This window comes from Chamaea fasciata, unplaced genomic scaffold (genome assembly GCF_029207755.1).
Source record: "Chamaea fasciata isolate MVZ Bird 193981 ecotype frontalis unplaced genomic scaffold, bChaFas1.0.hap1 SCAF_189, whole genome shotgun sequence".
Lineage (NCBI taxonomy): Eukaryota > Metazoa > Chordata > Aves > Passeriformes > Sylviidae > Chamaea > Chamaea fasciata.
The window spans coordinates 28,324-100,412 of record NW_027094274.1 but is presented as its reverse complement, the minus strand read 5'-3'; the positions used below and the strand labels follow the sequence as shown (position 1 = coordinate 100,412).

The 72,089-nt window shown below is 46.3% G+C and overlaps 2 long non-coding RNA genes across 3 annotated transcripts; one reads left to right on the top strand and one right to left on the bottom strand.

The window, feature by feature from the left end:
- Positions 1–15,191: 15,191 nt before the first annotated feature.
- On the bottom strand, positions 15,192–47,199 carry LOC136304815 (uncharacterized). Of its 2 annotated transcripts, none has more exons than XR_010724835.1 (3): positions 46,914–47,199; positions 22,349–22,456; positions 15,192–15,582 (listed from the first exon to the last, which is right to left on the bottom strand). It is a non-coding gene; the product is annotated as an uncharacterized lncRNA (long non-coding RNA). The 2 variants fall into 2 exon arrangements; XR_010724834.1 differs by lacking the exon at positions 15,192–15,582 and adding an exon at positions 19,992–21,313 and having other exon boundaries at positions 46,914–47,192.
- Positions 47,200–48,261: 1,062 nt separating this feature from the next.
- Positions 48,262–56,466, top strand: LOC136304814 (uncharacterized). The gene is made up of 3 exons (XR_010724833.1): positions 48,262–48,407; positions 55,454–55,676; positions 55,844–56,466. It is a non-coding gene; the product is annotated as an uncharacterized lncRNA (long non-coding RNA).
- Positions 56,467–72,089: the final 15,623 nt, after the last annotated feature.

The following is a 72,089-nucleotide window of genomic DNA, read 5'->3' as shown; positions in this document are numbered from 1 at the left end:
CTACAAACTGACTTCAGGCGCCTGGGCATGTGACTTTACTTACACCTGGAAGCAAGCAATCATTTGTGTCTCACCCCCTCTACCGGGCACAAGGTCTCGGCCACCTACAATCCCAAACGGAACAAGATTTTTTCCAGACGCAAGCTGCCATAAACTGGAAGGCTGGCTTCCCTTGGAGGACCAAAGCCCTCCTACATACTGACATCAGGCACCTGGGCTGCTGACTTTACTTACCCCTGGAAACAGGCCATCCTTTGTGCCCAACTCACTCTGCCGGGCACCCGGCCTCGGCCACCTACAATCCCGAACGGAACAGGATTTCTTCCAGATGCAAGCTGCCACAAGCTGGAAGCCTGGCTCCTCTTGGAAGACCAAAGGCCTCCTACAAACTGACATCAGGCACCTGGGCAGCTGACTTTACTTACCCCTGGAAACAGGCCATCCTTTGCGCCCAACTCACTCTGCCGGGCACTCGGCCTCGGTCACGGACAATCCCGAACAAGACAGGATTTCTTCAAGATGCAAGCTGCCACAAGTTGGAAACCCGGCATCCCTTGGAGGGCCAAAGGCCTCCTACAAACTGACATCAGACACCTGGGCAGATGATATTACTTACCCCTGGAAGCAGGCCATCCTTTGTGCCCAACACCCTCTGCCGGGCACCTGGACTCGACCACCTACAATCCCGAACGGAACAGGATTTCTTCCAGATGCAAGCTGCCACAAGTTGGAAGCCTGGCTTCCTGTGGAGGGCCAAAGACCTCCTACAAACTGACATCAGGCACCTAGGCAGGTGACTTTACTTACCCCTGGAAACAGGCCAGCCTTTGTGCCCAACTCCCTCTGCCGGGCACCCGGACTTGGCCACCTACAATCTTGAACGGAACAGGATTTCTTCCAAAAGCAAGCTGCCACAAGTTGGAAGCCCGGCTTCCCTTGGAGGCTTAAAGGCCTCCTACAAACTGACATCAGGTATCTGGGTAGGTGACTTTACTTACCCCTGAAAGCAGGCCATCATTCGTGCCCAACACCCTCTGCCGGGCACCTGGCCTCGGCCACCTACAATCCCTAACGGAACAGGATTTCTTCGCGATGCAAGCTGCGACATGTTGGAAGCCCGGCTTCCCTTGGAGGGCCAAAGGCCTCATACAAACTGACATCAGGTACCTGGGCAGCTGACTTTACTTACCCCTGGAAACACGCCTTCCTTTGGGCCCAACTCCCTCTGCCAGGCACCCGGCCTCGGCCACCTACAATCCCGAACGGAACAGGATATCTTCCAGATGCAGGATGCTTCATACAGGAAGACTGGAATCCCCTGGAGGGCCAAAGGCCTCCAACAAACTGACATCAGGTACCTGGGCAGCTGACTTTGCTTTCATCTGGAAACAGGCCATCATTTCTGCCCAACTTCCTCTGCCGGGCACCCGGCCTCGGCCACATACAATCCCGAACGGAACAGGATTTCTTCCAGATGCAAGCTGTCTCAAGTTGGAAGCCTGGCTTCCCTTGGAGGGCCAATAGCCTCCTACAAACTCACATAAGGCACGTGGGCAGGAGACTTAACCAACCCCTGGAAACAGGCCATCCTTTGTTCCCAACTCCCTCGGCCAGGCACGCGGCCTCGGCCACCTACAATCCCGAACGGAACAGGATTTCTTCCAGATGCAGCCTGCTTCAAACAGGAAGCCCGGCTTCCCTTGGAGGGCCATAGGCCTCCTACATACTGTCATCAGGCATCTGGGCAGCTGACTTTACTTACCCCTGGAAACAGGCCATCCTTTGTGCCCAACTCCTCTGCCGGGCACCCGGCCTCGGCCACCGACACTCCCGAACGGAACAGGATTTCTTCCAGATGGAAGCTGCCACAAGCCGGAAGCCTGGCTTCTCTTGGAGGGCCAGAGGCCTCCTACATACTGACATCAGGCACCTGGGCAGCTGACTTTACTTACCCCTGGAAAAAGGCGATCCTTTGTGCCCAACTCTGTGTGGCGGGAACCCTGCCTAGGAGACCTACAATCCCGAACGGAACAGGATTTCTTCAAGATGCAAGCTGCCACAAGCTGGAAGGCTGGCTTCCCCTGGAGGGCCAAAGGCCTCCTACATACTGACATCAGGCACGTGGGCAGGAGACTTAACCAACCCCTGGAAACAGGCCATCCTTTGTGCCCAACTCCCTTTGCCAGGCACCCGGCCTCGGCCACCTACAATCCCGAACGGAACAGGATTTCTTCAAGATGCAGGCTGCTTCAAACAGGAAGCCCGGCTTCCCTTGGAGGACCAAAGGCCTCCTACAAACTGACATCAGGCACCTGGGCAGCTGACTTTACTTACCCGTGGATAGAGGCCATCCTTTGTGCCCAAATCCCTCGGCCAGGCACCTGGCCTCGGCCACCTACAATCCCGAACGGAACAGGATTTCTTCGCGATGCAAGCTGCCACATGTTGGAAGCCCGGCTTCCCTTGGAGGGCCAAAGGCCTCCAACAAACTGACATCAGGTACCTGGGCAGCTGACTTTACTTACCCCTGGAAACACGCCATCCTTTGGGCCTAACTCCCTCTGCCAGGCACCCGGCATCGGCCACCTACAATCCCGAACACAACAGGATTTCTTCCAGATGCAAGCCGCCACAAGCTGGAAGCCTGGCTTCTCTTGGAGGGCCAAAGGCCTCCTCCAAACTGACATCAGGCACTTGGGCAGGAGACTTAACCAACCCCTGGAAACAGGCCATCCTTTGTTCCCAACTCCCTCGGCCAGGCACGCGGCCTCAGCCACCTACAATCCCGAACGGAACAGGATTTCTTCCAGATGCAGCCTGTTTCAAACAGGAAGCCCGGCTTCCCTTGGAGGGCCAAAGGCCTCCTCCAAACTGACATCAGGCACCTAGGTAGGTTACTTTACTTACCCATGGAAGCAGGCAATCCTTTGTGCCCAACTCCCTCTGCCGGGCACCCAGCCTCGGCCACCTACAATCCTAAAAGGAACACGATTTCTTCCAGATGCAAGCTGCCAAAAGCTGGAAGGCTGCATTCCTGTGGAGGGCCAAAGGCCTCCTACAAACTGACATCAGGCACCTGGAAAGCTGACTTTACTTACCCCAGGAAACAGGCCATCCTTGGTGCCAAACTCCCTCTGCCGGGCACCCGGCCTCAGCCAGCTACAATCCCGAACGGAACAGGATATCTTCCAGATGCAAGCTGCCACAAGTTGGAAGCCTGGCTTCCTGTGGAGGGCCAAAGGCCTCCTACAAACTGACATCAGGTATCTGGGTAGGTGACTTTACTTACCCCTGGAAGCAGGCCATCATTCGTGCCCAACACCCTCTGCCGGGCACCTGGCCTCGGCCACCTTCAATCCCTAACGGAACAGGATTTCTTCGCGATGCAAGCTGCCACATGTTGGAAGCCCGGCTTCCCTTGGAGGGCCAAAGGCCTCCTACAAACTGACATCAGGTACCTGGGTAGCTGACTTTACTTACCTCTGGAAACACGCCATCCTTTGGGCCCAACTCCCTCTGCCAGGCACCCGGCCTCAGCCACCTACAATCCCGAACGGAACAGGATTTCTTCCAGATGCAGGATGCTTCATACAGGAAGACTAGAATCCCCTGGAGGGCCAAAGGCCTCCTACAAACTGACATCAGGCACCTGGGCAGCTGAATTTGCTTTCATCTGGAATCAGGCCATCATTTCTGCCCAACTTCCTCTGCCGGGCCCCCGGCCTCGGCCACCTACAATTAGGAACGGAACAGGATTTCTTCCAGATGCAAGCTGCCACATGTTGGTAGCCCGGCTTCCCGTGGAGGGCCAAAGGCCTCCTACAAACAGACATCAGGTATCTGGGCAGGTGACTTTACTTACGCCTGGAAACACGCCATCCTTTGGGCCCAACTCCCTCTGCCGGGCACCCGGCCTCGGACACCTACAGTCCCGAACGGAACAGGATTTCTTCCAGATGCAAGCTGCCACAATCTGGAAGGCTGGCTTCTCTTGGAGAGCCAAAGGCCTCCTCCAAACTGACATCAGTCACCTAGGTAGGTTACTTTACTTACCCTTGGAAGCAGGCAGTCCTTTGTGCCCAACTCCCTCTGCCGGGCACCTGGCCTCGGCCACCTACAATCCTAAAAGAACCACGATTTCTTCCAGATGCAAGCTGCCAAAAGCTGGAAGGCTGCATTCCCGTGGAAGGCCAAAGGCCTCCTACAAACTGACATCAGGCACCTGGGCAGCTGACTTTACTTACCCCAGGAAACATGCCATCCTTGGTGCCCAACTCCATCTGCCGGGCACCCAGGCCTCAGCCAGCTACAATCCCGAACGGAACAGGATATCTTCCAGATGCAAGCTGCCTTAATCTGGAAGCCTGGCTTTGAGTGGTCGGCCAAAGGCCTCCTACAAACTGACATCAGGTACCCGGGCAGCAGACTTTGCTTTCCCCTGGAAGCAAGTAATCCTTTGTCCCCAACTCCCTCTGCCGGCCATTCGGCCTCGGCCACCTACAATTCCGAACGGAACAGGATTTCTTCCAGATGTAAGCTGCCACAAGCTGGAAGACTAGTTTCCCTTGGAGGGCCAAAGGCCTCCTACAAACTGACATCAGGCACCTGGGCAGCTGACTTTACTTACCCGTGCATAGAGGCCATCCTTTGTGCCCAAATCCTTCGGCCAGGCACCTGGCCTCGGCCACCTACAATCCCGAACGGAACAGGATTTCTTCGCGATGCAAGCTGCCACATGTTGGAAGCCCGGCTTCCCTTGGAGGGCCAAAGGCCTCCTACAAACTGACATCAGGTACCTGGGCAGCGGACTTTACTTACCCCTGGAAACACGCCATCCTTTGGGCCCAACTCCCTCTTCCAGGCACCCGGCATCGGCCACCTACAATCCCGAACAGAACAGGATTTCTTCCAGATGCAAGCTGCCACAAGCTGGAAGCCTGGCTTCTCTTGGAGGGCCAAAGGCCTCCTCCAAACTGACATCAGGCACTTGGGCAGGAGACTTAACCATCCCCTGGAAACAGGTCATCCTTTGTTCCCAACTCCCTCGGCCAGGCACGCGGCCTCAGCCACCTACAATCCCGAACGGAACAGGATTTCTTCCAGATGCAGCCTGTTTCAAACAGGAAGCCCGGCTTCCCTTGGAGGGCCAAAGGCCTCCTCCAAACTGACATCAGTCACCTAGGTAGGTTACTTTACTTACCCTCGGAAGCAGGCAATCCTTTGTGCCCAAATCCCTCTGCCAGGCACCCAGCCTCGGCCACCTACAATCCTAAAACGAACACGATTTCTTCCAGATGCAAGCTGCCAAAAGCTGGAAGGCTGCATTCCCGTGGAGGGCCAAAGGCCTCCTACAAACTGACATCAGGCACCGGGGAAGCTGACTTTACTCAGCCCAGGAAACAGGCCATCCTTGGTGCCCAACTCCCTCTGCCGGGCACCCGGCCTCAGCCAGCTACAATCCCGAACGGAACAGGATATCTTCCAGATGCAAGCTGCCACAATCTGGAAGCCTGGCTTCGAGTGGTCGGCCAAAGGCCTCCTACAAACTGACTTCAGGCGCCTGGGCATGTGACTTTACTTACACCTGGAAGCAAGCAATCCTTTGTGTCTCACCCCCTCTACCGGGCACAAGGTCTCGGCCACCTACAATCCCAAACGGAACAAGATTTTTTCCAGACGCAAGCTGCCATAAACTGGAAGGCTGGCTTCCCTTGGAGGACCAAAGCCCTCCTACATACTGACATCAGGCACCTGGGCTGCTGACTTTACTTACCCCTGGAAACAGGCCATCCTTTGTGCCCAACTCACTCTGCCGGGCACCCGGCCTCGGTCACGGACAATCCCGAACAAAACAGGATTTCTTCAAGATGCAAGCTGCCACAAGTTGCAAACCCGGCATCCCTTGGAGGGCCAAAGGCCTCCTACAAACTGACATCAGACACCTGGGCAGATGATATTACTTACCCCTGGAAGCAGGCCATCCTTTGTGCCCAACACCCTCTGCCGGGCACCTGGACTCGACCACCTACAATCCCGAACGGAACAGGATTTCTTCCAGATGCAAGCTGCCACAAGTTGGAAGCCTGGCTTCCTGTGGAGGGCCAAAGACCTCCTACAAACTGACATCAGGCACCTAGGCAGGTGACTTTACTTACCCCTGGAAACAGGCCAGCCTTTGTGCCCAACTCCCTCTGCCGGGCACCCGGACTTGGCCACCTACAATCTTGAACGGAACAGGATTTCTTCCAAAAGCAAGCTGCCACAAGTTGGAAGCCCGGCTTCCCTTGGAGGCTTAAAGGCCTCCTACAAACTGACATCAGGTATCTGGGTAGGTGACTTTACTTACCCCTGAAAGCAGGCCATCATTCGTGCCCAACACCCTCTGCCGGGCACCTGGCCTCGGCCACCTACAATCCCTAACGGAACAGGATTTCTTCGCGATGCAAGCTGCCACATGTTGGAAGCCCGGCTTCCCTTGGAGGGCCAAAGGCCTCATACAAACTGACATCAGGTACCTGGGCAGCTGACTTTACTTACCCCTGGAAACACGCCTTCCTTTGGGCCCAACTCCCTCTGCCAGGCACCCGGCCTCGGCCACCTACAATCCCGAACGGAACAGGATATCTTCCAGATGCAGGATGCTTCATACAGGAAGACTGGAATCCCCTGGAGGGCCAAAGGCCTCCAACAAACTGACATCAGGTACCTGGGCAGCTGACTTTGCTTTCATCTGGAAACAGGCCATCATTTCTGCCCAACTTCCTCTGCCGGGCACCCGGCCTCGGCCACATACAATCCCGAACGGAACAGGATTTCTTCCAGATGCAAGCTGTCTCAAGTTGGAAGCCTGGCTTCCCTTGGAGGGCCAATAGCCTCCTACAAACTCACATAAGGCACGTGGGCAGGAGACTTAACCAACCCCTGGAAACAGGCCATCCTTTGTTCCCAACTCCCTCGGCCAGGCACGCGGCCTCGGCCACCTACAATCCCGAACGGAACAGGATTTCTTCCAGATGCAGCCTGCTTCAAACAGGAAGCCCGGCTTCCCTTGGAGGGCCAAAGGCCTCCTACATACTGTCATCAGGCATCTGGGCAGCTGACTTTACTTACCCCTGGAAACAGGCCATCCTTTGTGCCCAACTCCTCTGCCGGGACCCCAGGCTCGGCCACCGACACTCCCGAACGGAACAGGATTTCTTCCAGATGGAAGCTGCCACAAGCCGGAAGCCTGGCTTCTCTTGGAGGGCCAGAGGCCTCCTACATACTGACATCAGGCACCTGGGCAGCTGACTTTACTTACCCCTGGAAAAAGGCGATCCTTTGTGCCCAACTCTGTGTGGCGGGAACCCTGCCTAGGAGACCTACAATCCCGAACGGAACAGGATTTCTTCAAGATGCAAGCTGCCACAAGCTGGAAGGCTGGCTTCCCCTGGAGGGCCAAAGGCCTCCTACATACTGACATCAGGCACGTGGGCAGGAGACTTAACCAACCCCTGGAAACAGGCCATCCTTTGTGCCCAACTCCCTTTGCCAGGCACCCGGCCTCGGCCACCTACAATCCCGAACGGAACAGGATTTCTTCAAGATGCCGGCTGCTTCAAACAGGAAGCCCGGCTTCCCTTGGAGGACCAAAGGCCTCCTACAAACTGACATCAGGCACCTGGGCAGCTGACTTTACTTACCCGTGGATAGAGGCCATCCTTTGTGCCCAAATCCCTCGGCCAGGCCCCTGGCCTCGGCCACCTACAATCCCGAACGGAACAGGATTTCTTCGCGATGCAAGCTGCCACATGTTGGAAGCCCGGCTTCCCTTGGAGGGCCAAAGGCCTCCTACAAACTGACATCAGGTACCTGGGCAGCTGACTTTACTTACCCCTGGAAACACGCCATCCTTTGGGCCTAACTCCCTCTGCCAGGCACCCGGCATCGGCCACCTACAATCCCGAACACAACAGGATTTCTTCCAGATGCAAGCCGCCACAAGCTGGAAGCCTGGCTCCTCTTGGAGGGCCAAAGGCTTCCTCCAAACTGACATCAGGCACTTGGGCAGGAGACTTAACCAACCCCTGGAAACAGGCCATCCTTTGTTCCCAACTCCCTCGGCCAGGCACGCGGCCTCAGCCACCTACAATCCCGAACGGAACAGGATTTCTTCCAGATGCAGCCTGTTTCAAACAGGAAGCCCGGCTTCCCTTGGAGGGCCAAAGGCCTCCTCCAAACTGACATCAGGCACCTAGGTAGGTTACTTTACTTACCCATGGAAGCAGGCAATCCTTTGTGCCCAACTCCCTCTGCCGGGCACCCAGCCTCGGCCACCTACAATCCTAAAAGGAACACGATTTCTTCCAGATGCAAGCTGCCAAAAGCTGGAAGGCTGCATTCCTGTGGAGGGCCAAAGGCCTCCTACAAACTGACATCAGGCACCTGGAAAGCTGACTTTACTTACCCCAGGAAACAGGCCATCCTTGGTGCCAAACTCCCTCTGCCGGGCACCCGGCCTCAGCCAGCTACAATCCCGAACGGAACAGGATATCTTCCAGATGCAAGCTGCCACAAGTTGGAAGCCTGGCTTCCTGTGGAGGGCCAAAGGCCTCCTACAAACTGACATCAGGTATCTGGGTAGGTGACTTTACTTACCCCTGGAAGCAGGCCATCATTCGTGCCCAACACCCTCTGCCGGGCACCTGGCCTCGGCCACCTTCAATCCCTAACGGAACAGGATTTCTTCGCGATGCAAGCTGCCACATGTTGGAAGCCCGGCTTCCCTTGGAGGGCCAAAGGCCTCCTACAAACTGACATCAGGTACCTGGGTAGCTGACTTTACTTACTTCTGGAAACACGCCATCCTTTGGGCCCAACTCCCTCTGCCAGGCACCCGGCCTCAGCCACCTACAATCCCGAACGGAACAGGATTTCTTCCAGATGCAGGATGCTTCATACAGGAAGACTAGAATCCCCTGGAGGGCCAAAGGCCTCCTACAAACTGACATCAGGCACCTGGAGAGCTGAATTTGCTTTCATCTGGAATCAGGCCATCATTTCTGCCCAACTTCCTCTGCCGGGCCCCCGGCCTCGGCCACCTACAATTCGGAACGGAACAGGATTTCTTCCAGATGCAAGCTGCCACATGTTGGTAGCCCGGCTTCCCGTGGAGGGCCAAAGGCCTCCTACAAACAGACATCAGGTATCTGGGCAGGTGACTTTACTTACCCCTAGAAACAGGCCATCCTTTGGGCCCAACTCCCTCTGCCGGGCACCCGGCCTCGGACACCTACAGTCCCGAATGGAACAGGATTTCTTCCAGATGCAAGCTGCCACAATCTGGAAGGCTGGCTTCTCTTGGAGAGCCAAAGGCCTCCTCCAAACTGACATCAGTCACCTAGGTAGGTTACTTTACTTACCCTTGGAGGCAGGCAATCCTTTGTGCCCAACTCCCTCTGCCGGGCACCTGGCCTCGGCCACCTACAATCCTAAAAGAACCACGATTTCTTCCAGATGCAAGCTGCCAAAAGCTGGAAGGCTGCATTCCCGTGGAGGGCCAAAGGCCTCCTACAAACTGACATCAGGCACCTGGGCAGCTGACTTTACTTACCCCAGGAAACATGCCATCCTTGGTGCCCAACTCCATCTGCCGGGCACCCAGGCCTCAGCCAGCTACAATCCCGAACGGAACAGGATATCTTCCAGATGCAAGCTGCCTTAATCTGGAAGCCTGGCTTTGAGTGGTCGGCCAAAGGCCTCCTACAAACTGACATCAGGTACCCGGGCAGCTGACTTTACTTTCCCCTGGAAGCAAGCAATCCTTTGTCCCCAACTCCCTCTGCCGGCCATTCGGCCTCGGCCACCTACAATCCCGAACGGAACAGGATTTCTTCCAGATGTAAGCTGCCACAAGCTGGAAGACTAGTTTCCCTTGGAGGGCCAAAGGCCTCCTACATACTGACATCAGGCACCTGGGCAGCTTACTTTACTTACCCCAGGAAACAGGCAATCCTTTGTGCCCAACTCCCTCGGCCAGGCACCCGGCCTCGAGCACCTACAATCCCAAACGGAACAGGATATCTTCCAGATGCAGGATGCTTCAAACAGGAAGACTGGAATCCCCTGGAGGGCCAAAGGCCTCCTACAAACTGACATCAGGCACCTGGGCAGCTGACTTTGCTTTCATCTGGAAACCGGCCATCATTTCTGCCCAACTTCCTCTGCCGGGCACCCGGTCTCGGCCACATACAATCCCGAACGGAACAGGATTTCTTCCAGATGCAAGCTGCCTCAAGTTGGAAGCCTGGCTTCCCTTGGAGGGCCAATAGCCTCCTACAAACTGACATAAGGCACGTGGGCAGGAGACTTAACCAACCCGTGGAAACAGGCCATCCTTTGTTCCCAACTCCCTCGGCCAGGCACGCGGCCTCAGTCACCTACAATCCCGAACGGAACAGGATTTCTTCCAGATGCAAGCTGCTTCAAACAGGAAGCCCGGCTTCCCTTGTAGGGCCAAAGGCCTCCTACAAACTGACATTAGGCACGTGGGCAGCTGACTATACTTACCCCTGGAAAAAGGCGATCTTTTGTGCCCAACTCCGTGTGGCGGGAACCCTGCCTCGGAGACCTACACTCCCGAACGGAACAGGATTTCTTCCAGATGCAAGCTGCCACAAGCTGGAAGGCTGGCTTCTCATGGAGGGCCAAAGGCCTCTTGCATACTGACATCAGGCACGTGGGCAGGAGACTTAACCAATCCCTGGAAACAGGCTATCCTTTGTGCCCAACTCCCTCTGCCAGGCACCCGTCCTCGGCCACCTACAATCCCGAACGGAACAGGATTTCTTCAAGATGCAGGCTGCTTCAAACAGGAAGCCCGGCTTCCCTTGGAGGGCCAAAGGCCTCCTACAAACTGACATCAGGCACCTGGGCAGCTGACTTTACTTACCCGTGGATAGAGGCCATCCTTTGGGCCCAACTCCCTCTGCTGGGCCACCGGCCTCGGCCACCTACAACCCCGAAAGGAACAGGATTTCTTCCAGATACAAGCTGCGACAAGCTGGAAGCCTAGCTTCCCTTGGAGGGCCAAAGGCCTCGTACAAACTGACATCAGGCACCTGTGCAGCTGACATTACTTTCATCTGGAAACAGGCCATCCTTTGTGCCCAACTCCCTCTGCCGGGCACCCGGCTTCGGCCACGTATAATCCCGAACAGAACAGCATTTCTTCCAGATGCAAGCTGCCACAAGATGGAAGCTTGGCTTCCCTGGGAGGGCAAAAGGCCTCCTACAAACTGACATCACGCACCTGGGCAGGTGACTTTACTTACCCCTGGAAACAGGCTATCGTTTTTGCCGATCTCCCTCTGCCGGGCACCCGGCCTCGGCCACCTACAATCTCGAACGAATCAAGATTACATCCAGATGCAAGCAGCCACAAACTGGAAGCCTGGCTTGCCTTGGACGGCCAAAGGCCTCCTACAAACTGACATCAGGCACCTGGGCAGCTGACATTACTTTCATCTGGAAACAGGCCATCCTTTGTGCCCAACTTCCTCTGCCGGGCACCCGGCTTCGGCCACGTATAATCCCTAACAGAACAGCATTTCTTCCAGATGCAAGCAGTCTGGATCAGGAAGACTAGCTTCCTCTTAAAGCGCCAAAGGCGTCTTACAAACTGACATCACGCACCTGGGCAGCTGACTTTACTAACCCTTGGAAACAGGCCATCCTTTGTGCCCAACACCTTAGGCCGGGCACCCGGCCTCGGCCACCTACAATCCCCAACGGAACAGGATTTCTTCCAGATTCAAGCTCCCACGAACTGGAAGCCTGGCTTCCCTTGGAGGGCCAAAGCCCTCCTACAGTCTGACACCAGGCACCTGGGCAGCTGACTTTACTTTCATCTGGAACAGGCCATCATTTGTGCCCAACTCCCACTGCTGGGCACCCAGGTTCGGCCACCTACAATCCCGAACGGAACAGGATTTCTTCCAGATGCAAGCTGCCACAAGCTGGAAGCCTGGCTTCCCTTGGAGGGCCAAAGGCCTCCTACAAACTGACATCAGGCACCTGGGCAGCTGAATTTACTTAAACCCCTGGAAACAGGCCATCCTTTGTGCCCAACTCCTTCTGCCGGGCACCCGGCCTCGGCCACCTACAATCCCGAACGGTACAGGATTTCTTCCAGATGCAAGCTGCCACAAGCAGGAAGACTGGCTTCCCTGGGAGGGCCAAAGGCCTCCTATAAACTGACATCAGGCATCTGGGTAAGTGACTTTACTTACCCCTGGAAACAGGCCATCCTTTGTGCTCAACTCCTTGTGCCGGCATCGTGGTTCTGCCACCTACAATCCTGAACGAATCAGGATTTCTTCCAGATGCAAGCTGCCACAAGCTGGAAGCCTGGCTTCCCATGGAGGGTCAAAGGCCGGCTACAAACTGACATCAGGCACCTGGGGAGCTGACTATACTTACCTCTAGAAACAGGCCATCCTTTGTGCCACACTCCCTGTGCCGGGCACTCGGCCTCGGCCCCCTACAATCCCGAACGAATCAGGATTTCTTGCAGATGCAAGCAGCCAAAAGCTGGAAGACTGGCTTCCCTGGGAGGGCCAAAGGCCTCCTACAAACTGACATCACGCACCTGGGTAGTTGACTTTACTTACCCCTGGAAACAGGCCATCCTTTGTGCCCAACTCCCTCTGCCGGGCACTTGGCTTCGGCCATCTATATTCCTGAACGAATCAGGATTTCTTCCAGAGGCAAGCCGCCACAAACTGTCTCTCCTGGCTTCCCTTGGAGGGACAAAGGCCTCTTGCAAACTGACATCAGGCACCTGGGCAGCTGACTTCATTTTCTTTTTCTAAGGGCCATCCTTTGTGCCCAACTCCCTGTGCCTGGCACCTGGCCTCTGCCACCTACAATCCTGAACGGAACAGGATTTCTTCCAGATGCAAGCTGCCTCGAACAGGAAGACTAGCTTCCCTTGGAGGGCCAAAGGCCTCCTACAAACTGACATCAGGCACCTGGGCAGCTGACTTTACTTACCCCTGGAAACAGGCCATCCTTTTTGCCCAACTCTTGGTGCCGGCATCGTGGTTCTGCCACCTACAATCCTGAACGGAACAGGATTTCTTCCAGATGCAAGCTTTCTAGAACAGGAAGACTAGCTTCCCTTGGAGGGCCAAAGGCCTCCTACAAACTGACATCAGGCACCTGGGCAGCTGACTTTACTTACCCTTGGAAACAGGCCATCCTTTGTGCCCAACTCCCTTTGCCGGGCACTCGGCCTCGGTCACCTACAACCCCGAATGAATCAGGATTCCTTTCAGATGCAAGCTGCCACAAGCTGGAAGCCTGGCTTCCCTTTGAGGGCCAAAGACCTCCTACAAACTGACATAAGGCACCTAGGCAGGTGAGTTCAGTTTCCCTTTTCTAAGGGCCATTCCTTTGTTCCCAACTCCCTCTGCCTGGCATCGTGCTTCTTTTTTTTAATTCAGAGTTAGATAAACCAGAAAAAGAAATGAGAAAAGCAAAACACAAGTTGTCAGAGTAGCTGTCCATCAAATTAGAATCAATTGAGTGATTATAAATTATGAAACAATATGTCTGTAATTGCTCATAGGGGTCTTTTACTCTTGACTGTGGCTCAATCAAGATCAGCCGAACACTTACTAATGCTCTGCTTCTTCAGCTCTAACTCTGCACCCACCTGTACTCATTTATCCTTAAACTAGATACACTGCCAAGGAAAAGTGTGACTGATCACAAGTTTAAGTCATTAGTACCAGCTGTATAAATAGCTTGTGTATATGCTTTTAATGATCAGAAGAAAATATCACTCAGTTTCAAAGATATAGCACATAATGATCGGCATTTCTGGATTCTGTCTACAAACAAATTATTTGTTTGGTGCTCTAAGCAATTACTTCTTGTTCCTGGAAATGCTATTCTACATGGGGGAATTCTTCGTCCTAATATTTTCACCCCTTTGATGGGAGGCTTCTATTCATAGGTTTTTGGGGGTTTTTTTGTAAACGTACATGGAGTTTGCTTGTTTGGATAGGTTTTGTTATTTTTGTGTACTTAAGAGCAATTTTAAAACATTCCCATCCAAAGAAGTGTCATACAACAAAATAGGATTTGAAAGGTTACAAGATCCTCTGTTCTATTACTTTCTGAAACTATTCCAGTAGTTCTTTCACTTGAATACTTCCTTAGTACTGATAGTGTTCTTGTGGCTATTAAAACAAAGAACCCAGGATACAATGTCTTCCCATCATTCTTGATGTTCAGTCATGCTCTAAACACTCCTGCCCATTCACAAGGCTCTCACGAGCCACAGGGACATTTCCCACTGCTCCTTACTTACCCCTGATGCCTTCATGTCTTCTAAACGCTCCCAACATTTAATGGTTTTTACAGCACTTCTGTCAACATCCAAGTTCCATATTTGTATTTAAAGTCATTTTCAGCTTCCTTAATATGGAGTTTTCCAACTGACACGTCTGTAAGTGCGCACTCTCCTGTTTAACTACTGGTCACCACAAATATTTAAAGGAATTCAGGCACGCTTTCTTCAGCAATCCCTTGAAAAGAAGAAACCTGGATTATCAGACAAAGGCTACAAAATGGCACTGATGATCTGGCTCAGCACTGTGCCCTGAAGGCTGTTGCAGGCAGAGTAGTTCAGCCGCAAGATCATCGCCCCTTTCTACATTATCTGGAAATATTTCTTTAGCTCAACAGGGAGACAAGCTACACCAAAAATCCACACCTTATTGCCTATTTTCATTGTTTGTCTAACAGTTCTTTTGGTGGCTCTTCCCCAGCGTAACACCTAAATTCCACAAATACGGGAATTCTATTTCAAACTGCACCCACTTCTCATACCACATTGCTCCATATTCAGTAAAGCAAATGAAGTTCTGATGTATTTGAAACAAGACCACTGCCTGCAGGAGCTGTACTAGGGTACTACTGGTGCCTAAGGGAATCCAAAACTCCCTCAGAATAATGTCACTGCCCAAAAATACCTAGATTCCACTCAAATCTTCCCTAACACGTTACCAAGCCCTACAAGATCAGATGCTACTTAGATGTGAACGTTCCAGGGTGTTGCTCATTGCTCAAATTGTGACTGAACTTCAATCACAATTGAATGGGAGTGTTTTCAAGCCTCAATTTCCTCACTCGTATTTCCATAGAGAAATTTAATTTCTGCTGGAATCTACTACATTTTTTCCAAAGGCAGATAGAATACTGGTTCCAACCAACTTGGAGCTGCAGTAAAGAAAAACACTGGAAATACTTTAAGCAACTGCAGATGGCCATCAGGACTTGTGTACAAATACTCCTGGATCATTCAAGGAAGTATATTAATTCAAGACCACTGGAAAAAGGTACCAGTTAAAATGTCTGCCATCTCTCCTTGCAGTCACCAGGTGTATGTTTGGTGGCTGCGTGCTTCACTTCAGCACAAGGAAGACTTGGCATTTTTAATTTACAAGCTGCAGGTAAACTTTGAAGATGTTACTGGTTGTTGGCAGTATTGGCTGTTCAATTTGCTCTCTTCATACCCGCTTCTTTCTTCTCCACCTTGCCCCACACAGGAAAAAAAAAAACCTACGTAAGTGCTCTTCAGAGAGGAGAGACTAAATCACAAACACTTCAGGGCAGGAAGCTTCAACAGTTGAAGCTCTTATTTGCAAGTTCTGTAAATGCTATTTCATACAACTCGATATATTCGCCACCCCACCTTTTCCACAGGCAAACACTGTATCCATCCCTCCACCCCTGAAGCCCACCAGGGGCACTCTGGTATCTCTGCCACCATCTTGAGGAGCAACAGACTCTGAAACATTATTTTTAAGGAAATTGACAATTATACACACAGCATACGCTGTTTGCCTCTGCAAGTCACAGCCAACATTTCTATTCTTTCCTCCAACAATAAATTTAAAGTGTGTACTACATTTATATAAGAAGAATATATAACCCAAGAGCGCCGACTGCAGCCCCACAAAGCCACCAAAAGTTTATTTGGTCTCGCAAAAGAAGGCAAGCACCTTTCAGAGGCATCACCATTTCCTTCTCTCCTGGATACAGAGCCCTTCAGGCAGATTTGGCACACACGCTTGCAGTAAGAGGACAAGATGGAGCAATTCTGTCAGTGCAGCAGATTAAAAAAACCTGCCACCAAGAGGCTTTATTCCAAAGGCAATTCTCCTCTGATTCACAAAAGGTCTGCCTACCATACAGCCAAGCAGAGGCTCCCAGATGGTGCTGGCAAAGCAATCTCCACTTTCTCCCAACAGCACAGCAGCATGTTGATGTCTAGAAAAAATATTTCCAGTCCTGATCCCTTTGCTGTCAGTTCTGTAACATGCACTGCCCTGATTAAATAAATAAAAGCCTATCAACCACCAGCAGTTTCAAGACTTACATGAAGCTCTCCTACTCTTAGGGAAAAACCCCATGAAGTCAGCATTTAAAACCAAGAGAAAGTGCTTGGAATTATATCTCTTTCTTAATGACAGTCTCACTATTCCCTAAAGTTTGGGGAAGTTCTTTAAAGCCGCAACATTTTTGGCCAGGTGATCAATAGTTTGCTTCAGTACGAGACAGGACTAACACTGGACAGGTACCTCTAAAGTCACCAGAAACCAGCAGATTGCAGTTGGCTTCTCTCACAGACACACCTCTAAGCGATCTTGGCTTCCAGTTCCAGTCTCCTCCACCCTGGCATCCACACATGAACAAATGGACTAAGCAGCATTGCTCAAATCCTGCTGCACTTGCTTAACCTCCATAAGATTTCCCAGGAGAACTTTACTTTGTGGCACTTCTGCTCTCCTTCAGTCCTGCAGCTCTTCTGCAAGTTTCTGCTCAAGACTTAGCACAGACTACTCAAGAAATCAGAACACAGGAACTCAGAAATATTTCAACAATTAAGCTTTCTTCTGGAGTAGAACCAACCATGTAAATCATACAACTAGAATATTTCCCTGATTTTTATTTTAAGCTTTAAAAAAAATCCACACTAATTAAAGGACCTTAATACATTGATAAAGTATTTACCAGGCCAATGAATAAAAAGGTTGAAGTTTCTCTCAAAGAAAAAAAACAAAAACAAACAACCAAAAAAACACAACCAAACAAGTCTAGGTGGGAGATAACAGGCACAGCACCCTGTGTCACATTTTTCTGTCTTGAAGAAAAAATAATGGGGATGTTTGGACAAGTATTTATCAGAACAAAGCCTACAGTGGCCCCTGAGGATAAAGTCAAATTTTTTCAATGCCAGCTAGTCAGTAGCTCATCGTGACTGTTAAAAAACTGAACTCAAGGACACTGGCAAAAGCAAGATTTGAGAACTGTAGATATACTATCAAATTTCTACCATGTGAAACCTATTTTGATGGCCACAACAAGCAAGACACATTCCCTAATGCACACATTTGTCATACTCAGGTTTGTTACACCGAGTGATTTAAAGTGACCCTGCAGAAAAACTGGTTTGCAAAGACAGCAGACAAGAAAAACTTAGAGGCCACAAAGAGTAGAAGAGGAAAAACTGAACCACCACTTGCTAATGATAGTTCAGTTCATGCACTTGTGTATGCAGACCCAGCCAAGCCAACAGAAGGTGAATGAAAAATCTGAAAGCACAATTGAGCAAACCTTCAAAAAATATCTATCACTTAAGAGGCCAATTTCATATGCACATGATGCTGAAAATTTAGAAGAATCAAAATAATTGAATACTGAAGCAGGAGAATAAGAGTCCATACCATTGACACACGATCATTTTTTCCTCTTAAAACAATGGGAGAAATGTCTTGTATTAAAACAATTGCTTTCTTTAGGACTTCTAAATTGCACTAAATATTAACCTTCCTAAAACTGCACAATGGCAAACCCAAATTAAAAAAAAAAAAAACTTGGGACAAGAAGAAACAGTGATATATATGAACACAGTTCAACAGATCTCCATAGACACTCTTACATTTCAGAATTGAGTTCATATTGACTATCATACACATTAATTTGAAATCCCAGCTTTAGTCTTTCATACAAGTTCTACTTCTCAGTATTTTTTAATGAGGAACTAAGATCTTGATAAAGCCATTCATTTCATTGTATCCGAAAGTCCTTTGCCTGCTGTACATTTTCTCTGCAGCTGTAGGCATGCATGAGTATGCCTAGCATGTGCATCTGCGTATTTCTATTTACACTAGGAGTGCTTAAATATTCATCTGCAGTTATGTATTTATGTACACAGCTAAAACCACACAGCTATGTTAGATCTGATGTATTTTAATGGGGGTCAAATCTTCAATCCATGCTGGGATTTTCTGCTATTTAAGAGAAACAGGCTGTGGAGCATTTGATCTTTTTCTCCAAGAGCAAGATAAAATGTCCCAGATGTGCCCAATTCTCAAATGCATTGTTTGTATCTCTTGTAAGAACAAGTCTCCAGGCACCTGAGCAAAGATAACCCACGTTACATGGATACCTCACAGACTGGCAGCAAAGTGCTGTCATCTTACCAACCAATATTAAAAGCAGGCTACTGCATGAGGCTGCCAGAGAGGCTTAGGCAGTGCTGTTACAGCTCACATTTCGCACTTGGTTTGCTACAAGAAGCAACAAAAAATAGTATTTTTAGCTCACCAATAACAATAGGAAAAGAGCAAGTGCTTTCCATAAAGAAAGATTCTCACCTGACACCAGGAGCCCCCTGGAATCTTGGATACAATCAAGCTCTATGAAATACACTGCTGATATACCTTGCAGATAAGACAGAATTTTACACCAATCTCAGTTTCCCATCTTAATATATTCTCTTTGCTGTGACAGGTAATTATGCAGAGCAGGACAGCCCTCTGAATCGCTGTCTTGTAAAACAAACATCGCTTTAATTAACATAACCAGTACAACAAAACATTTTCTAAATTTGCACTCAAGAGAAAAGATTCCCTTCACTAAGACAGCAGCTTGAGGGCATTGAGAGGATTTTTTGGACTTGGGGGACAGGGACAGAGCAACATTACTTGTTTGTTTTCAGTTTTGTGCAGCTCCTCATCTGATTCACCGGCTATTGAGAACTGACAGAAATGCCACCTATCTTATCTAAACAGTTCTTATCTGACCTTTTTTGGCTTCTCTTGAGACAGACAGCAGGACTCTGGTACTGCTAAAGGAAAAAGTACTGCCTGGTATCTCTAAAAACACAGATTTTCAGAAAGAAAAGAACAGTCGAATGCATCAAACAAGAACACTTTATTCCTTCAATAATGCTTACGTATTTTCACTATTTCAAAGTCTCCAAATAAAGCTTAGAAATTAAACACGTTAATGCTACATTCAAATATTTCTCTCTTCTAACCTAAGCCAGGAAAAAAAAGAAAACCAAATCAGGAAAAGAAATCCTTATTTTTACTACAAAAAGTCTCAGTTTTCCACATGAGAAGCCACATTCTCAACAAATCGATGCCAGAAGAGTCAACATTATTGAAGAGGGTTAAAGTGAGCTGTCAAATTACCTTCCATCCTCTGAGGATGTGCACTACACTACCAGCATGTTTCCAGCTCTCACATTCAGAGTAGGAGAGCCAGGACTAAAACATCTGCTGGGCCTAACAAGGTCCATGTCACATCTCTGTGATAACACATTGCTCATGTCTATCACGTAACACAGGCAGAACATATTCTCCTGGTTTTAGCCCCTTAGATTCCTCGGTCTAAGCAAGAAATTGGCAGCCTGCCAGGCTTCCTATGGACCATTCTGGGGTGGGACCACCAGGTAAATCTCCCCGAGTCAGGTCATGATATCCTAAAGAGAGACACTGCCCTACTTCCCCATGGATAAATGGGATGATGAGCAGTGCAGCAGGAGCAGGAAGCTCTGCTAAGTTTCCACCACTGCCATGCATTTTCTCTTCACTAAACATCGATTTACTTGCAGGAAGAAAGGCTCCCCTAATAGAACCTGTTCTTTTTATTGCAACCAAGAGGGAAATGGCGAAAAAATAGCTTGAAACTATACCAGTTTCAAGCTATTATTAACTAGCAGGCATACACTGACAGTAGGAGAGATGCGGTGGCAAGAGGACTTTCAATAGCCAAAGAGCCCTTTCATCATCTGACCAGCTTCATCTATTGTATTCAAATAAATGTTAAAATACAGAGAAATCACACATATCTAGAGCCTTTACAAGGAGTATCCAGTTGCAGATTTCTTTCTGCACATGACTAAATTTAATGCATCCTTGCCGTATACAAAAAAAAAAAAAAAAAAAAGCCTTGTGAAATGAGAGGTGCTAACATTTTCTAACAAATGCGATGACATTACAGAACAGGATCCTTTTTGTTACTCATGAAAACAACATGCACTTGGTGCAATTGATTTCACACATAAACGGCAACAGTTTCAAAGCCCAATATTGCTTTTTTTGGCCAGTTAGTAGAAACCCATTTCTAAAGCTGATAGCAACTCTGACAATTAATTACAAGCTCAAGATCAAGCATGTCAAATCCTTGTGAAATCCCTAGACATCAATCAGAATGACTCCTGAGGGCCTCCATAGAGTTCAGAGCAAGTATTCCCTCTTTTTGCAGATCATCTTTCAGTGCCTCTGAGCTGCACAGATTATCAGCAGGAATATTTTATGGAATAAGATCAAGGTAAATAGGACCAGGAGGTGTACAGTTTCCTGAGTTTAGGTACAACAGACTTGCCACAGGTAAATAACTGCTCACTTAGGCACTTATACATATTACAGCCTGGTGAGGGGTGGGGAAACACTCACAAAGGAGACTAAAACACACTGCAGGGCAAACTGCAATTCCACCAATCCACACCTGCAAAACTCATTTACCACAACCGTGCTCAGCACTCCATAAAGACTCCTAATGAATTTATGCAGCACCAGTACAAGTTGACAAATACATGAAAAACATTTTAAAAAAAATAACTATAATGTCATGATGTTCCTCATGCTGATCTGAGTCAGGGTAAGAGCTGAAGGGCATTTCCTTGTGAGCTGAGAGGCCCACAGAAATAACCCAGCCATGATTGTCCCCAAGGACAACAAATGGGGCAGACCCCACACTTCCAACAGGCTGAGCTAATCAACAGATCTGCACATCTACTGCAGAATCTGCATAAGAAATCGATTGAAACCATGTGTTGTTATGGATTCATTTTGCCAAAAAATTAACTGTGACGGGTTGGCACGGTAATGACTTGAACTTTTCCACAATACCATGAAGTACTGATGCTTCTGGAACAACAAAGTAGATTCTGATGTACCATTTAGCCTTCCTAGAAAGAAACCACGCCAACAAGATAAGGTAATCTTGAAATTGCCATCTTCAAGCTTCCTAAAACTGGAGAGAAGGTTTGAAATCTATTCGGACTCTGATTAAACTCAGCAATCAACACGGTAAAAAATATATTAAATAGAGCTTTTAAATAGACAAACTGCAACAGTATTTACTTATTTTCTTCTATTTCTCCTCCCTGGAATCAAGTACTCAGGAAAACTTCTTACTTCTACAACAGCATATTGACTTTTTGACACTATGATCATTAAAGTCAACGTGGAAAATACATGCCCAAATAGAAAATCTAGATGCTGAAAGGAATATCAACCAAGTCAAATCCAACTTTTAAAAACAGAATCCTCAAGAAATGAGTCACCCACCCCCAAAACAAATGCAGCAGGAGAGGCAACTTATTCATCTCACAGAGATCATTCTCCTATCTCTCCATGCTCTGCTCCAAAGTGTGTTCAAATCAAAGGTTCTCATTTTTTTTCCTCTTCCCCTCAAATGTATTTAATTAGGTTTTTTTTTTCTTTGAAGTCAAGGAAAAGAGGCCTATTTATTTCAAGGAATATTTAGCCTGGCTTTTTCCTTCCAGTGTTCTACCTCACGGCATCTTCAACCCCATTGTTCCATAGGGACAGGGAGGCATCCAAATAAAGATTAATAAAAAGGCAATTACTGTGGTATTATTAATTGAAGGAACAGGATCACTTTTTCCAGTGTCAATGAACTTCAATACACTAATAAAATTAACAAATATCAAAGTGGTTTGGGTCTGAAATAGAAACATTTCCATTAAATCTGAGTAGCTTTTCCAAATACTGGGCAAATAGTTTGATACACTTTGAAATACTAAAATATCTCCAGTGCTCCAAGATGAAGCTGAGCAAATTTCACTGTATGAAATGAGAGTAGACATTGTTTGCACCTTCTAAGCATGCATTATATTTTCATCTTGGTGCTTAAAACAAGGCCACTGCAAGGAGAATTTCCACTATCCCAGCTGTCAGTAACTGGTTTTGTGACTTACCTGCTGGGGAATTACTCACTTCCCATTGCAAATCTGAAATCACTGTTCATTTGGACAGACTGCTCCTGACTGCACCCTGATGATGTGTCCTCAGTCCAGCTCATGGCACTGGCAAGATAAATGTGTAGAATGAGATTAGGGGCAAAACACTAACAAATTTTGCTTAGATCAATGAGATGCACTCACACCCTGTCAGTACTACCTGACATCTTCCTGACAATATTATGAGGCAATTAATGTCTGTATGTCTTGGCTGATGGAGGTGAATTATGGTAAGTTCTAGGAGGCAACTGTCTAAAGCAGGGGAAGCTGATTAATTACCCAGCAATAATTCATTATTGAGACATTTAGGTTGACTTGTGCACCACAAAGTCAGAGAGAGCAGGAAACAATCAAACCTATGAATACTATTCAGACTAAACTCTTTGCAGCTATAGCCATAGAGGCACATATACATAGAAAATAACACCATCTCAGAGAAATAAGGTGCTTGGAAGCAAATCCTCAAACCAAGTGGGCAGTCTCCATCCCATACAACGGATGTATCAGCACATGCAGCAGGAGCGCCTGTGCTGGAATTCTCACTATTTCTCAGGTCTGCCTGTTTCCTGTATCAAACAATGATCACACACCCAGGGGCACAAATGAGGAGCCAGTCTGCAAAGCCTTGGGCTTTGATCTCACACTGCTACACTGAAGCAAATGGACAGGAAAATAGAAGAAGCCTGTAAACACCTCTGCTGATAAAGATCTGTATGTTAATACCATTAACATTGACTACATCTAATTTAAAGCTGATATCTGCCAGCATATCACATACAAGTCTCTTTTCAGGTGTACAAAAAATGTGTCTATTTCACAGCATTTCTTCCTTTACTTCTCCACCTGGATCATACAGAAAATACATTTCTTGGCCACCAGCAAATCATTACCCCTCATGGGGACTGTTCCCTAAAGAGTTTAAGTACCAGAACAATGGACTACTGCACAGCACCAAATTTCAATTGTGACTTAACTATTCCACAAAGGGGATTTACTGTAGTGACACCTCTCAGGAATACACCATTATTTTAAATTTCACTGATATTTTCCACTAACAAAACAGCACTTCTACTTTAGCAGTGATTCGAAGATGGAAACTTTCCATAAAGCCTTTTCTTTCCTCTGGGTGTCAGAGTTGTCCTCAAAGTCCTTCTGTGTTAAAAATTAATTGTCTGGTTTGGTCTAACACACCCAATGTATTAGTTAAGGAGTACATGCACAGTAATATTTCAGAAAGATTACAACCCTCCTCCCCAGAATCTTGGATGGCAATTTTGGGTTACTCTGAACCTCTCTCCAGCTTTGGCTTCTGAACTTTTCATTAGTTTTCCTCTTTTTGTAACCTGCTGTCCAAATACCAGAACAACCACTTGACCATTTCCATAAACAAAACATCCTCTGCAAAAGTCTTCAGTCAGAATCTTATTATTAAAGCAAGTTTTTCCAAACAGTTTCTGCTGCAGAGTCAAAGGGCCCTCTGCTCAGAATCCTTTTCCTTAAAAGGATGGGGATATGGATGATTTCTGTGCCTTGTAAAGGTCCAGTGCCATTCACCTCTGGATACCAAACTGTTCTTACATCTGACTGGGGATGTAGTCACGGAAGATGAGAGGATTTCTCTCTAGCAATGATATCCTGCCCCTTGGCAGATATCAGGCAGTTTAAATCAAATTTCAGGTTTAGCTCACAACACTCAGGATGCTGACAGATGATGGAAGCACTGTCACAGCAGCTCTAGCTTGACTTTCCGCCTACACTACTGCACATTTTAAATCACTTCCAAACAGGATCACTAGAAAAGGGCAGCGATCCTTAAATCATCCATGAAAACACAATGGCATCCAACAGGTGTTTGCTTGAGTTATCCCCCTAAGGGAAGGCAGTACTTAAACAGGCATATAGAGGAAAAAATGAATAATTCTGTTCCTAAGAGCTGCCTCCTTCCCCTGTCTCCTCATTTCACATCAACATCTAAGAGGTCAACATTCAAGAGCTTTTCTTACAGTCTCTTCTTGAACTCCTCGGACTTGTTCTCATCTCAGTATATCCAGGTAACTCCATTTAGAGTTAGTATATCCAGGTAACTCCATTTAGAGTTACTGGAGATTTGTTCATCACGTTTATTATCTTCCAAGCTACTAGGCAAACCAAGTGGGTTATCCTGTCTTAAAAATTCCAGGTCTGCCTGACCAATATATGATAGACATTCAATTTAGGAAATACTGCCAAAAAGAAGACATTTCCCTGATCTTCTGAGTATAGTGGACACCACATAAAAGTACTAGAGCAGAGCCATGAAAACCAGAGCAAGGGGAACAATGCCTGGCCCAGAATTGTCTCTCTCACACAGAAAAAAAAGTCAGAACAATTAGGAGGAAGTCCAAGATTATTTAGATGATAACCATGTGTCCACCAAAACACTGCACTGGGGAAATGGATGGAGTCTAGAGAATTAGAGCAGCTGCCAACATGAGACTTAAGTTTGTAAACACACTTTTCATTGTAACTCTCCACAAAAAACCTTGGGACCTTTCACTACTCTCCCCAGAGGTTTTGGCCTTGTTATTAGTTTGCTTGGTGCCAGTTTGAGTGCCACTGAACCCACCTTATAATTTATCTTCAGAATATTTAATTAGATGAATTTTGTGCTCTATTAACATGCTTGGGTTTAACTTTTTGCCTTATTTAACATTATAAAGTAGATAAAGGATAGGGCCTATAATTGTTTACATCGCATTAGGCACAATTTCTGCATTCTGTGAATGCTTCCTCATTAGTTTTTCTCTGCTTGCTTAATTTATCCACTCCAAAAGACTGAATTCATTAACTACAATTACCATGGTTATTGTCTTTGGAATATTTTTATGTACTTATAATTAACGTATTTTAAACATACAGTCAAAGGTCATACATTTGAAATCATGTGTAGCCTTCCGTACTGATATCAAGATTTAGTTCAAGAATATGATTGATAATTTAAATATTTTCCTTTCTCAAGTCATGGAGCATAATAGAATAATTATCAAAAAAAAATACTGCCATATCATCCTATCATCATGCCTATTCTATTATTCCTGTGGATTATTTGAGTAATCCATAATAATAAAAGTTCTAACGAACAATAATTAAGAGAAAAGATACAGGATAGTTCCTCCCAGTTTTGATACCATGAGCCCTGTAAGGTTAACTCCGAAGGCCTCCAACGGGCGTTCAGAATAATTCATTTTGTGTATGATATTCCTTATTTATAGCCAAAGCAGGGAATATACTTCAGCTTCTAAACATTTACAATCTCTAATCCATTTTTTTTTCAACATGAGTAATTTACATATCCAAGTCCAAACTGAATGAAAACTACGTTTTGATTTACTAAAATCTCATTATTCTTCTAATTGCAATAGGCACGAGATTGTACAGTAGCAAATCCCTCCAATTTCCACTAACTTCACTGAATACCACACCTTAACTTTATACAGGATAAAGATATTTAAGGAATTCTATATTGTTTGACAGTTCTAAGATACAGTTTTGCTTTTGCAAACTGTATTCCAACTGCTGTTTTCAACATCACCTCATGCTACACAAAAATCACAATGCAACCTTTTCATTTCCACTGGATACATGCAATATTATTATTAGTTACTAAAATTAATTGTGGGACACTGTCATGATCTTTAGAAAGGTTAAAAAATCCTTCGTTGCCCTTTAACTGAAGTCGTTTCAAGTGCAAAAACGCCAGAATCAAAGCACAGCAATAGAGAAAAGGAGAGGAAACAGAACTAATCTTATTAAGGAATGAAAAATAGATCCTTTACCATAATGAGAATGGTTCCTACAAATGGTGTTTATTGTGTGCTTAACAAAATAAATATTAATAGAACTTAGCAAAGTAATGCCTTAGATCCAAGCTTATAGCATCATATCCTTTCAATAGTTATGCTTGTTGGTTTTGTCCTTTTCTTCATTCCTGTCATTGATTATCCTTTGACCTAGTCCTCCCTCCACCTCTGACCATCATTCATCACACATGGTCTTATACTGCAAATCATCTACCCAAAAGAGAAACCAGTGCATTCTTCAGCCAGTGATCAAATTCCAAGTACTCAATGAAACAAGTCTAAAATACAAAAGATTTTTCAGTTCATTTTATAACTTGCCTGCTGTCATTACCCCAGCATCCCAGAATTAACATTTTTCATTCCCACTTCTAGATTATTTATTTCCTAATGCCTTCCATTGCTCTCTTAAGACATGTTTTAGATCTGGTTATCCCACAGTTATTCCAAGTATTTTAGCTAGGCACGACATTGAGACTGAGGTTTACCTAAGTCATTAACTGAAAGCCAGGAGAAAAAAACAAAACCAAACAAAATAAAGACCAAAACCAAAAACCAAAAAACCCAACCAACCAAACAAAAAAACCCCCAAAATCAAGACAGCTTTTTTCTGTAACCAACAGCAAAGAAAGAAAAGCGTGTTTGCTTTCCTCACTCCCATCTTTACAGTCTCTCTGGTCTTAGCATCAAAATCAAGTTGTTCCTTTTGCTCTTCCCTTGCTATTTCTTCCCCCACCAAAAATCAAAACCTGATGTCATCTAGATCAACTTCGCAATGAGAACCACAGTGCTGGGAGAATGGCTACCTGAGCACAGAAACACAGAGCTCAAAGCCTTAAACCTGGGCTAATCCTTCAGGAGAACGGGTCCATTCTCTCAGAGGAAAAATGGCAACCTGAACTGCATTAAAAAATGCAGGTTTTTGATCCCTCTTCAAGTGCACAGCACACAATATTTTGCTCTGCACATAGCTGTTTAAGCAGTCCATCATCAAGGCTTTCTAGCCTTTACTAGAAAGTGTCATTAACACGGGGGTTGGGACATTAAATGTCAGCTTTTATCATTAACTCATTTTAAAGGCATGTTCTCTTTCCATTTAAATCTGCACTGCACCTTCAGTTTGATTTTGGCAAGCAAGACAGAGTCACAAGACAAGAAAGATCAACCCAAAACTTCCAAAAGTGAATGTGACCTCTGAAGATTGCATCCTGTTTTACCAGCTGCTTCATCAACATCTGTGCACCTTGGAGTAGCCTGAGACATAGCAAAGGACACACTTACTGCTAATTTTGATTCTTTTATAGTAAAAATTCTTTAAGAGATTTCAGGGAAGAAAAGAGCAAGTACCAAACAGTCTATAAAGGTTTCACTGGTATTATGATACAGCACATTAATAGCTTTAATGTGAAGAAAAAAAAATTACATGTGGGCTAATAAAAAGCCTTCTTTTAATTCCCTCTGTAACACCTCCCCACGACTTGACCATCTGTACATTGATATATGAGTAAAAACACTCGAATGTGTGGTGCCAAGGGACTTGTAGATTCACAGAAGCTGACTACAACAGCACCACGTTGAGAACACCCCCTGCACAACCTTCAGCTCTGCACAAGAAGCCAAAATTAGCACTTCCCCCCTCAGCTGCTTCAGAGTCGTGCTGACTTCACCAGCCAAAGAGTAATTTCATAAAACATCTGTCTGACCTAAAACAAAACTTGCAAAGAAACAAGGATAGGTTGAAGGTAAGGCAACTTGGGAAGATCTTTCCTCTGTAAAGATGCTACTGCACATCCACTCAGCTCAAAATACACCAACTCTTTAAGCATTTTTCTTTCACTCCTCAGTATTTTACTTGAATAAGCTACATATACTCTTATGAAAATGGTGCAAAGATTATAGATGTGTACAGGATATATATACAACATTGTTTCTAGTACAAAATTCATAGCTTCAGATTTTTTCTAAATTCAAATTCATGGCTTAGAAATTTGCTTTGTAGGGAAACCGTATCACATTCTTCTAGAAATCAAATTTCCTTGGGAAATAAAAGGAGAAAGAACTTGAAAAACTATTTAAGAATATCTTAAGTTGCTCTAAATCAGGAACTATAGTAATTTTTTTGGTCTTGACTCACAGCAAAATGATTTTAACTAGGAAAACAGTCTCTGCAAACTTGAACTGAGCGTTTCACCAATGCAAGTAATGAGAGATGGTTGCTGTGAAGTGAATATTTCACCTCGGGATGTGTTTTGCAATCCAGCAAACCATAAGCTGTCAGGAGCATCTCATCTCAGTGACTTCCCTGAATAGTCCTCACAGGATTTCTGACTCAGTCAGAATATGGTAAGGAGTATGGCCAAGCAGAGAAACCTCTTGATAACGTTTGTTTTTAAAGGAGGGGCAGAGTGGCATTTTTACATCTTTGCACAATAGTCCTATTTTTGCTGGGCCCAAGTTACCCTACATTGCACAGAATTTCTGATGTTAGGGTTGAAATTAGAACGGCAAATCCTAAACACCAAGGATGCAGTGTGTCCTTAAAGAGAAACATCAAAAGCTAGTACACTTTGTGCCAAGTTAAAGGTTTTGAGTACAAAGATGTAACAACAGAAAAGTTCATGCATGCTTATATGAAAAAATATGAAGTGTATCTGCAACCTAGGGCTTGGAAATTATTCATTAAAATAAGAAGGCCCAAGCCCTTAGATACTGTTTTGACTTTCTTCTTATTTTGATCTTAATGTGAAACAATTTACAACATCAAAATGTTGTTATATTTCAGAAGTTTTGTTTTAATTGTAATGCCGAATTATATAATAATTATAATTTGCTTTTCAAATCATCTTTGAGAAGAAAGGAATAATAAAATTATCCTAGTAAAACCACTAGGGGATTATTGTTGCACTGGAATATCAAAGAACTTCGGATGCATTGAAGATTTATTGTCGCACAAAACATCGAAGTGTTAATGATCTTAATCTGAAACTGGGTGTTCTTCCTTTGATTAGGCACTATACATCAGTATGACAGTCTTAATACTTTCTGGTTAGACTGATAAATGCAACAGATTTTGTTACGTTACTCAGTATGCCTGCAAGTTAATATAGAAATAAAACTATTTCCTTATAAATTTTAGATTATGCAGAGGTAAGCACAGTACAGCTGTTGCCTTATTTTGCAGTGCACACTGTATTATGAAATGGATTAAGCAACTTCCCACCCCCCAAACAGGAAAAATTATGGGAGTTTTTCCTCTGAGCTGATGTTCCTCCTAACAAATGCTTCAGTTCAAACTGATCAAGGCATTTAACATTTGAATGAGCTTACTAATTTAAGCAACAGTACTATGCTTACAGCCAGGAGCATACACACCTCACCTAACTGACTGAGCAAGGGGGACCTGCAAGTCCACAATTATTCTGGAATTTTCACTCTGTGGCTTACGAGTACCTCCATCTCATGTTTATTAGCAAGACTCAAACACAGCAAGAACAATCACATATTTCCTAAGATAATGAGCCCTTGTTAATTCTTCATTTATCCTTACTAAGAAAACCTAAGAAACCAAGCTTTATATTGCAAATGGATAACAGAAAAGAGCAAAAATTTTTCCTAAGAGTCATATGGGAATAAAATAACTACATCCATTTCAAATTATTTCATGCATACCAAACCTTGCAAAGCAGGCATGCAAACATTCATGCCTAGGCACAAAGTATTTCTGCTGAGAAATGCAATCTTTCACTTGCACATCGCTGTAAGTTAATATAAATCTTTCAAAAGATTCCTCAGTATTTTTCATTTTTCAAACCCGAATTTAAATAACATCCATCAAGAATTCACATAAGCAGAACAAGCACAGCAACAACAAATGAAAAAACGACTCTCTGAAGCAGACAGTTTAATGCCCAGCACGCAAGACAACACAAACAAAACTAAAAGCAATGGCTCAAAATAGGCACTGTTTTTTTCTCTTTTCATCAAAAGCTGATTATAACCCCTCTAAGAAACCAGCATGATCTCCACAGGCTTCACTGTCCTATATGAGGAAGATACAGTGGCATTTATTTGTTGGATTCACACAGTGGGTGTGTGACCCGCTCGAGCAGGGTGTGGAGGGCAGAGCTGGGCACACATACAGCTCCTGCCCAAGGTGCACAACAAACAAACACTGCTGCTGTTGCAGGACCACCTTCCCTACACAATTTTTCCTACAGGTGATCTCATGCCGTGCAATTTGTAACAAGAAACTGAGAGAATCCAGGAATCAGGTGGCTCCAGAGAATGCTCGCTGATTTACAAGGTTAATTTCCCACAGCGGCATCCAGACAGGTTAGTGAACTATGAAGCATTTTCCTTTCAGTAATGGAATGGAATAACATGCTGACAGAACAGACTGAAAATACTTAATTTCTCCCTCTTACATAAGAATATTTAATGTGACTTCTAAATGACCCAGCTGAGAGAGGCATTCTTTCCTTAGATAAAATACATGACAGAGAAGAAAAAAAATATCTTTTGAAACAACTCTCCCTAAATTATATGGGCTTTGCAGGATATTCCATGACCAGAATGAAATCTAAGTAAACAAAGGAGGATGCCAAATTTCAGATTCCTAAGGTTCATGAAGTTGAATTCTACAGCTCATGATGACCACAGTGGTTTCAGAGAGAGGATGACAACGTTTGATGTTGGCCAAGAGTCCACAGGAGATGATGATGCTACTGAGTGATGAACAACACACACCTCTGAGTTTCCCTGTCATTCTGAACAGAATTCCTGACTGTACAATCATGCAGCAGAAAGACAGCCAGGAACCAAAGAAAATTCCCAAACAACCCCACAGAGAAGCCCCCCACCAGCTCTGCACTGCTTTCATCAAGAGGTATCAGACCACAGCTTTTTTAATGACATGCTCTTCACAACAGTACTCCATACATGAAATTTCATGTGAATAGCTGCACTGAACATGCTGGAATTACAGAAGAAATTTCCAGCTGCAGTAGAAAATTAGACATTTGATGGAACTGAGCAACTGAAAGTGTTTGTTATAAATATCTACAAGTATTTTTATAAGAGTCCAGCATCACTCTATCCTGCATCTAAGCAAACAAATATTTAGCATAACCTGCTCAACTCTGCAGCATAACACTAATGACAAGATTTCTTTTAAAGGTAATTTGTATTATTATCACTCTGATAATAACACATTACTGTCATTAACTGCAACTCATGAAAAATAAAAATACACTGCTTAACATGAATATTGCTTTCTGTTGGTTTAAAGGAGGAGGCTGACTGTCATTCTGCTCCAAGAGAAGCATACAAGGCTTGGCATGAAAACCCCTTTGGTTTATATTTTCGAGAAATCACCATTTCCCCCTGGCCTTGGTCAGAACTTCTTTTAGATTCCCTAAATGCCACCAAAAGCAGGAGACATTGGCTCTACAGTTGGCCTGTTCAGGAAGGTATGAGGGATTTTCCAGATAACACATTCAAATAGTCTCTGGTGAGTACACTAGGATTTATGACAACAATTAATACAAACTGAATCAAAAAGGAAGATAAAATGTTTTAAGTTTAGATATTATTGCAAATTCTGGTTTTTAAGATCAGAATTTTTCCAAGAATGCTCAGTCATTCTCCTGCAGCAACAGTCTTTTGAGCTGTCAGTGTGAATTGTCCACGGTTCATCCTGAAATTAAAGAAAATCCCTGGCAGCAAAAGTGAAGAGTCAGCCAAAACCTATCCATTTCACTCACTGCCAACTTGCTCTCAATCTCTCCATTACTCTCTGGAAGCTCCTCTACCAACTTTCCTTTCTTTTCCTATGTTAAGGGACAGAGGGATGGCTCTTCATACTTTTGGAGCATCTTCAGAGAAAATTTTAATAGAAGTACCCGTGTTTTATTATTTCCTCAATCTCATATTACATAAAACTATCTAAAACAGCCTCTCCTTTGGAATAAATTTGATGCCACCACTGATATGCCCATTGCACTTTACTACTATCTGAATAGGACCGAATGTTAAGTGATCTTGTTTTATTGTTCTAATATAATACCGAGAAGAAAGAAAAGTCAGTTAAAAAGCTTATTGCTGAAAAATGAATTTCTTATGAATTCTCTCTAAGTGAATAGAGAGACAGATTGCAGCTTCCTTATGAAGGAGGTTACTGGGGAACTGGCTTCTCTAATTCACACTCTCAAATAAATCCATTCTGACAAATGCTTTAAAACACATGTGAAAACCTTCTTTTAGTGTTAAAAGAAATAAAAAATACATTAGGAGAAAGGAAATTTCCCTACATGAAGACTCCACACAGTACTTCAAGAGACACTTCAAGTGCAGCCATATGCCTATGAAAACTGGATTTACACAATCTCCTGTCACTAGAATTCGTTTATTGACAGCACAAAGTACCCAGTAACTGCAGGGTCATCTTGCACTAGCATGCAGCTTCCCTCCCGCCTACAGAAAAGGTGTTTGTTTGCTGCTATTTCAGGAGTCCTGTTCACCCTGACCTACAGCGCCCTGTTTTTTATGGTAGATACAAAGCATACTGGAAGATGGAGGAAATCGAGTCCCCTCTACCAACAAGTAGACTAAAACCAAGCTTAACTCTGCCAGCTTTTCTGTTGGTAATTACACCAGGTTACAAAATTGCTGTTACAAAAAACATGATCAAACTTCAAGGAACCACACCAAAGATCTGAGGGATTCTAAAGTAAAGTTAAACAAATGTTTTCAGCCCACTACACAGACACTCATTTCTAATACAGTAAAAATACAGGACTGATGTGAATATTTTAAGAAATCATGGACTAAGCCAGCCTGAACTCTAATACAGGTAGAATCACCATTTTTTTCAGGACAATAAAGCTTGGAACTTGCATACACAACAAAATCCTTCTCCGCACGATTTACTGGCAGAAATCATCCACAAAGTTGGCCAAAAGAAAATTTTGAACCCTTTCACCTTACATATGCAGTACAAAACATTACCTGCTGCACTACAGAGAAGCAAGTCTTTTAAGAGAGTCACCTGTACCATGCAAAGTCACAGTAAAATATGACACATTTTTTCCAACTCAGTATTTATGCAGAGGGCAGAGTGTACAGGGAAGGGGAGAAAAGAATCATTATTTAATTGCAAAGCATTGCTAGAAGAAAAGCAGGTTAAGGCAGCAAAAAAGCCAAATGCCAGTAACTTTAGCTGAACAATAGTAACTAGAGACAATTGCCACAACAATTCCACATGGCTAGAATTAAGATTTGTGACAGCTCAGAGCTAAAGGAGGCACAACTTATGACTAGTTTCTTGCTATGATCAGAACAACTGCAAAAACAGAACCAGAGACACAGATTCTTGTAATGAAGACACTGAGAAACTACACTGATAATAAATCAGAGTTCCTCCCTGCAGTTATCAAATGGGATATCACTTCAGAAGCCTGATAACCTACACAACACAGTCTGGCTGCCAGGCTCACAAGAGATGATGCGAGCTTTGGGCTAGAAAATAAATATCCATTACCATGACCTTTCTACTGCACGTTACTAAGACTTGCTCCTATCTGGAATCCAAATATCTTGCAGATAAGTAACTTGCACTTTCATTGTAAGGTCCACAACTACCTGGAAAACCATTTACTGCATCTCTAGCGTAAATGTTATCTTTCTCACAACTGAAAGTTAATTACAAATTATGGATTCAGCCCAGAATGATTCACATTTCCCCTGGGGGTTAAGGAACAGAACCAGATCATTGCACACAATCACAGCCATAATGCAAAATAAATCTGTAAGTCTCTTAAACAATTGTTGCTTAAAACTCTTTAAATGAGTCTGTTCTGTGGCTCAGAAATTAAGAGGAAAATGACAAATGCAATCACTTGCAGTGCATCCGAGCCCTGAATGACCTCATGACACAAGTCAAGCCTGTCTAGGCCCAACACCATCTTCCGAGAACATTTCATTAAAGCTGAAAGAACACTTATTTCTACCTACAAGAACCCTAAAGAAATCATTTCAGGAAAAAAGCTGTCATTAGTACCAGAACATGTCTCAAATACCTGCTATGTCATTTAGAAACTGCATTGCACCATGACAGCAACTTATTTCTAGAACACTCTTTTTGACAGATACAATGCTATTGCACTAAAAATAACGTGGGTCAAACAATGAGGAAAGGAGGATATTCTAACACAGACATGGCTTACTGCATTTGTACAATGTTTCAGCAACATCTAGAAAGAAAAAAAACCTTGTTTTAAGGCCTGACTGCAAGTTAAAAGTTTTGCATTCTGGTTGGGTCACAGGGTACGAGTAACTCACCCACCATCACAGGCCTGGTGACAGAAGGGCTTTCCTGGTGGCAGAAGGGCTTCCCTGGCGCAGCTGATCCTCCAGAGCCTCCTGCGGCCTCCCCCTGCCCTCAGGCACGAGGCTGCTCTGCCCAGGGCCGTGCCCAGCACTGCACACTGACCCCAAACACACCAGGAGCCCACTGGGGCCACAGCAACCGCCTGGCGCCCCCAACACTCCATGGACAGCAGCCCATTATGACCACAGCAACAGCCTGGCACCCAAACATTCCCACCACTGCTGTCTCCTGGGAAACAGATGCAGAACCCAGGAATATGACTACCCCTATTAGCAGTACCACGACACAGGCTACCATTGCTACCAGTGATAAAAATTCAACCAAAATCCCATCCATTTCATTCTGCTGCCAACCCTCTCTGATTTAGCTAAGAGAATCATCTACATTTCCTCCAAAGATCTGATCTACTTCATAAACCATTTATTTCCAATTTCAATCCAAACAACTTGCATATAAATATTTTACCATTTCCCTAAATAATATCCACATTTACCTGGAAACCATTTACTGCATCTCTACTATAAATATTACGTTATTCAACTTCATTACAAATTTATCTCAAATTTAGAGTCCAATTTAGGTCAAAGTTTTCAGCCTTCCTAAAGTACAGTTCCATTTTTAACCTGTATTTCCATCTTCTATCAATACATAGTAAAAGCAAGTACACAATGCATTCAGTTCCCCTTAATTTTTTAAGCCAAAACTAAAAATAAGAACAAACCCAAACTTCAACCTGGTCACTGTCACAGATATGCTCTCAGACATACTTTCTCCATTTTTGGACCATTACCTCACTCTTCCTGATACTCTTCATATTGTTTTCAAAATCTTTGCACAGTGATTTGACCATTTAACTGAGACTTCAGCAGCACAGGAACCAGCTTTAGGCAACCCCTGGACAAAGAAGTTAATACTCATAAGCCTATTAAACCCGCCCATTTTTCCTAGAGTTCAAAAGCTCAGACTGTGGGGGGTTCTGCAACAAACGCAACCTGCACGCCCAGAACCTGACGGGCACGTTCAGTTCGAGTCGCCTGTGAGGACACCCACGGCCCTTTCTCCTTCATGAGGGAAGCACCGCACTAGAGGAGTAGAGGAGCGCCCCTCTCCATGACGCCCTTCCCGCCAGCGAACACCGCACGCCCTCATGCGACATCACACGGCTCGCCCCACCAGTCAGCACCCAGAAACACGGAAGCAGAGGATTGCTTTCTTCCAAAGTGATTTCTCATTTCCCGGGCTAGGAGACACACTTGTGCTGCTGTGGTAGCTTCTCTGCTTCTGCAGAGCACAGACAGCACACGCGGCTGCCGCGCCAAGCCACAAGAAAGAGCCGGCAAGAGCACTAGATCTGACGAAAAAGAGATTTCTCGCTTCCCGGGCTAGGAGATGCACTTGCGCTGCTGCAGGAGCTTCTCTGGTTGCGATATAAAGGAGAAAAGAACCTACACAGAAAAATGCAGTGTTTGATTTCATAATGTATGTCCTGAAGTCTCCACTGTGATCCAATCCCAAAACATTCCTGCAGTGTCAAGTCAACAGCTGGAGAGCAATTGTTTGGGTTTTGGGTTTTTTTATTAGATTTAAGAGGGAAAATTTAAGGGAGATGCTCGATAAGCTTCTAAGACTCCAAACCACCCAAAGAAGGTAATAAGAACACGGCAAAAAACTGTCTGTTTTTCACTAAACAGGATTAAACTACTATGGGAGACTTTTTTAGGCAAGTCACTATTAGGCAGAGCGGCAGTACCATAAATTAACAGCCCTGTTGTTCAATTCACTTTTGGAAGAAATTCCAGTTCTGAGCTAACTGAGTCAGTTGGAAGTCATCAAAAACTGTGGATTGCTGCAGAGGAGAAGAGTTTTTCCTACCCCTTACCTAGTACCAAGGAAAGTAAGGTCTCCCCAACAAGATATTCAGAGATTACTGCTGTGAAATGAGTCTTCTTTGCAAGGAAGGAAGCTGCTGTTAGAGCTCCTAGGGTCATTCTAAAAACCTCAGACAAAAAACTCACAGTCAATTCTAAAGAAGCCACCAGTAGAAATACCAAACTCATTTGAAGCATCATGCAGTGCCTGGGTAAGTAGGAAAGAAAAATGGAGAAAGAGTAAATTATTACCCGTTGAAAACTAGACCAAGCAAGATGCACAAGTTGACCACACCTAAAAAAGGCACTGCTTCTAAATGGGGACAGATCTTAAAACAATAATCCTGAGTTTATGCACCTGAGAATTCCAAGATTTGAAGAACCGACTAAAGAAAACCAAACAAACAGCAATAACAACAAAAAGAAACAAGGATTAAAAACTTGCCTGTCAATAGAAATACCTGTTTTATAGGAGTTTTTAGTTTTGGTTTCAAAGATTTGACTTACTCCCAAATGAAGAGTCCACAGCAGCCTTCATCCAGAAAGAATCTCCAGGACTAGCCTTGCAAACATTTAACCAGAAGCAGGCTTCTGAAAGCCCAGCTACAGTAGCTCAAAACAGCAGCTAATTCACTCTAACCATTACCTTTTCCATCTTCCTGTACACAGATACAACATAAAGGCACAGCCTAAAGCCTTTTACTGCATCTTCCCCTTGCCAAAAGTTTCGGCTGCCCCAGCTTAGGACAAATTGAGAAAGAGACAAGAGAAAGCAGCTAAATCCTAAGGAAAGTGCACAGCCCTTCCCTGCTCTTAAACTCAGGCTCTTGATTGGCTTTAGCTGTAGACAAAGTCAAAATATGCCTTAAGTGCCTTAAGCAAAGAAGAGACTCTATTGGTTGACAGAAAAGCCCTCAAGTCCAGTTCAAAGTTCAGTAGCATTGCCTTTTAGAAAGTTAACTAATTCCTAGACATAATATAAACATAACAGAGCATTGCTAACATTGCTAGACACAATAGGTAGGCTGTAGGCCTAGGCCTCCTGTAAGAAATAACCCCATTGTCACACAACTGTCTTACACCAGGATAGGTGCAAAAAGACAGGAATTCACTTTCCTATTTATCTTCCAGATTATGTCTGTCCTGATTAACTGTTAGAAACATATAGAAAGAGGTGCAAGTACAAAGCCTAGAATATTAGATGTATTTATACAGACTTCCACTGTCATTTCCAGAAACACCTTCTCTCAAGAACTTCACTCTCTTTTCCAATTTCTAGAATAAAAGAGACAGTATTCCTAGGACACTAATTAATTTTCAGCTGAATCTGATTAGTGCAGCTGCTGGACTGCAGAGCCTTGTCTTGCACAAGTTACAACTGAAAGCACAAAATACTGGATGGGAGAATAAAATGCCTCCTTTGGTTTTTCCTCCATTCAAAGGTATGGATGTGTCACCCAGAACACTTTGCCACTAGCTCACCTCTACTAACGTCTTGATACAGATCTACAACAATTTCTGCAGGCCAATGATACGTGAGCTAATTTATAAATAATGAATCAAATTAAAATACATTCAGGTAATAAACGTGCACATTTACATAGAAAACATTTGCTGAAAAACACTAAACACTAGCAACAAAATTGTATTTTCTCATTTTTTGACAGTATCTGGATCAAAGAAAATACACACCATGACTAAGCTCTTGAGTTTGAAGGCTAAAATGGATTTGACAGTAAGGGCCCATGACACCTGGCACTTGTTTAGTCTTGAAATCTCTAACCAGATGCAATCTCTGTTGGCTAACTTCTTCACTATTAGAAATTAGCAGAACTCCTGCACTGCCACAGTGACTGCAACATGTTCATGGTTTGTTGGGACCTAAAATCTCTCCACTTTTTTTTTCCTTCTCATTATATTAATGGCTTTTCCTCCCCAAATCTTCAATTCTTTCCCCCTCATTAGAAGAAAATTCCTTCTGTCCTAAAATCTGGGGGATGTTTTGAATGGTTAGATTCCAAGGGGGGGTGGAAATTTCTCTCCTACCAAAATTCAGAAAATAGTTTTCTGATTCTTTTGCACTGCCCGTAACTTCACTGTTATTGATTAGTCAGAATCCTCACAGCAAAGGTTAATTTAACAAGGATGCAGAGAGCAGAACTGCATTTTCACTGCCTAGACTAGAAAAGAACTGAATTTTCCTGGGTATCACAATTGGATACCGCTGACAGAGGCTGCCTTAAACTGGCTTTATTATCAAAACAGAAAGAGGGAGAATGACAGCAGGAAAACGGGAGAAAAATCAGAACATGCTGAACTCAATGGAAACAGAGAGTGCAGTTAAGATCAGCTCCCTGGCTAGAGGTACTGAGGGACAGATGTCTGTATTTGGCTGATCAGAATGAAAGAAATCAGCATAAGGGGCAAAATGTCTAAAAGTGGAATGGATGTAAGAGCAGAATTCTTTGCATTACAGGCATCCATTGAAGGCTATGAAGGCACTCTTTCTTTCTATCATTACTTCACCTTATAATCTCAGCTGATATAAAGCAAAGTGCTATAATTAAAAATGAATTCATTTATTCTGAACACATTCCTTCCTTCATCTTTGTCTTTAACTTTGCTCTTAAAAGCTTTAACACATTTTTTTCATTTGACATTAAGCTTCCATTTCTTCCCTCCAGAGTTATGGCACTTCCCCATGTGATGCAGAGGTATGTTCAAGTCAGTGCACGTTCTGAGACTGCAAATCACAGAATGCAATGCTCTGAGCAATGCTTTCCCTGAGACTTTGCTCTTGCATGTGCACCAGAAAGCTTCCAGGGGCCATTTTTGCCATTGAATACCAAAAAAGGTTACTACTATGATAGGGGGAAAAAAAAGTCAATTATTACCCAACAGACAACATCAAATGCACAACACAGCATCACATCATGGAATGATGATCACAACTTGTGTGGGACAACTGTCAAAGCAAAGACTTGACCGAAAAATTCAGTACAGTTCGTACTGAATTTCAAACTTCAAGGAATATTTTGTTCTTTAAAAGACACATTAAAAAGGAAAGAATTCGGTAGCTACAAAGACAAAATTATAGAATTGTCACTGAATAATGACTTTCCTTGGGTATTTTCTTCTAGCTTTTAGATTTTTATCTTTTTTAAGAAATAGATTGAAATAAAATTTAAAACCTCCTCAAATACCGCTGAAATCCAGTACCTAAATATTTAGATATACCTGTGCCGTTCCACATAAAAAGTTGTTCAAATTCACTTGCTACTATAATTGAGTTACATCATGCTTCATCAAATGTTGCAGTCGCTTCAAAAACTTTATTTCATTTTAGAAGCATTGAAACAGAATCCCTGTTGTACAAAAATTTGGGGTTCACTTTCATGCAGAGGATCCAATACGAAGATGGAAAAGTAGAAAATTAGCATATTAAATCAACTACTTTGCAGAGTGATTGCACAATGCACTAGAGGATCAAGTTCCTTTCAACAATTCATTTTCAATTTTGTGACAAATCATGATATACAATTCCTTTTCTATCACGTTTTGATTTCAATCTACCTACATGCACGGAGAAATATTCTTGCTAGGAGTATGTAGGAACAAGGTTTAGATCTTCATATCAGTATAGGAATAATTTGATGCCTGCCTTCACTAGAGGAGAAAATGCCTATGTTTGCGATAGTGATGGCAAACAATGTGCTTTTGTGGAAAATTCTTGCCGTCTGGAAAGGTGTTAAATGAACACTTTGTTAGGTTATTGGTTTGTTTTGCTGATAGCCAGAGCACTTCTTTTCTATCTTTGGCATTTATTGTTCTTTGCAAATTGCTTTCCTCAGCCGCTATAGCAATACAATTTAACACTACTTCAAGCATATCCTCACTTGGAACTGGAAAACACTGACAAAGAAATGCATCAATTAATCATCACAAATTTACTCAAAGTCATTAGGATGGAACTTACTCTCCTATATCAGGGTTCAGTTGTCTGCTAGGAATACAGCAAGTAAAATTTAGCACAAACAACTTTAAATGTTTATCTTTTGCTCAATAACCATCTTCAGGCCAGATGACACACTGTTAACATGCTAAGTCGGCCATTGTATTGACTACAAAAAAGAAGAATTAGATACACTTCTACAGATTTGACCTGTATTTGCACACACTAGTCAATGTTTTCTACTGAAAAGAAGAAACTCTAGGGGAAAAAAACCTATTAAGGTAAAATTAATAACTTAGATAAAAACCAAGTTAGGATAGATGGGACACATACCAAAGTTTTTCACATGGGCAGATCTATTACTCAGCACTTCAGACCTGAATGTGAGCTTTGACCCAGCACAGCTTGGAAGAACACCACGCCAAAATTGAGATCTCAAGCCGAAGAACAACCAGATAGATTTTCGTTCTTTATTTTCTGTACAGAGGGCAGAAAGTATGCTGCTTTACCATTTTCCCTCATGGAGAAGCACGGTTATTTAGCTCTTTGCACAGTGATACAACTTCAACAGCCACACCTTACCCAGGCACTTAATTTTAAGGACACCATTTATCTAATTGGAACCAAACAAATATCAGCACATTTCAGCTTCAATGGTTACATAAATCCTTTGTTACAAGCTGAGAGTTTCTGCAATGAAGTGGACAAGCAAGAAAGGAATAATGAATGGAAGTTTACAACTATTCCTCTGCAGATTTAGTCCAACAGAAGTTGCAAGAGCTGGATTTAGTTTTCCACCCCACCCGTCACATTTTTCACTCAATTATGCAAGGAATTCTCACGTCTTGAATCTTAGTGTAATAAATCAGATTTGCAGTTTGATTCCAGTAAGTGGTTTCAAATAGAATAAATTCTATCACAATTAACAGAATTCATGGAATTCGGTGTGTATTCCATCTAAATTTATCTGTCTGTGCATAGGTATTCTCATCTCAAGGGATTCACAAGAACATCAGACTCATGCTTCACATACAATTCTTTGTTTTATTGTTGCACTAAAAACACGTGCCATTTAGAGTTGCAGCTTCTGTACATTCAGGATTTAGAATAGATGATGTTCTCCTTCAATGACAAGTAATCTTTTTCTAGTCCTGTTTCCTACTCTAAAGTGAAAAAGCTCTAAAATACAGTTGGACCAATAAAACCCAATGATACAATACCTACTGCATGTTTCCAGCTGGAGTAGTATATGCAATTATCAGGAGTAAAAATATCTAGAATTCAACTATGTAATATTCTTATATGTATATCAGTATATAAATACAAGGTGTCTTACATATCTCTTTAAAATAAGACTAAAATTGTTGCATGTTCTAAAAAAATACTTCCAGACAGCCAAAATTTAAAAAGTTTTACAATTAAAAATGGGGTTTTATGAAATTATTTTACATCCTTTTTAATTATAGTCTGAAATGGTATAGCATTTACTTTGAGAAGAAGAACAATCTGCAAAGTAGCTAAAGTAATTTTTTATCTGTCACTAAATAGAAGATGAACCATTCCAATCTCCCTGGAAAAAAAGCATACCTTCTGGCAAAGTTCTCACTCTGCTCTATTCCTCTTTGTGCTGTGAAATACATGAGGAAGTAGAACAGGACAAGAAATTAAAAAACAAACCACACTACTTTGTATTTTCAATTTCTTGCTCACTCTTGTATCTGTATAATCCATACCGTGATTTTATCAAAAACCTAAACTCAAAATACTTGTAACAAAGATGAAGCAAAAAAAAAAAAATCATCAACTACTTCCCTGAAATAAATTCTGAAATAGTTTGGGAGAGATTAATAGTTCTTAAAAAAACCATATTCACTAGCATGACTTTGAGGAGCTAAATAACAGGCCTATAAACAGTCTGCAATTTTTCAATACAAAATATCGTTATATCTTTCAAAAAAAATCTAATGTGCCAAGTCTTATTAGTATTAGAAACATATTGCTCATAAAATAAGAATTGCTCTTTTGATTATGAATTTTTTGGCACCAAGATAATAAACACTGATTAACCAATTCTACCTGAGATATTCGATTTTTTTCCCCTAAAGCAATTTCTCGCTTCCCAGGCTAGGACACCCTCTTGCAATGCTGCAGTAGCTTCTCTGGTTGCGCAGAGCCCAGAAAGCACACGGGGCTGCTGTTCCAAGCAAAGCTACAAGAAACAGCCTCAGAGAGCACAGGATCTGCCGAAAAAGTGAATTCTTGCTTCCTGGACGAGGAGATGCAGTTGCCATGCTGCGGTAGCTTCCCTGCTTGTGGAGAGCCCAAAAACCGCGCGGGGCTCCTGGTCCAAGCAAAGCTACAGAAAGAACCTCCGAGAGCACTGAGATCCACCTAAAGCAGTTTCTTGCTTCCGGGCTAGGAGACTGTCTTGGTTTTGATAGACAGGTATTTGCCAGGGAAGATTGGAGTCTCTCTTAGAATGTGGAGATTCAATCCAACGTGGAATATGATGAAATACATTACAAAGACAAGAACCTTACACACGTTTATAGCAGCACATCAGCTACAGAGCACTACAAACATTTTGAAGGAAAGGAACTAAGGTCTCCCAGTGGCAGCAAGCACCATTTGTTTCCTTTACAACAGAAGGTGCTTCTAAACCAGGACTACAACAAAAACCCCACACATTCAAGGACCTTCCCGAGCTCTGTTCATTTGCCCAAGCAAGCATGAGTTAGAATCGTGCAACTCCCTAATGCCCTATTATCAAGGGTCAGCAAGGGAGAAGAACCCAGTTCAGGCTCCCCCAGCCCATCTCCAGGTTTCTCTATAAGCCCTCCAAGGGGCTACCTGCTCCCACTGCAGAACAGAACCAGCACCCAGCCAGCAGCTCCTCAGTCCTGGCAGGTCAGCGGCACTTCCAGGAGCACACCAGGCTGGCAGCAAACTGCCCAAAGGGCACTCAGCCCTAGACCCTTCAAACCCTCCAAAGTAGCTTGGCCAGGGGGCAGGGTCAGCACCAAAGACACAGACACCAACCTCAGGAGCTCAGGGTCTTTGGAGACAGCTCAGAGCAGCCAAGAACCTCCCAAGGAGAAGCTCAGCAATGCTCCCCAGCACTGCTACCCAAGGTGACCTACAGGGACTGAGATCCAGCACCAGGGACCCTGAGCCTTACCCCCAGCAGCTGGGAATCCCCTGTCACAACCCAGCCCTGGAGAGCCCCCCCAGAACTGGCAATTCCCGCGGGTGCGTCCGCCCGCAGGCCAAGAGGCTCCGGCTGTGCCGGGACAGGGCCCAGGTCGGGCAAATGCTGCAATAAACAGGCGCACACAACTCCCACGGTGGGAACAGCTGGGCTCAGCCTCCTCCTGCGTCGCCCCAAAGCCTGGCCAGGGCTTCAGGAGCAATGCAGGAGCTGCCTTTGGCCCCGCTCCTCCCAACAAGGCCACAGGACTCATCTCAGGGCCCTGTCCGGCCTCTGAACACAGAAAGGTCAAGCCATGTTTCACTAATGAGCACGGACCTAGCCCAGAACACTAACGATCCTGGCTACCGCACTACCGACAGGATACAAACACAACATCTGAGTTGAAGGCTCACCCAGAGGTCAGCTTTGCCTCAAGACTCTGCTTCAGGCCTCAGGCCTTCAGGAAGTCCCAAGCTGCTTGAACCTCTGCGCAAAGCCTGCTCCCATCTCCTGTGGAACCTCACAGATCAGGCAGCACTTCCTCGGCCCACTCCTGAGGCTATTTAGCCTGCCAGCAAAGAGCAGGGGCTGACCTGGGAATGACAGAAGGCAGGGAGGGGAAAGGACCCTTTTGCTTCCATCCAGAAAGCCAAAGGCCGTCAAAAAACCCTCTGGTGAACACCTGAGCAGCACCAGGAGATGAAAGGCCTGGCACTCCTGACTCCCAGAGCTCCCAGGCCTGCCTTGCCCCTCACCTTCAGCCCCCGTCTTGGACAGCAAGGCAATCCCAGGGACAGAAATCCAGGCTCCTGCTGCTCATGGACGGAGGCACCCAACAGCTCTGTGCTGGCTCAACATGGCAGCAAAATCAGGATGCTGCTCTTCCTTGGGCAAAACTCCAGCCACTAAAAAGCTGGAACGCAGGACAACCCTGCCTCTCCACCGGGGCACTTGGATCCAGCCCTACTGACACATGGACATTTGAGACAGGAATCCATAACCCTCCGTGAAATCACAGCACAGCCTCCAGGTGTTTTCCTGTTCGTGTCCTCACTTACCTGGCATAGGCTTCTTCCAAGGCTTTGCAGACACTTTGCCTCTAGCCAAAAAGATTAACATCGCCTTCTTTCCAGCTTTCAAGAAGTCACAGCAAGTCATCCTGGTCCAATGTTCCACATCAGATTCTCCCATAAGAAGATAGATATTTTTCCATTCAGATCCTTTCTCAAGCTATCAAGAAAACCAGGACCCCACATGCACTCCCAGAAATTCTCTCAGCACCATTTGCTGCTTCTCTCTCTGCCAGGGCACCAACAAGTCCTGGGTTGCTTCTTGTTCCATGCTGGCCAGTGACCTTGAGCGATAAAAGAAGGCACCAGTATTGCTGCTAATTTTACAGCCACAGGCTTTCAGCTTCGCACAGGTTAAAAGCAGAAGCAGACACTCCTCCCCCTGCTGGAGCTGATGGGTCCATTCCCCGCTCTGCTCTCACAAACCCTTCAGTCCCGCTGCCAAACCCAGCACTGCTGCAGATCTGCAACACAACAGCACTTTATCCACGGGGGGCTGCCCCAAACACACATTTCCCATCACGGGTCCAGAGCAGCCCCAGCGCTTATTTTACATCTCCCCAAGCACGGCCAAGGTCCCCCCCAGGTGCACAGGAACATCAAATCCTCACGGTGTACCAAGAGCACCAACAGGTTCAACCCATTCAGGCAACAACTGCTCCAGTTCACTGCCGGGCACTGGCACTGCTCAGTGTGGGAGGATCCACTGAGCTCCTGGGTATACTGAAGGACAAAACATTTCCCATCATGTATCCAGACCAGTTTATTCACGGGGCTGCTCCAAACACACATTTCCCATCAAGTAACTGGAGTAATCCAAGTGCTGATTCTACCTCTCCCCAAGCGCGCCTAAAACCCCATGCACACAGGAACACCACATTCCCACAGGGTGGCAAAAGAAACTGGAATAGACTTCATCCATTATTCCTCAGACAACAATTAATCCAATTAACCACCGTGCACTTGCAGTGCTTGGTTTGAAGGGTCAATACACCTTCTGTACATGCTGAGCTACAGAGCATAAACACAAAAATGAATCTTGCTCTGTAAATAAAACCAAACAGAAAGAATAACCATAAGAAAATTCCATAGACAAGGAAACTCTTGCATGCCTTTAAGCATATCTCCTGAGAACTCAAATAGCCATTTACAACAGGAAGTATTCCCAAGCCAGACAAAAGCCCCGAACACTGGACCTAGTACACAAAGTTTCCAGTACAAAACCTTCATGCTTCATGACAAAGCTAAGACAAGGAAAAAAGCTCCTCCAGACAAAACAAGTTAAACACTCTCTACCCCCACGATAAAAGTCCCCAAAACATACCCCCAAACCAAAAGCAAACAAAGCAACCCAAACAAACCCCAGCTGCCCTGAGTGCCATTTATCATTCAGCCCCTTCCCAGACTGGGGACACCTAAGGGAGGTCTCACACACCTTTTCCAACTCTTCTGCCCCTGCTTCCCTGCCCCTCAGGCACCACTGCCCTGCCCAGGGCTGAGGCAACCTAAATATTATGGAACAAAAAACTTAAACTAGCAGAAATAACTCACACTACTCAAAAGCTGTCTCTGCTTCCAATAAGTAGCCCTTTGAAACATGATAGCACTTTCCACAGAAATTCTATAATTGAAGTCACTCCATAAACCAGCCAAGAAAGCAAACCTCACAAGGTTGTTTCTTCCTACCATGTTCTTCCTAGTGAAAGGCTAATTAAAACCTTCACTACCAGACACCAGCCAGGCCCACATGTCACGGGAGATTAAAGGGGGAAAAAAAAGACAGGAAAACTTTGGTACCTTCCCTAAACAACACACCCCAAGAGTACACGTCCTCCCCCCCCCCCCCCAACACCTGCAAACACATCAAGGCTTAGCATAGCTTTGATTTATAGGAGAACTTACCAAGAAAATTCTATAGCACAGCACAAAACTCCCCACATTCCCTCTACCTCAACCATAGGAAAGCTCAAGCAAGAGAAAACACTGAGACAGAATGCACAAAAAAATCCCTGATTTAGCACCAAAAAAGGCCAAAAACAAGCTAAATTAAAACAACGTCTGCCTCCTAACCACACATAACAGAATATCTTGGAATTCAGAGAGAAACTCTGACAAACACACAGAACAACAGCCCCTCAGCCCTACCTACCATCACCCACTACATAATAAACACAATCCCACACAGCACAGCTTATACAGAAACAAATGAACAAATTCTCACCGCACTAAAACAGCCTGGAGAAACTCCATACCCACACAGACAGACCTCAGCATTCCACACCGAACCACAGATCCCCACAGCCCCTTCCGGGGCCCTTTTGACCCCCACCCGGCTCGCGATTCGTGGGCTCTCTGAGGCATCGGAAGCGCTGATTGGACAGCGGGCCCTGGGAACCCACCCGGCCCCGGCCCTGCCCAGCCTGCGCTGAGGGCCCGGGGGCTCCGCCCCGCCCTCAGAACCGGCACCAGCCCCCCGGCCCCGATCCCCCGATAACCCTTGGCACCGGCCTGGGCTCTACCCCCGTACCGGCCCCGGCCTCAATCGCCCCCGGTCCTACTCCCTCGTCCCTGCCCCGGCCCCGCCTTGGCCCCGCCCTGTGCTCTGCCCCAGACTCTGCCCCGGCCCCGCTCTGAGGGCCCGTGGCTCCGCCCTCTCCCTCGATCCTCCCTGGCCCCCCCACCCCGGCCCCGGCCCCGGCCCTGCTCTGAGGGCCCGGGGTTCTGCCAGATCCCCCGGCCCTGATCCCCCCCGGCCCCGTTCACCCCCGGCCCCAGCCCCGCTCCCCCGCTGCAAGCCCAGGCTCCGCCCCGGCTCTGACACCAGCCCAGCCCCGGCCCGCCCCATCCCCCCCGTGGCAGGTTTGCGTTCGGTTTGTGTCTGAGAAGTAGGATCTCTGCCAGAATGGTGCTGTTGGGAAGAAAGTAAATCTGCCCCAGGGATCTGCGATAAGGGATAAAGTTGCAAGGAAGGGGAGTATTTATAAATGGTCTCCGTAGTTCCTCGTAATTCTGGGTGTTTGGATTTAGCCTGGGATTGTCAGCTAAGTCATAAAAAAGCCAACCAGGCTTCTGAACTCTCAATGAATGTTTGAAACGCTTCCACAGAAAGACAAGTTAACAATGATTCCAAGGCAAAATTCTAAATGGAGGGTAATGACTTCTGGGGGATTTCCTAAGGAATTGTGGATCTCAGGCATATGGACTTTTGGAGGTGGAATCCCAGTTTCAGCCTTGGGCACCTGCAGAAGAGGGACCCTTACCCATAGCAAGGAAAGCCCGCTGCCCCAGCGTGTCAGGTGCAGACATTGAACTCTCTGGGGAATAAGCAGCAAGTCCGCTCTGCCCCTGCCCTCACACTCGGAGTGGCAGCAGCCGCAAGGTGAGAGCTGTCACAGAATGATTGAGGGGACAGACTAGCCCCAGGTATGAGCTGTAAACGGTGAGGGGAGAACAGAGCAGCCACAGGTGTGACCTGTCAGGATAATGAGGGAGCAGACCAGCTGCAGGTGTGGGATGTTACAATGATGATGGGGCGGTTCCTGCCAGGGGCGGTTTAACAGAGGAGCCTCGGTTCACTTTTCCATTGAGCTGTAGAGGTTGAGGAACTCATGTTGAGTTTCTATGTGGGGTTGCTGCAGTGGTGGGAAAGCCTCTTATAGTGCCTGCAGGAGTACATGGATGTGGAGTGTTTCTTTGTGGCAGACAGCAGCAGCAGGTAAGCCAGTGTGGAGTTGTAGGGGGGATTTTTCTCTTTTTCAGCTTTGTTTTGCTAATCTCTTTTAAGTGCTCCCAGAAGAAAAAGGGCTTACGAAGGCAAAAAGAGTTCAAAATGAATAATGAAACTCCTCTTCTGTTTTTGTTTGTGTTTAAAGTAAGAGGGATTTCTCTCCACCTGGGATTTTATAAATAGGGGTACTTATACGTGTTTTTTTTCTCTGTTGCTTTCTTTGATGATATATAGTCTTTTGTTTGATTTTTTTGGCATTATTTATTGCATGTAATTTGGTTTTTGAGTGAAGATAACTTTATGGGTGGGTTTGTATTTGACATATGTCTTGGTTTAGGAAGACAGGTATCTGCTAGGTAAAATTACAATCAGAGGCTCTTTGGCAAAGATTTGGGAAATAGGAATAGCAGTTCTTTACTAGTATGTAATACAAAGCAAACAAACACAAAAAAAAACTCCCCCCCCCCACCAAACAACTACAGCATTAATGACAAACGACAACAGTACCAAGAACCTTGAGGGCTTTGTTTCACAAAACCCAGGGCAGTTTGGTTTCGGTGTCGCTGCAGGATCCTCAGAGCACCAAGATGGAACTGTGGAAAAGTCCCGGCAGGTAGCTGGGATGGCAGGGTGTCCCGGCAGGCAGGGGCAGGATGTCCCGGCAGGGCAGGGGGTGCAGGGTCACGCTGCAGCAAGAGGAGCAGCGCCGAAGAAAGCCGAAGGAGAGGCAGGGCCTGGACCAGCTCCCCGCGGGTGGCTGGGAAAACTCCGGATTCAGGCCGAACCGGTGATAGTAGATTTCCCAGGACTGGATCCCTTTGGCCACAGTGAAACTCCTCCAGCCAGCAACAGCCGTTCTCCCCTCCGCGTGCTTTTCGGCAGCTGAGCTCCTCCAGGAGCGGCAGACACGCGTCTCCCCGAACGCCGGAAGCAGAAAAGCACGCCGCTGCCTCAAGATTTGTCTTTTACCTGCGTTATCTCCCCCTTCCACCTTTTGTCCACCTCTTTGTTTCAGTTAAGTACTCTCAAGTATCCAACACTTGATCTCCTTGGTAACTTGTGGGGAAAAAATTCTTTAGAGAAAGAAGGAACAAACCTAACCCCCAACAACATACAATTAAGTAGCTTTTTTGATAAGCTTCTGATATGTGCTATTGGGGTTTTGTTCATTGTGTGCAGGGATTCAGATTGGGTAGGGCCACCCTGGCTGGTTGAAGTTTAGGTGTATTGTTAGAGGCAGCTTTTTTTTTTTTTTCCAAATTTTTTTCTGTTTAATGGTTTTAAAGCGGCCTTTAATAACTTATTGTGTAGCTTTATTTTGCTTGGCAATAGTGTATGATGAGGAATGTGATCTATTTACTTTACATTAGGCTTCTTAGTTTACATGTGGGTTAGGTTGTTTTTGAACTGAGTTGTGTTGTTGGAGGTTTTTATTTTGGTGGGGTATTATGTTTTCCAAGGATTTGTTTCCTGAGGTTTACAGTGGTGTAATTGGTTGTAGTGTGAGGTATGGGGGCGGTTTTATTTATTTAGGGGTGGCTTTTATCATGGTGTGTAGTGTTTTTTTGGTGGGTTTGAGGTAAGGGGCAGTAGTTCATTTCTTGGAGTATAATAATATTTAAAATCAGATTATTGTTTTTTTGTGTTATAGGGATTTGTGTATTTAGCTTGTTTGGCTATAGTATGTGTTCTATAGTTATGGATAATTTGGGAGATACTGTTTATAGTTGAATGGATCTTTTAGTTTTAGGGTGGGGGGGTCCTGGGTATTTACTTTGGAGGTTTTTTCAGGAGACTAGACATAGGAGTTATTTTTATTGTATTTGGTAGCTGGATTAGGAGAAATAATAGTTGGCTTTTGTTTGGTGGATTTTTGTTTGTTTTTTCTTTTCTAAAACTCCTGTATTTGTGTGGTCAGGGTAGTGGTGTTTCTGGTGTAAATCTAAGCATCCATTACTGTTTGTGTGAATTAGGTGGTCCACAGGTAGTATACTGAGACCCTCCCACTGACCGGCACATAGATCTGCTGAGATCATGCATTGATGTTTGGTTTTCTGTATGGTACCTGACTAGATAGACAGCAGCTGGGTGACAGCAAAGAATTCCCAGAGGCAGAGGCAGCCTTCTTTAGCACACGGTATGGATTCTCATCTCTGAACATCCCAGAGATAATTGGAAAGCTCAGAGACACAGAGGGAATGAAAGCAGGGTGCCAGGGCAGGAGTCACTGGGAGGGGTTTTGAGACAGGTTTAGAGACAGGGATGTCCCAGATGTGACCCCTTAGGCTACGTGAAGAGAAAGTCTCATTTTGGATCAAAGTGCTGAGGTGTGCAGGGCAGAGCAGTCTTGGTGTGTATTGTGTCACTTGTCTGTTGTGCACTCTGTGTCTTTTGGGTGTCTCGTATGGTGTGTCTTTTGACTTAGGCCTTTGAACAACCTCTTGGAAATGCTAGGCATTGTTCTTAACAGATCCTATTCCTTGGTGAGGTGCTGATGCCATTAAACCTTATGCTTCGACACATAGTAGAATCCGTCTCTCTTCGCAAGCATGCAGGCTGATGCCTCTTCAAGTCTTGTTCTGAGCTGTATCACCAGCTGTGCACCGCCCTTATCCGTTCCGGTGGATTAGGTCTTGTAAGAATGCCAAGATAGGTAGAGGATTCTGACCGTAGGATTCTTGGGCATCTGTCTCTGCGTCTTCTGGGATAAGTCATCCCGTTGGCATCTTCTTCCTGCAGGGTTCTCTGAGCCTGGTCAGCTCGCCTTCAGTCTTACCTCGGTCATCTCGTTCTTAGTTCGCTGCTCCTTCAGGGTTATTCTTCTTGCCAGAGGATTTGTGTCCCTGTTGTGTCCCCTTGTTTGTCCTGTCCTGTCTCACGGGTGTTGGTGTGTGTTTGGCCCGGAGCTGCTCTGCCTTGCTGCTCAGTCTGGGTGTATGGGTAATAGTACAAGTCCTGGGGACTTGAAATTTGTGATGTAGGGTGTAGTAGGGCTGTAGAGGGTATTCCTAGATTGCCACCAGGTGTCTGGAGCTGTCCAGTTATCCTGCAGCCCTTTGACTTCTGTCCCAGCTTTGTTTCAGATGCAGAGGGATGAAATCCATGGCGGAATGCCCCATCCTGGATGAGGGGGCTCCCCCGAGAAGGTCAGTCACTGTTTGTGTTTGCAGTGGAGGTGTAAATGGTGGCTATGTTACAGCGCTGTTCTTTGTCGTTTTTTTTAGGAGGTACAGCCGGATATCAGCGGGCAAGGTGAGCAGTGATGGGTAGGCAGTAGTAGTTACTATTGCTCAAGTCTTATTTGCTGGTGCAACTCTAAGCATTCACTGTTCTTTTTTTTTTTTTTGATTTTCGGGTGTCCCCCTACCAGATGTGCTGGCCCCGGATGCCAGAGGCCAGATGGGTGCAGCATTAAGGTATATTTGTGGCGTGCTTCAGTCAGAGCTGGGAGGTGCTGTTTCACAGCAACTCGGCGTGATTTTTTGCTTTGCGGGTGCTGCTGCTGTCCTAGGCGTGCCAAGGAACAGAGGGAGCTGGTGAGTCGGCCTTTAGGCAGAGTGACCCACAGGTGTGCGCCGTGCTCAGCACGTACCTTTTCCTTTTGCTGGGTACGCTCCCGGCAGCCTCTGGAGCGGGATGAAGATCTGAGGGGGAGCCACGACAGCGGTGCTGAGGAGCCCCGGGGATTACTCTTCTGGAGGGGGATAGTCGCATTTTCTGTTTTGTGATCCTAGGTAGTGTGAGGAGGTGTGGAGCCAAAGTTTGGGTACAGCGGCCCTGAGGTGGACGCAGAGAACCTCTGGACGTCCACGGTGCTGAGATGTTCGTTTCTGTCGAGGATGCATTTCGCCTGCTGGTGTTCCAAAAGCTAAGTGTTGGGGCTGGCGGTCGGGAGAAGGGAGAAAACCTTTTCAGTCTTGGGTGGTGATTTAAAGTTACCTTACAGGAGAGGGCCCTAGTGGGATGGTCCCCTCAGGATTAAAGGGTGAGGGTTTCTCCTCAGCAGCACCAGAGCCTTGGCAGGGCAGTTCTGACCCATCTCCATGTTCTAGGGAGTTTGACATTGTTGGTCTCCTTTTAGAGTCCAAAGGGTTAGGGTGCAGCGGGGGATTCCTGGCCCAGCACACCCTGGGATCCCTTTCCCAGGAGCATCCTGTTATAGGGCAATGCTGATTGCGAGGTGTACGGTAGTAGGGTTCAGCAGGGGGGGGTTTACAGTGACACACAGAGGCTGAAGGAGGGCTTGAGAGGTAAAGGACTCGAGGGCTAGAGAGCACACAGTGAAAATCAGGGGTACAGGCTAGGATACAAGTCAGAGTACAGGTATACTGGCCCTCACAGCGCTGCTACCAGCACGCTTTCCCTGAGAGCAGGTGCAGGCAGCAGCCCTAGTGCGGGAACGTACCAGACGCTCTGACATGTGCAGACACGGCCAGGCAGGAAGCGATAGTGGGGAGCAGGATCCAGCAGGGCTGGGGATAACGGGGGTTTTCCCGCCCCACCCACCCTGGGATTCCCCGTCTCTCCGCAGCCGGTGGAAGTGCTCCTGATTTCCCTCTCGGGGCGGCGGTTGGTAAGGCTTCGTGCCTTTGCCTGTGCAAAGAGTTTGGCTCTGTCAGCCTCTGCCCTGTCTCAGGGCCACGTTTTTTAGGGTAGGCAGGGAACAACTGTGGATGTACCTGCCCTGCTTGCAGGACAGCTCTTGGGACACTAACGGTGTAGAGCGTCCCCGCCTTGAAGGTGTAGGGCTCTAAAGAAGTAGGGTTCAGAAGGGGGGAGCTTATAGTGACACATACAGAGGCTGAGGCAGGGCTTGAGAGGTAAAGGAGTCAAGAACTAGAGAACACACAGTGAAAATCAGGGGTACAGCCTAGGATACAAGTCAGAGTACAGGTATACCAGCCCTCACAGCACTGCTGCCAACACTGTTTCCCTGAGAGAGGTGCAGGCAGCAATCCTAATGGCAAGGCAATGCCAGAAGTCCTGAGAGGTGCAGGCAGTACCCCTAAGCTAGGGCCAGACAGGAAGTTCCCATGATGGGGCAGAGTCCACAGGGTTGAGGTTCACTGGGGATGTCCACCGTGCGTTCCTGTCCTGCCCCAACCGGGGATGCTCACACCCCTAATGGAGGCTGTGGTGGGTGGGCTCAGTGCCAGTAATGCCTCTAAGGCTTTGGCACTGTGAGTGTCAGCCTCTGGACGCAGCTGAGGCGTGCTGCCCGAGGACCCGGGCCTTCTTAGGAGATGGTGAGTAGCAGAATTGCTGGTTTTTGGCTGACGTGCTGCTAAGATTATGCTTTGATATTTGGTTTTCTTGATTGTAGCTGACTTAGGAGACAACCGCCCGGCAACAGCAGGAATTTCCCTGAGGGAGAGGCAGCCTTCTTTGGCACCTGGCGTGGATTTGCCTCCCTGGACATCTGAGAGAGAAGTGGAGGGCTTGGAGCCCCACAGAGGGGATGAAAGCGGGGTGCCAGGGCAGGGGTCAGTGGGAGGGATTTTTTGAGTCAGGTTTAGAGACAGGGATGTCCCAGATGTGACCCCTTAGGCTACATGAAGAGAAAGTCTCATTTTGGATCAAAGTGCTGAGGTGTGCAGGGCAGAGCAGTCCTGGTGTGTGTTGTGTCACTTGTCTGTTGTGCACTCTGTGTCTTTTGGGTGTCTTGTGCTTCATGTCTTGTCCCTTAGCCCTTCGAGGGGCCTATTAAAAATCCTGGCATCCGTCTTAGCATATCTGGTCTCTGCCTTCCTCGGCCAGGCGTCTTTGTTTCGTGTTCTCGGACACACGCGTTGGAATCCGTCTCTCTTCGCAAGCATGCAGGCTGATGCCTCTTCAAGTCTTGTTCTGAGCTGTATCACCAGCTGTGCACCGCCCTTATCCGGTCCGGTGGATTAGGTCTTGTAAGAATGCCAAGATAGGTAGAGGATTCTGACCGTAGGATTCTTGGGCATCTGTCTCTGTGTCTTCTGGGATAAGTCATCCCGTTGGCATCTTCTTCCTGCAGGGTTCTCTGAGCCTGGTCAGCTCGCCTTCAGTCTTACCTCGGTCATCTCGTTCTTAGTTCACTGCTCCTTCAGGGTCATTCTTCTTGCCAGAGGATTTGTGTCCCTGTTGTGTCCCCTTGTTTGTCCTGTCCTGTCTCACGGGTGTTGGTGTGTGTTTGGCCCGGAGCTGCTCTGCCTTGCTGCTCAGTCTGGGTGTATGGGTAATAGTACAAGTCCTGGGGACTTGAAATTTGTGATGTGGGGTGTAGTAGGGCTGTAGAGGGTATTCCTAGATTGCCACCAGGTGTCTGGAGCTGTCCAGTTATCCTGCAGCCCTTTGACTTTTGTCCTAGCTTTGTTTCAGATGCAGAGGGATGAAATCCATGGCGGAATGCCCCATCTAAGGTGATGTGGATTCCCTGAGAATATCAGTCACCGTTAAAGATGAGAGTCGCTTATGTCAAATTTATTGGCACTCCAGTGCAGGCCCCTTGCATTTACAGCTTCAAACAAGTGGGTCCCTTGGCAACCGTCCTGGGCAGCAGCTCGACCCTGCTCCGGGCTGGGCTGAGGGAGCAAACACTTGGGGCTGGCACTGCTCCATAGTGAGGGTACTTGTGAAAACACCTGGATTGTCCTGGATATTTTTTTGAGCTTTCTACAAGGTCTTAAGCATCAACTTTGTAAACATAAATGGCAAGGACTGAACACATGAGGCGCTGGAAAATTATACACACCAAAGACACCCTTTTTTTAAAAAATAACTCGGTGGCTTATATGTTAATTTTGAGACTCCTTTTTGGCCAGCTTTACTGTAAAAGAATCTCATTTAAATTTAGTTGCTTCAATGAATTTTTTGTACAAATATGCTCTAGTGTCAGGAGATTAAAGCAGTAACACCAACATGCCCCCTCTGGAAGAAATTTCTGCGTCTCTTCAGACCTGCTGGTTTGCAGTAGAGTTTGAGCACATTTTGCTGCAGCTTTGGTTCTTAATAAGTGTAAGTCGATGGATTGCTGGATGATTTCCGTAAGTTCTCCTATTTTGTAGGAGCTGCACGGTGAGGTCAGAATTCTGAGGGAGGCCCTGGCAAAGCTGCCAAGGGCGAAGAACATGGATGATCCAGGGGCTTCTCCCACCTGAGTTTCTCCTGGAGCGTGCTGTGTGTCATGCCAGATATTTAACCCGGGTTTGGGGTGTTCTCCTGCAGTCCCAGCTCTAACTGCTGCCCCTGAGCCCAGGCCTTGCTCTGTCTCAGCACTAAACCTGGCAGGTGGGTGTGCTTTTCCAGCCCTTTAATCCCACAGGCAATCCCAGATTCCCGGAGCTCCCCGAGGCACAGCATGGACTTGCTCCCTGGGAGCTGCACTTCAGTTTGCCTGAACCAAGGATGGCCTGCCTATGTTTGTAACTTTATTCCTGCTGTTTTTCCTTTTCCAGGTTGTTGGCAAGAAGGAGAGAGCCAGTAGGAAGTGAAGCCATTGGAAGGCCTTATCCCAGTCCAAGGTTCCCACTGGTCTCTCTGACTCCTGGATAATTGCCTGACCATAACCAGAGACTCTCAGTTTGATTTCCTGCCTTTTCCAATAAATCCTTGCTTTCAGCTGGAGTGTGTTCATGGTATCATCCTCCTCCTCTTCCATGGATTTGTAAATAAAATTTCTGGCTTTTGTTGAGTCAAATTTTTTTATTGCAGGAATTGTGGCTCTTTTGTTCCACTGAAACTTCCCAACTCTGCTCAGAGTTTCAGATATCAAATACAAGTAAGACTGGAGTTTCTTTGGGTTGTTACTCCCACAAAACACAGATAATTTTTGGATAGGAATAACTAGACCTGTTCAATTCCCACTTCCCTTTAAACTCAGAGCAGAGGAGGCAGATTTTAAACCATTGTTCCATGAACTTCCACCAACTTGATGACTGTTCCAAAAGTTTTCAGTGTTAGAAATTCCTGAGCTTGTTTTCCAGGCAAGCTGGGATTTAGAGATTATTCCTTCCTTTTATTTGATGTTTTTTCTCTCTGCTTCTAGTAAGGGAATATTTATTTTTTCCAAATTTCCATCCTGATTAGAATTTTTGTACGTCTTAGAGCACATTTCCAAGGAAATCTACCAGATGCATGTTGGTAAATCAGAAGCTATTTCACACTATTCACCACCATGGTGCCATTTTTTTCCTTTCAACCCCCTAACACGGCTAATTCTACCCATGCACAGTATTACGAGCCGTAACTTGGTGTCAAGGTGTATTTCAGAGGTAGCAATAAAACAAAGTTGACATTATCTTTTGTAACTCTCTGCACCTCCTTGTTTACTAATAAAGAAATCCAGAACAAAACAAAGAGAAAAAAAAATCTGAAACAAAAGCCCCTACAACCACCCCCCCCAAGAAAGAGCACAGAAAGAGAAAGTATGCCAATATTATTTAAATAAAAATCAAATCTTTACCCCTTTAGAAAACCAGGCTCATTTATTATAAATAATGGTGGTTCTGATGTGTTAGGTAAATGAATTCATATCATTTAAAATATAAACAAATAAACACAAATTTAAAAAATAAATACAAAAATAGAAAAATATAAGGAACAAAAATAGAAATAGAAAATACAAAAAATATCCATTATATAACTAATTACAATATTGCATGTGAGATATATTATAATATATATAGTAGGTGTAGATATGAATATAAAAGTTAAATGGTAATGATAAAATATAAAAAAAATAAATACAAAAATTTTATTTTTTTGTGGAACAAAGCTTAAACTAAAGGTTTTTTTGGGTTGAATTTTGTTAGAGGCAGGATGTTTGAAGTTGTGGTTGAGGGTCTTTTGGGGCATTTATTTGAGAGGATTTTTGGCCACGTGCTTTTTTGCCTCTGTTCTCTGCCTGTCCCCTATGCGTGTCCCCGGCCGAACTGTGCGGCAGGGCTGTCACCGTGTGGACAGAGAGTGGTACTGCAGCGACCCCCCCCCGGCATCCCCGGGCCGAGCTGTGCGGCAGTGCTGCCGTCCTGTGGATAGGGAGGGGCACTGCAGCTGTCGCCCGTCCCCGAGGTCCGTGGCAGCCCCGGGCTGTGAGCTTGGGGACAGTGCTGCCGCCCGACCGTCCAAAGTTTGCGGGAAAATAGGCGGGAAAAATGCAGAAACCCCGGGTGCATGGCAGGCAACTGCCTGTGCGCGACCCCGACCACGGCGCCGCCTGGGCACAACTTTACACAGCATTTCCAGGTGTGCGGACGCAGGATGTGGGCTCGGCAGTGCTGTGGCTGTGTTCAGGCAGTCGAATTAGTCAGGTGCCTCTTTAAGGCGCCGGGGGGGCCTTAGGTATGCCATAAAAAAGATGGTGGGACGACCGTAAATGGCTTCACCCACAACCAAGACGGCAGCAAAGAAGGGCAGAGATCATGTGATGTCACTTCCAAGATGGCGGCTCGGCACGACGCGCTTGACCTTCCAAAGACGGCGGGAAAAAGGCAAGGACCCCGGGGGCGTCTACCTGACTTGCTTGTGCCCTGCCCCGACCACGGCGCCGCCCGGTCGCGATTTTCGGCGTCATTTCCAGGTGCGCGGCCACGGGCTGTGGGCTCACCGGCGCCACAGGTGGGCGGGAGCCGGGCCGGCGCTGACAGGCAGCGGCGGGGACGCCTCTCTCTGCCGAGGTCCTGCCACTGCCTGTGGCCTGGGCGTGGCCCTTGTGCCGGGCGCCCGTCCCGTTCCCCACGTTCCCGCCGCTCCCCGCCGTCCCCACACGCCCCTTCCTGCAGCCCTCCAGCCCCGGAGAAATGGAGGAAAACACAAAATCATTCTGGCAGAACCGTCGGCGGAGCTGCCCCGAGCCGTCCCCGTCCTGTAGCCAGCAGCAGGAGGCAGCTGCTCTCTGCTGCAAAGCTGAGCGAGGCCGAGGTAAGCAGAGGGGTTGTGGGGGGGACGCTCCGGTTGTCCGGGCAGGGCTTCCCGGGGACAGTTTCAGCTTCCCGCAGCTCTGGCTGAGGGCTGCAGGGAGTCCGGGCTGAGCCAGCTGGGAGCGGGGTCTGCTGTTCACATCCCCCCGGGAGCTGCCGCTGCCCGAAGAGGGCTCGCTAGAGCCTCGTGTCCTCTGTGTGTGCAAGTTTTTGATCGGCTTTGTAGCAAATGTGGTGTTTCAGGCTGGGTGCGCTGGGTTCCCTGGGTGGGAAATACCTTGAAGTAGCCAGGCTGAGCAGTTGCTGAGAATTCCAAGCCTGGGATTCTTGAAACAATGTTTGAATAGCTTATCATTGACCTGAGGCAGTGAGTCAAGTCCGTTTGTTGGAGTGGCAGAAATGATGCCACCTTTTTCTCTTCACAGAGGAGCACATGTACATAAAGGTAAACAGATTTCTTCTGTCACATCAGTACTCGGACCTGAGGAAAGTACCAGTTTTTTCCAGCTTTTCTACAGTTTTGATTCTGAGGTAAGTGTACCGTTTTAGGTATCCAGTAATTCTTCAGAAATTTATGGAAAAAGGCCATAAAAATACATTGAAATCTCATTCTCCCCTCGGTGGTTATTTAGAAGCATCTTTCTTTTGTTTCATATTGGAATTTAAACTGCTATTCCTGTGGTGGCTTTGTTGTTTTCTTCATACTAACACACAGTGAGTTGTGCTGTGTATGCTCTGTGAGCGCAATAAACAGCATATTCTGCCCCAGCTAGCTTCCATTCATCTCTGAGTTTAGATTAGTAATGTTGAGTTCCACTGAAGTGTTTTAGGAATAGCAACTTCCCAATTTCCACTCCTTCCAAATTTAATCCCTAACATCCATCAGGAACAATCAGTCTGCAGCCCAAACATGCAGTGGAAATGGAATTGTAGAAGTTCAGAACAAGCTGTGGTAAGCCCTGAGCTGGCACTGGCAGGGAACCAGGTTTTATGCTCTTAGGGGCAGTTATTTTTTGGAAATGCCTAAATGTCTGATGGTGGTATTTTTCTTTGCGGCTTCCAGTACAAAGCACAGCGTGAGCAGATCCTTGGATGTCTTGGGGAAGGGCTGCGTGACAAACATTGCGGTGAGCTTCATGACTGCCAGAGGATTTTCCAGGTCATTCTCTGCTTTTTCAACAGTCCTTTGTGTGATGAGGGCTCCCAGGTAAGAATTTAAAAGGAAAGCACCGAAACACCCCAAAGCACAGAAGTTTGCATGGCTTTGAGATCTCAAGCACAAAGTAAAAAGGAGCAGCTGACTCTGCCTCCGTCTTCTTGAAAACCTGTTCCTTGTTTATTTTCTGGATGTGTGGAGGGGGAAAAAAATTGCTTATGTCTAAACTATGCAATATATCTAAGACATATTGCTTATGTCTAAACCAGTAAAACCCTTATCAACTGGAACAGGTTGCTGCCATCACAGAGCCTCACGTGGGCACCGTGCCTTTGTGCCTACAGTCAGGGCCTTTTCTTTTTTGGGGCTCTCCATTCCCCAGGCAGCACATTTGTTACCTGAACTGCGCTTCAGCAGGAGGGAAACTCATGTGCCAGTAGCTCTCAGGTTTGGGAGCATCCACCCTGAGTATTTCAGGTATCAAAATCTTGGACAAAAGGACAAAATCCTCTCGCTACCTGGAGACTTCTTGTAAGAGTAGCTTTGAACAGAGAATGTCTTTCCTTCCCTGGAGTTGCTGAGAGCAGGTGGTGTTCATTTCACCTTGAAGTTGATCCAGTTGCTAATTCCAAGTTAGATAATTAGATCTTGATGGTAAAAGAACAAGTTATATTTTCTGTTTCAGAGTTGTATGCTGGAGATATTCCAAAGTGCTGCCCATGCCAGCAGAGCTGCCTATGAGCTGATCCAGGATCACAGCCACCTCACATGGGTCCTGCACAGCTTAGAGAAAAGGTAAGCAGAGAAGTACAGGAGAAGTGGGAACAATTTGGCTGTCCACGGTAGAGTAATTGCATGACTGAGTATGAAAAGTGACAGGCAGGGAGCCAGACGCACCAAGGGCTGGACTGGCACAACTTGCTGAACTCTGAAGTGTCCCTTGTGGTTTTGAAAACAGAATCAAGATGCTTTCAGGTTGTGGTAGGAGGGATGATGGTGGAGGGGCTTCATGAATTGAAAACCACTTCCTTGAAAAACTGAGAAAGCAAAATGGCACTTTGGAATTTAAAAGGTAAAGACACTAATACGAACACCCTCAATTCACATCCTGTCACAGGACCTGCTGCACAGGAAGTGGCACAGTAATGGCTTTGAGCTGTCTAGAACATTCCTCCTCCCCTTGCCTCTCCCTCACATACATTTACATCCACCAAAAATCTCTTCTGCACAGAGCGCCCTGACAGTTTCAGGCAAGTGCACTAGGATATGGTCGCCTGTAGGTGATGGACCAGCTGCTGGTGAGGATCTGCCTTCCAAACGTGGTTTTCTCTTTTGTTTTGTTGTTGTTTGGTTAGTTTTGGGGTTTTTTTCAGGTTTCTGGAAAACAAAGAGATAAATAAAATGATTTCCTTACTCCATACTCTGGGGCTAACAAATTTAGATGAGAGAAAACAAGAATCAATCCCAGGTGAAGAGGAAATTTCTTCCTATTCAGCTTGTAAATGAATTTCTGTATGTTTTGGCCACATTAATCAAACGTATTTGATAAGTACTTTGTTTTAGTCGGTTTGCATTTCATCCTCTGTTTAGTTTGAATTCTATTAAGGCCAGGAGGATTTCTTTATCTCTGGTAGATGAATGGCTTTTTTCACCCTCAATTTGTGTCTTGAGTAGTGAATTTGGGTGTTATTTCTTTGAAAGGAGGATTTAGCTATTTGAATCCATGGGGAATAAAGTAAGCCTTCGGGAGCTTCTCTCACCTCCAGGCCGGGGGATCCAGTTTGGAATAGAGTTCCAGCCTGGAGTGTTGGGTTAACCGGAGCCGCAGGAGAAGAGCCTCATGCTATCATGGTCAGCAAATCTCGTTTATTTCAGGTAGCATACACACATTTATATCTTCTATAATCAGCTCATACATATTGCAAAAGTTAAGCTCAGGATTGGTGCTCAGACTAAAAGTCAGCTACGCCTCTTTCTACATTTCTTTGTGGTTACATAGTTTGAGTAAGTTTTAGTTTTACCGTGCTTCTCCCTCATATCTTTCAGCTACAAGGTCTTGTTATCGTATAGCAGCTGTGCTCAAGGACATACGAAGCTTACTGCCTTGCTGGTTTTCATGAGAGTGCCTGTGTGCTCAGCAAAGCTCTCTCATGTCTGCGTGACCTTTTGCAGCTAGCCAGTTATCAATCACACTCTCCACACTTCCCCCGTTTTCTTTTACTGCTATCATTGTTATCTTAAAATTATCAAACATTGACAATACCATACGCTGCAAACATTGCAACACACAAGGCAAAACTAAAAGCAAAACAACAATTACAAGCAAAATCACAAGCACTACTTTTATCAAATGTTTTAACCAGCCTGTAATGTGCGCTGAAGTTGCATGAAAAGTTCACTCAGTCGGGGGTTGTTAACTTCTTTGAGACTTGCGTTATAATTCTGGAGACAACTCCCACTACATAAAGTGAGTCAGAAACTACATTAACAGGTTCTCGGAAGGTTTGAAAAGCCCATATAACTGCCAATAGTTCTAACGTCTGGAGATTGTCCTGTGGGCTTGCTGGAATCACATGATGATGCCACTGGCCTGCCTTGTTCCAAGTAGCTGCTGCTCGGCGGGAGCGCTTTCCTGCATCAGTAAAAGCTGTAATTGCGTGTGGAATAGGTTGGTCTTCTCTCAAAGGTTTAGTAATTAATTGCCATTCTCCTAGCCAGTGCAATAATTTCGGTTTAAGAGGGCCTGTTGTAACAAAACTCGGTGCTTGTAGTAATGCCTCTGCCAATTCTGCGGAGTTGAGCAGAAACCAGTCCAGAGACACTTTTTCCATAGGTAGATGTATCACACTAGGTTCCTTGCCACTTAGCTCTATTGTGCGTAATCGGCCTTTCATAATTAACAAGGCAAGTTTTTCAATTTTTTGTGTAATTGTTTTTCTTTGCTGTAAGGGAGGGCTAATCCATTCCAGGACCCCCAAGTCCTCCATATTTCCTGGCCTCTCCCCCGTTTTCTTTTTCTGCGTAATAGCTCCTAGAAGGTGATCTTTGTTATTCCAAATAGTCAGTGAAACAGAAAGGGATGGATCGTACCTGGTGACAAAGCCATTGGCAACACACCACAAAATACTTTGAAGGGCACTGATTTGGTCTGCAGAAAGTATAACCGGAGCACAGGGGTCCGTGCCTTTTAAGAGGGGGCGCAACGCTTCTAGAAGGGTGTTAGGAATGCCAACTACAGGCTTAAGCCATTGGAGGTCTCCCAATAGTTTTTGTGCTTCATGCAAAGTGGACGGTGGAGCCTGGATGGTAAGTTTTTGCGGGCGTATTTGTCTCTGTGTAATTGTCCATCCCAAATACTTCCATGGTGCATGGGTTTGAATTTTTTCATCAGAAACCATAAGGCCATAATTTCTCAACATGGCAATGATGGATTGTACCTGTATGACTGTAAAAGGCGAGCTTTGGGCAAACAAAATATCATCCATGTAATGGTAAATAATTGTTTTAGGCATCGCTTGTCTAACAGGTTGCAGAGCTGTGTCAACATATAGCTGACACAAGGTAGGCGAGTTGCGCATTTCTTGTGGCAAAACTGTCCATTCAAAGCGCTTATCAGGTTCACCCCTATTAAGGGAAGGCAAGGTAAATGCAAACCTCTTAGTATCCTTTGGATGTAGGGGTATCGTAAAAAAGCAATCCTTCAAATCTATAACAAGAATAGGCCAATCCTGTGGTAGCATAGCTGGATTAGGGAGCCCTGGTTGTAGAGCTCCCATTGGCTCCATCTGCTGATTGACTGCTCGCAAGTCCTGTAGCAGACGATAACTTCCTGATTTTTTCTTTATAACAAAAATAGGCGTATTCCATGGGCTAGTTGATGGGCGAAGGTGTTTAAGCTGTAGTTGTTCCGCAACTAAGCGGTGTGCCTGCTCAAGATTTTCCCTTTTTAACGGCCACTGCTTAACTACCACGGGGTCATCAGAGGTCCAGGTCAATGGTAGAGGGAATGTCCAAGCAATGGCCATCACAATAAAGGGCGATCGGTAAGTACGTATCCCAATTGTGTCAGAACATCCCTTCCCAGGATGCAATCGACCTCCGATGGCAGGGGTGTCAGCGAAAACACTGCTTTAGCTTGTTTGCCGTCGATCTCTACAGCAAGAATGGGGGATCGTTGTGCAAGCTTAATGCTACCAATGCCAGAAACTGTGGTATTAGCTGGTAAAAGCAGCCACGTCTTTGGGTATTTGGCCGTATCAATAATACATGTATCCGCCCCTGTGTCCAACAATGCCTTATGCAAAATGATCGTTTGTCCTTGGTAACATAAACAGCAAATCCTTTTGGGTCTTGTAGATAAGTCTATGACAGGAAGAGTGATACCTCCTGAGGAGCCAAGGCATTTTTTTCCACGCGGCTCATCAGATCGTGGTGGTATGCTCATAGTTAATTGCGGTAGAGGTATGAACTGGGTGATCCGTTGGCCTTTTGGAATGTTCACCGGCGGGAAAAGTGTATGAGCTATAACAAAAATCTCTCCTTCAGCATCAGCGTCGATAACTCCAGGTTCTACCATTAGGCCCAAAACAGACCCAGACGATCGACCTAAAATGAGTCCTCCTGTGGGTTGTCCATTAATGAGAATAGGTCCAAAAATTCCGGTAGAAATCACATGTGGACTGCTGTTATATAGGGTAACTTTTACTGCTGCTGCTAGGTCCAATCCGAGGCTGCCGGAGGTTGCTGGCAAGAGTTGCCCATCGATGGTGTGGCTGGAACTATTTGTGTCCCGGCGCGGCCCAGTTTCGCGCTGGTCTTGGAGTTTCCCGATCCAGATCGGCAAGCGGTGCTGTTGTGGGTATTGGATCGGCACTTGCCGCACCATACGCCCGTGGCGCCACATTCGCGGCGGATGTGTCCCGGCTTTCCGCAGCGGAAACACTTCATCCTCCCACCGGTATTGGGGCTTTGACGCGCTGTCGCCGCTTGGAGGGGTGCGAGGGCAGCTAAAACTTGAGTCTGAGCTGATACTGCTTGTTCTCTAAAAGCCTGAGCCTGCTGTTGTAACCCCTCACCTATCTTTTGCAGCGCTTCTACCACAAATACCTGAGTGCCGGAAGGCATGGCTGCCGCTTTATCTAACAAATCTTGAACATTCCAATTCCCAGGGGCTGAAGCTATGAGGGAACGAGTGTTAGCATTCCCATTCTGCAAGATACATTGTTTAACTAGGGCATCTTGCATGTGCTCAGCAATGCCTGCTTTACTTAAAGCATCAATGATCTTGTCCACAAAGGGGCCAAGAGGCTCCTCCCTCCCCTGTTTTATCCCCATATAAAGAGGAACACCTCCTGGAGCTCTAATTTTCTCCATAGCTCTTTTAGCTACCGCCATGGCCTCTCTCAATTTATCAGGACCTAGGGTAGCTTGAGCCTCTACTCTATGAAGCGGTCCTTGACCCATAAGCTCGTCAACGGTAATGCCGAGTAAGGGGTCTCCTTGGGGTCGAGGGAGTGCGGCACTTGCAGCCGCCTCTTCCCTCCATCGGGCTTCAAACAGTAACCTTTGATGTGGGGTATAAATTAAACGAGAAAGACCTCTAACATCTGCGGGCAACAGGAGATTCATATTAAAAAGGAATTCTAACATTTGTTTAGCGGGTTCGCTTGTGACCCCATAGCTCGCTACGGTAGATCGTAGTTGTGACAAAAGTTTCCAGTCTAAATTAGTAACCTCCGCCCGTTGCCCTCCCTGTGGGTTGTTGTGAAAGATAACTGGGAGGGCGAGGGGGGACGACATCTGCTCCTGAGCTGCCGTGGCCAGATCCGTATCTCCCTCCCGCCAGCCCTGATTTGCCAGTGCCGCCCATACCTCCCGTCTTTCTCGTGCCATAGCCTCCGCAAGGTCCGATAAGGCTCCGGGGAACGGCTCCGTGGCAACAGGACAGGGAGGGGCATTCCTAGCCTCTGCATTCATGGGGGTAGGGGGTGAAGGCATTAGTGGAGCAGAGGGCTGTGGCGAGGGCTGAACGGTGGGTGTACTGGCCGGCTCTACAGAGTCAGATGATGGGAGGTCAACGGTTGCAAAGACTGGAGGGTTTGGAGCGGAAGGGTCATCCCCATAAGCCCTATTCCTAGTGTGCATTTCACGAGCATTATCGACAGCTTTCTTCTCCGCCTGACACATAAGCAATTCATTATGCACAGTTCTCCACAACTTGCTCATCTTTTTTGCTGGCTTATCATCATCTAGCACTAATTCCCAAAGCTTATCCCCATACCTGCGCCATTCGGCTAATTCATGAACAGTATGGGGGTTAGCAAAAGAGCCATAAGAGGTAGCATGGCTCAAAAGAGGGGGGAGCTCCTTATCTAAGTCAAGCCCCTTAAATCCCCGCTTTCTAAGAAAAGCAGTAAAGAGATCATACGCTGCTTGCCTTTCCATACTCACCGGTACCGTTGCAAACCCCCAGGCGTCGGCAGCGCGTAGCGGCAGGGCGCACCGATGTGACCACCCCGGGCGTAAATCCGCCGTCCAAAGGGACCCGACCCCAATGCAGCTCTAGAGAGGGTAGGGGAGAAGCCTGTTCGGGCGCCAGATGTTGGGTTAACCGGAGCCGCAGGAGAAGAGCCTCATGCTATCATGGTCAGCAAATCTCGTTTATTTCAGGTAGCATACACACATTTATATCTTCTATAATCAGCTCATACATATTGCAAAAGTTAAGCTCAGGATTGGTGCTCAGACTAAAAGTCAGCTACGCCTCTTTCTACATTTCTTTGTGGTTACATAGTTTGAGTAAGTTTTAGTTTTACCGTGCTTCTCCCTCATATCTTTCAGCTACAAGGTCTTGTTATCGTATAGCAGCTGTGCTCAAGGACATACGAAGCTTACTGCCTTGCTGGTTTTCATGAGAGTGCCTGTGTGCTCAGCAAAGCTCTCTCATGTCTGCGTGACCTTTTGCAGCTAGCCAGTTATCAATCACACTCTCCACACTGGAGTCCCTGGGAGCTCCCGGAGCCCATTGGAACGGCGCAGACTCCATCTGGCTGCTTAACGAGGCTGGTGCCTACCATGGTAAAAACTGAATCAACACAGGAGAGCACCTTACTTGCACAAGTTTGTATCAGGAAAATCCTTTGGAGTATCTGATGTTTGTTTTGGTGGGGTTTTCTTCTTACAGAAAATACTAAAGACAAGAACAAATCTCAAGCCTCATCTCATCAGAAAAATCATCACTCTCAGAAAAAAAACGAGGAAGAAGGTGACACTGCTGCAGACGTGGAAGTGTCTGAGCTGAAGAAATGCAGCCCATTGGGCCCCTGTTTTCCCAGCACCACCCTCCACACAGGGAGGGGAGACCCTCAGAGCTGGTGAACCTGGGGGCGAGGCAGTGGCCGTCACCTGTGCGTCCACTCACGTGGTCACCGAGGGGCTGCTGAGGTCCCTGGCCAGGCAGAGCCTCCTCAGGGAGCAGGACGTGTCCCCAGCCCTGAGGTGGCTGCGGAACCACGTCCCACCATGCCTGCCGGCTGCGCACGTGATGCTCAGGGATGAGACACTGAGGAACGACCTCTTCAGGCTTTACACCCGGCTCAGCCAGGCCAGCAGCGCCTCAGCTGGGCTCTCCAGGGAGCTCGGAGTGCTCAGTTCCATCATGTTGCAGCTACTGGAGGAGCAGGCCCTGTCCAGCACCTTCCACAAGCCTGTGAAATCCCTGTGCCTGTCACCAGCAACGGAAGAGGATGCGGACCAGACAGGTGCCTTGTCTTGTTCTTATCACTCGTTACGAGGCAGTGGTGGGAGGAACTAGGAAATTCCATGGCTTTTTAAATCCAGTTTTAAACCAGTTTACCCATATCCACCCAGGCTCATGGCTTCCCACAGCAGAAGCAGTGTCTTTCTTGGGATGGGGGCAGGGGTGGGTAGCACGGAGCATGGTTACTCTATGAGGTTTTCTGACACTACAACACTCACACTCCTTCTAAGAAACTTCCCTTTCAAGGACTAAACTGGAACAAAAGGTATAAAAGAAATGTAATTCCAAGAGGGAAAACAGTCTGCAAAAAACAGGTCCGTGTGGGCATGGATGCTGATTCCTGTTGCTGGTCAATGATAGCAGCTGACGGGTCAGATTTCAAACTATTTTATTTAACAGGAAACTGGTTTGTTCCCACTTGTGAGCACGATCATTGGCTTGGCATGGGCAAAGCCACTCCAGATTTTCCATCTAGGAAAACTAGTTAGGGAACTATTTTAAAATGTAGTCCTGGAGGTAAACAGCTTGGCCGTTTTTTATTACTGTGTGGAAAGAGAAGAATATCTGTTCTGATTTTTCTCTCATCTTTCTTCCACAGCTGTTTTTGTATTCCTGACTTCCGTTTACAACGGAGACACGTGGCTTGGAGCCCAGGAGCCGGATATGTTACTTACTCATGTCAGATGGGTCTGCACTCGTGCAGGTTATGAATTACAGGATGACTCGGAAACTCAGAAACAAGGAAAAGAAGCTATTATGTCTCTCTGCAAAAAAAATTTGGCTACATCAGGGCATTAATTCAGGGAACTAACACTTCATCTTTAACGTTCTCTGCTCTGCCATCATCACTGTGTGCCATGGAAGCCTCCTGAGCTGCTCTCATACAGACCTGACTTGTTTGGTAAAAAAACCTCAGTATTTTATTACTGTGTGCAAACTTAGGGGAAAGATTTTATTCAGTATCTCTCAGTGGAACATTAAAGCTTCAATTTCTCTTTTCTTGAACAGTCTGAGACAGAATATTACTTATATCATTTTTATTACTGACATTTTTAACTTTTTGTAGAACCAGAGAGACTGTTTGTGGACGTGTGTGTTATTAATATCCATCTTCTCTCCAATATAAGATGGGGAAAAAAAGGCTGCAGAGCTTCCCACAATGGGCTGTAAGTGCAAATGACAAGGAGCCAGAGGTTTAGTCATGACAATTTACTATTTCGAAGAATCTGGCTGATTTCATGATACCAAAACCAGTATGAATAAAAGACTGAACTCGGGAATCATGATGGTCTTCTTGGGTTTAAAAAAACTTTATTGGCTTGGAAAGACATTGATATCAGACCTGGGTTTTTTTATTACCCTTTTTTTTTAATTAAAAAAAAGCCCTCATCCATCACTGCTGCTGTGATGTGCAACAAAAGCCCATCTTCCCTCCACTTGGAACAGGTGAGAGATGGAACTAAACCCCAAAGGATTTTCTGCTTATTGAGTATACGTGCAAAATCTGATAAGCTGTTCTCGAATGTGGCCATGAGGGTAGTTGAACATGCCACCCCACATCTGCAAATATGCAGTGCCAGAACAAGCACCTGTGAAAGGTAAACCAGGATTTATTCAATTGACTCATGACTGCGTCCTGTCCCGGGTCCTTTGCACAAATACTGTACAGGGGAAAACCAGAACTGCAAGTTCCTTGTGATATGCATTGAATTTCCAGGGAAGGGGTAAATAAAAATGAGATGCAAATAAGGGAATTGCTTCTACATTTAAATATTCTTGTCCTAAAGGAGCCATTGGCTCTGTACCAAGACTTGAGTTTAAATTTTCATTTCTTTAAAAACCCCCAAGCCCTTTAAAAGCTACAGTTTGTGTCATGTAGAATTACTAGCAGCTGACATGAGGAAATCTGTGAGCCGAATCTAGCTGAGCTTAGCTAAGTTTAACCAAATCTAGCCAAGTTCAGCCGAACCGAGCCAAGTTTAAGTGAACTGGGCAGCGTGCAGCCAAACTGAGCTGAGCGGCACCGAGCTCAGCCGAGCCCAGCTGCCTGCTCTCATGCCCATTAATTAGCGCGAGTGCAGTCACTGCATGGTGAGGTGCTGCTGGACCCTGTGCCCCTGTTCGTGTCCGTGCGCCGGCTTGCGGGACTCGGCAGCCGGAAAACACCGAGCTCTGCGTGTTTAACGTGAGGCAGCTCCGCTTCCCCGTGCGGCGCCTCGGCCCGGCCCACGCCACCCCCAGGCAGCCGAGCCGAGATTGGCCGAATGCAGCAAGCGGCACCGAGTTCAGCCGACCGAGCCGAGCCACGCCGAACACATAGAGCGGCACCGAGTGCAGCCGAACCGAGCCAAGCTCCGCAGAATGCAGCATCCCGGACAGGGCGGGGTCCGGGCCGGGCTTGGGACAGGGCCGGGGCTCTGTGAGGCACACCCTGGAGGCGGCCGGGGGCAGGGCAGGGGGGTACCAGGGACGCAGCTTCAGGGGCGGGTCTCGGGCTCGGATCAGGTGCACGGGGCCGGGACGAAGTGATTTAATCTATGGAAATCGCTTTGCCAGCCCTTTGCTCACTCTGAGCTCGTTGGAGACAGGAGCCCACTGTCCGGGCTCACAGCCTGGGACAGGACGGGATTCGGCTTCCCCTCCTGTCCCCCCCCTCTACCCCTCATTCCTCTTCCCCGTATTCCCCTCCTTTCTCTCCCTTTTCCCCCTTTCCCTCTCCTCCCCAAAGCCTTTCCCTCCCATTCTGGCCTGCCCTCCTGTCCCCCCTTCTAACCTTCCTTTCTTCTCCCTGTATTCCTGTTCTTTGTCCCCAAAGCACTCCCCTCCTCTCCCCCCCAAACCTGACCCCCCACTTCTTCCTCTCCTGTCCCTACCCCGCTACCCACTTCTATTCCCCCTCTCCCCCATCCACCCGCCTTCTTCCCCCCCACCCTTCTTTTCCCTTCCCCTCCTGCTTCCCAACACACCCTGACAACACCCCCGCTCAACCCTTCTCATCCCTGCTAGCCCTCCTCTCTTCCCGTCATCCCCTTTCTTGCTTCCTCCCGCATCCGTGGGTCTCGGGGCACGGGAGACTAAAGCCCAGAGGGCTGGAGCCTGGCACCCCCCGCCCTCGCTGGAGCCCCCACACGGGGCCGGCCTGCTCTGCGGCTGTCCCCCCATGCAGTTAAAAACACGGCCTGACACACCCGGGGATCTGACTTTCCCCACATCACACTGGGGTGCCCCTGGGGGAGTTGGGGCAGGGGTTAGGGGGGCCCCTTCCTTAGAGAAGGGGGGTCCCGCGGTGGGGGGGCTGAGTGTTAGGGAGGGCCCCTCCTTAGGAGGGGGTCCTGGGCTAGGGGGTTAGGAAGGGCTCCCTCCGGAGGAGGGGGTCCCTGGGTGAGCCCCCTTGGGGGGAGGGGGGTGGGACAGAGGGATGACTTTTTATCCCCTTCAGTCCCAGCCCCTTCCCCTGGGCCCTCTCCTCCGATCGGGGTTCGTCCCGGCCTCCTCCTCAGGACCCCCTTATCCGGTCCGGGGGTGGGAGCAGGGGAAAGCAGAAGGGATCATGTCACTTCTGCAGTGTGAACAGACAAAGTGTCAGCCAAACAACTGAACCCTCCCATCCTGTCCCACCTACCACCCCTCAAAAAATTGTAAATAAAGGGTAATGATTGCTGGGGAATTTCCTTAGGAATTATGAACCTCACACATATGGAATTTTGGAACTGGAATCCCAGTCTCAGCCTTGGGCACCTGCAGGAAAAGAGGGGGGTCCTTATCTATAGCAAGGAAAGCCCAGTGCCCCAGTGTGTGAGGTGCAGACATTGAAGTGTCCAGGGGATGACTGGCAAACCGCTTCTGCCCCTGCCCTCACACTCTGAGTGGCAGAAACCCCAGGTGCGAGCTGTGAGGGTGATGAGGGGGCAGCTCCTGCCGAGGGCTTCTTGCGAGGGGGTCTCCCTCAGTTTACTTTGGCATGGAGCTGCTGGAGGAGAGGGGCTTAGGGTTGGCTACTGGGGGTGTCTCATGGAATGATGGTGGGATTATTGGCTCTGGATGCACTTGGATGTGGGGCATTGCTTAAAGGAGGTGCAAGGGACAAATATTTGTGCCAGGCAACAGCAGTAGGTGAGCCAGTGTAGGTTGGGGGGGGGGTGTCTCCTTTCCCTTTTCAATTTTATCTTGCCAGCCCCCTCCCTGGTGCCCCTAGAAAAAAACATGGGGGTTGTGAGGAAAAAAGAGGTTTAAATTGGGATGAATCCCCCTCCACTTGGGATTTTATTAAATAGTGGTATTTATATGTGGTTTTTATTCAATATTGCATTCTTTGGTGATATATAGTGTTTTGTTGGGAGCTTTTTTGGTATTAATTTTTATGTGTAATTTGGTTTTTGAGTGAAGATAACTTTGTAGATGGGTCTGTTTATATTTGAGGTAGAATTAACTTAAGTAGCTTTTTAACAGACTTCTGTTATGTGTTATTGGGGTTTTGTATATTGTATGTAGGGGTTGAGATTGGGTAGGGTGTTGGGGATTAGGTTGGTTCCTTCTTTCTCTAAAGAATTTTTTCCCCACAAGTTACCAAGGAGACCAAGTGTTGGATACTTGAGAGTACTTAACCGAAACAAAGAGGTGGACAAAGGTGGAAGGGGGAGATAACGCAAGTAAAAGACAAAGCTTGAGGCAACTGCGGGCTTTTCTTTTTCCGGCGTTCGGGGAGACGCGTGTCTGCCGCTCCTTGAGGATCTCAGCGGCCGCAAGGCACGCCGAGCGGAGAACGGCTGTTTCTGGCTGGAGGAGTTTAACTGTGGCCAAAAAAAATCCAGTCCTGGAAAATCTACTATCACCAGTTCGGCCTGAATCCTGAGTTTTGCCGGCCACCC